Source organism: Lynx canadensis, chromosome A1, assembly GCF_007474595.2.
Source record: "Lynx canadensis isolate LIC74 chromosome A1, mLynCan4.pri.v2, whole genome shotgun sequence".
Classification (NCBI taxonomy): Eukaryota; Metazoa; Chordata; class Mammalia; order Carnivora; family Felidae; genus Lynx; species Lynx canadensis.
In genome coordinates this window covers 27,858,318-27,930,406 of record NC_044303.2, presented here as the reverse complement: position 1 = coordinate 27,930,406, position 72,089 = coordinate 27,858,318, and the positions used below count along the sequence as shown (strand labels likewise).

At 43.5% G+C, this 72,089-nt stretch overlaps 1 protein-coding gene across 1 annotated transcript; it reads left to right on the top strand.

The window, feature by feature from the left end:
• The first annotated feature begins 21,924 nt into the window (after positions 1 to 21,924).
• Positions 21,925 to 54,373, top strand: TNFSF11 (TNF superfamily member 11). Its single transcript, XM_030311496.1, has 5 exons — positions 21,925 to 22,252; positions 29,144 to 29,311; positions 48,408 to 48,453; positions 48,534 to 48,632; positions 52,842 to 54,373. Exons 1-5 carry the CDS (start codon positions 22,019 to 22,021, stop codon positions 53,261 to 53,263), a joined length of 969 nt encoding a protein of 322 aa, XP_030167356.1. The 5' UTR covers positions 21,925 to 22,018; the 3' UTR covers positions 53,264 to 54,373.
• Positions 54,374 to 72,089: the final 17,716 nt, after the last annotated feature.

Below are 72,089 nucleotides of genomic sequence, written 5' to 3'. Positions count from 1 at the left end.
GGTCAAGCAGGAGAAATACAGGAAGATATAAGGAGGATGAAACAAGTCCCGTTTCCAGTCCCACAGAAAACGCAAGTTACTTTCCAACCACTACCACATTTCTCTGAATGTGTCACCATGGATTGTTAGCCCAGCGCTATTTATGTACCACTAACAAATAAAAAAAGTGAACTCTGACACGATGCTTCCTTATCACTTCAATTTTTTTTTAATTTTTTTTAACGTTTATTTATTTTTGAGACAGAGAGAGACAGAACATGAACAGGGAAGGGGCAGAGAGAGAGGGAGACACAGAATCGGAAGCAGGCTCCAGGCTCTGAGCCATCAGCCCAGAGCCCGACGCAGGCCCGACGGACCGCGAGATCGTGACCTGGCTGAAGTCGGACGCTTAACCGACTGAGCCACCCAGGCGCCCCTATCACTTCAATTTTAAGATACATGCCCATTTTTGAGAGGTTCAAATGTGAAAAAAAGAAAAATCAGCAGAGCATGTACATGCATCCTACCCATCCGTGGAATCAGCGGTGTGCCGTGCCCAAGCTACAGTGCAGAAATGATAAAGGAGCCGTTGCCAATTATATGGACTATTATTTTGGATGCATTCTGTTTTACTACAATAATGTTCCTGGGGATCCTGAAAGAACCCAGAGCACAGAACTTGGAAGAGCTGTTTTCATGAGTAGTGGATAGACACGATCCAATGCTCCGCATTTGACTGACGTTACAGTTTTATTCAGCTTCCGTGAGCGCATTTATTTATTTTAAATCCAACATTCTTTCTATGAGAATTTCTTTTAAAATAATAGCCACTCTTCGTGCCTCCCACAAATAACCAGCCTTGCGCGTTTGCTGCTGAGTCGGCGCTGGCAGAAAAACACAGTCTGTTTCCCAGGGCGGCCCTGGCTCTCCCTTCCAGCAGCACGGACAAGGCGAAGGCAGCATGCACTGCAGCCTTGCAACTCCGATTGGCCGTGGCTGTAGAAGCTCCTCAGTCAGACCCTTGTCCGTGTGCACTTCAAAGTGCAGCAAGGTTTATATTTTCCGGGCGAGAATATAAAAGCATTGCCTGCTTCCTTTTTTTCATTTCAGAATGGGAAGTTTTGCTCAGTGAAGAATGTATACATTCCAAACTATGAAACCTGACTTAAGAGTGGCCGTGGCCACCTTCCTCGTGAACCACCATGGAATTTTGATGGTTTGTTTACACATCAGTCAGCCCAACCTCACCTTGGGAGCAAGGTATGAGCCACCTGGACTGAAGGGCAGGGACAGAGAACATTCTACATCCCTTTGTGGATTTGTGTTAAGAGTAGCTGTAATTGACCGAGCACTTATTAGGTGCCGTGCACTGTTAAAAGCAATTCATAAGCTCGAGGCATTTATTTATTCTTGAGAGAGACAGAGACAGAGACAGAGTGCAGGCTGGGGAGGGGCAGAGAAAGAGGGAGACACAGAATCCAAAGCAGGCTCCAGGCTCTGAGCTGTCAGCACAGAGCCCGACACGGGGTTTGAACCCATGAAGCTGATCGTGACCTGAGCCGAAGTCAGACGCTTAATCGACTGAGCCACCCAGGCGCCCCTAACCACCTATTTCTCATTTCTCATAACACATACAATGGGTAACTGTAGTGACATCTCACAAATGAGGAAACTGAGTGTTTTGTGTTTGCGCCCCACCCCCAAATTCGTATGTTAAAGTCCTACCCTCAGTAGCTCACAATGTGACTATATTTGGAAATAGGGCCTTTAACGAGGTAATCAAGTTAAAATGAGACCAACAGGTGGGGCCCAAGCCAACAAACTGATGTCCTGAGAAGAAGGGGAAATACGGCCTCAGGGACAGGCATAGAGAGAGAACACCATGTGAACATGAGGACAGCCATCTCTAAGCTCAGGAGAGAGACCTACGGCCTCAGGGACAGGCATAGAGAGAGAACACCATGTGAACATGAGGACAGCCATCTCTAAGCTCAGGAGAGAGACCTGGAGCAAATTCCTCCCTCAGGAAAAAAGCCAACCCCTCCGACGCCTGGATCCCAGACCTCCAGAACTGTGCAACAAAACGTTTCTGTGTTTAGGCTACCCAGTCTGTGGTACTTGGTCTCAGTAGTCCCGGCAAACGAATTCACTGATGTTATGCAGTTCGTCAAGGGTCATCCAGAGAAAGAGGTCTGTGGCTCGTGCATGAGCTTCCGTGTCTGAGTCCGGAGTGTGGACTCCGTTTAACACCATGCTCTACAGTCCCTATTGAGTAGTAATAGAATCTCTTCCTGGGCTCCATGCCCCAAGAAATCGGATGAGCCTATCACATGGGGTTAGTGGTTCCTAGGTACTTGTAATAATACCCACAGTAACTGCTCGTCTGTCATGTCATACTCTTGGTGAAATATTGACTATGTGATTATTCCCCAGGGAGAAGCCAGGGCCAAATCGACCCTGTCCATCTGTCCTGCAGTCTGTAGGCTCACGCTGGAGCCGAAAACTGACTTCAAGGACGCTTTTGCCCAAGTCATCCTCTGGGCCTGATGATTACGGTCACTGTGACTGGAAATGGGGCATACTCCTGAAGACATTTCAACTCTCCTTTATGTCCTAATTGTGTCGTTCAACTGCTCAGAAATTTGGACGCCCATCCACTGTCTTTACATGCAGAATAAAGTCGCTAATCCATTACCTCGCAGGACATGACCCTGGCCTGTGTTTTCAGTCCCCACTAGAGAACCCAGGCCTTTTCTCCCCACACGCAGGCACGTGTGCTCACACAGACGCGTCCCGGGTTCACACTCATGGTGGCTCACCACCTCCTTCCAGGCTCCACGGTCCATTCTCTCACACCTGGGCTTTTACTCTAGGTGATTCCTTGACCTGAAACTGCCTTCCTTTCCCTTATTCATCTGATGGCAATCTCCTCATTTGCAAAGTCCAGTTCCAAGCTTACATTCCCCAAAGGCAGGCCTCCCATCCCTTCAAGTAGAATTATTTCCCCTCTACGTCGAAGTCCCAGGGCCTATTTCCCAGTCTGCCTTCAAATGAAGATAATTATGACTCTGTTATCCCCACGAGCTCTTGGGAGACGAGGCTTTTGTCTTTTCATTTTGTATGTACCCTCTACAACATCTAGACTGATCTTCGTACAGTGGGTATTCACTAAGGTTTTGCTAGATTCTAATGCAGTCACCTTAATGAAGGCTCCCAAACAGGTTCCAAAAAATTTCACCTATCTTCAGGAATAAGAAGCAAAGAACAGGGGCCTTGTCCTGGCTTTCATTTTAAACAGAGCCAGCTCACAAAGGCAGAGAAACTCTTTCTTATGTTTTTCCTGGAAGACAAAGCGTGGGCCTATGATCACCAAGTGTGTTTTGTGGTCTCAATTTCAATGTCTACTAACTTATAAGGTTTTATTTTGTTTCTAGACTGAACTACTTTGAACTCCAGGAGTTGATAATACAGCATACCCTGGCGACAATCCCTTCACCTATGTCAAGTCATGAAATGACAGCTCAGATAACAGGGTGGCCCCAAACAGAAACAACATGCAATGTCAGAAGGCCGCACACAAGAAATACGCTCCCCAGCTCATGGGTCTCACTGAGAGTGACTCTCCAGTTTAAAAGCAGTCCTGATCCTCGTAGCCTGGTCTTGATAACAACATCATTAGCAGCATGATCAAAAACTTATGTTCCCTTTTCCCTGGGATAAATTCATTTTGAACTTGATGGAAATTATTCAGCTCTAAATGGAAACATGGGACCCAGAACCATTTGGATGGGGACTAACCCTTACTTCTTATTAGATCTTAGGGACTTTGGATGTGACTTAACTTCCTGGGCCTCGATTTCATTGTCTGTAAAACGGGGACAAAGGACTATTTTGAAGGACTGTTACGATAAATTAACGGAGTCAATAAACAGAAAGTCTAGTAACCAGAACATAGTCAGTGTTGGATTTAATGTTAACTGTTACTATTTCAAAGGTCTCTTTCACCAAAGAAAGGAAACAGCAGAGAGTATTATTGGCTTCTGTTATGGATTCCATCTCAAACTCCTTTTCTTCTGCTGTTTTTTCTTTTCAGAATATGTTGGAAATTACCAGTAAACATGCAAGCAGTGCATGTATATTTAGTTTCACATACAACCTCATTGTTGCTTCCTGGCGTCTTTCCAAGATATCTTACAAGTTATCAATCTCGCCAGGACAGAGTGTGTTTTCTGACCACTTCCCCTTTGCAATTAAGGACTGTGACCACCCGCTTACGCACAGACTGAGACCAGCAGCCTTAACCCCAAAGGAGGTCAGAAACTCCCAGCTCTTCCCGCCGAGGGGGCTAGCTGAGAACCCGATACCGTGTGTTTTAAGGCTGTGGCTAAGACTGTGACCATAGGAACTGGGAACACCCACCAACACCCTGCTTCCCCCCCGCCCCACTTCCTTCGCTTCAATGCCATTAGCATGGTTGCAGTGCATTTGTGAATGTTTTGAGTGGAGTTAGGTTTCTGATGTTTATTGTTGAATTGCTAAAGATTTGGAGTGAAGACAAACAAGCAGACAAACAGATAAGCAAAGAAATAGACAGAAAACACCCCTGGACAGACTAACACTATGAGCAGACATGCTCAGGATAACTGGGGTTCCTCAAGGTCTGGGCTCTCACCAGAGCCCCAGGATTTGTCAGTTGCTCTGCAGATAAAACCTGCCCTAGACACACAGCAAGGAGGCTTTATTTGCATAGGAAACCTGCCAGTCTGGCCTTGCAGATAGTAGGTCAGGGTGGTAATGAGCTTTCCTGTTTACCTCTACCTTCATGGAAGCATTGAATGCAGGGCTGAAAGGGGCTGGGGAGGGCCATCTCCTCTCTTCTTCCCAGATTGGGTGTCTCAGTTAAATCTAGGGCTTTGCCTAGATTTAGGGCTTTGCCTAGAGGCTTTGCCTCTCTTATTACTCTCTGTAGCAAGCAAAGCATAGAGACGTAAGATAAACTTACAAGGACTTCTGAGTGTGTGGGAGGGCTTGGGAGTGAGGCTGGTTGGGCCGGCAATAGAAACATCAGGTTGCGTTGTGTTATCCACAGGCTTCCCCATCTGGCTTCATTATGGTGCGTCCTACACATACTTATCCACATCAACTAAACTCCACGTGGTTAGAAGCCGTGTCTATGCTGTTTGCCATTGTATGCCCAACATCTACCGCAGTGCCTGGCACATATCAGACTCTCAGTGCGTACTTGTGGAATAATAAATAAATGTCTATTAATAGATGTAAATACATATGAGTTGGTATGGTCTGGTTTTAAAATATTCAGTCCCACTGTCTTCATACGTATATTTGTGTACAATCATGCCAGTATTTTGTTCAGTCTACTTTTCTTCCTTCCTTCCTCCCTCCCTTCCTTCCTTCCTTCCTTTCCTCCCTCCCTCCTTCCTTTCTTCCTTCCTTCCCTTTCCTTTCCTTTCCTTTCCTTTCTTATGGAAATAGGGACAGCAGCCTTCCAAGGTCTCAAATACATTTGAGAACAGCCTCTAAAGTCTGTGTGTGTTTCCTTGGAGAATAGACTCCAAAGGCTCTTCCATTGTATTTGAAGAGACTTGTAGTATGCAAGCCTCTCCATCAAGACAGATTATACATTCCTTGAGTGTCTAGGATTTTATCACTCTTTTGAGAGAAGCTCAAAGAAACTGAAGTTACTGAATTTGGTTAGGAGGAAGTTGAATGGCACACTTTAAGATTATGAAAGGTTATGCTCTTTGAAGATGGTGTTGGCTGAAGGATTATAAATTATAGCTTAATATATGAATCAAGAGCCTTAAAAATCTACCTTTTCATCTGGTAGTTCTTCTAGGAATATAGCTGAATGATATAACACGGAAATCAGCAAAAGTTCCATAGCCAGTAAAGTTCATCATATTACTGTATATGAGAGCCAAAAGTTGGAAACAATTTTAATGTCTAGCAATGGGTACTGGCTAAGTAAATTATGGGGTACATCCATTAAAGTGGAAAGTAGGACACTTTGTTGTGGCTTTTTTGAGACCATGCTATTCTATGTCCCTAAAGAACAAACCACTAAATTCATAAGTTAAAGAAAAAATTGATATATTTAACACAGGCTTCATCTCTGGAACCCTACTTCTTTCTACCTTTGAACTTCACCCCAGGAACTTTAGCAACTGGGTGGGTTTTAAGGATAGGACAAAGCTATCTGAGGCACAAATAATTTGTAATTTAAAATCAAAGCTTAATGATTTATTTTCAGTGTTACCAAATAACTGTGCATGTTAAAATAAACATGATAACTAAAAAAATAGTCAAACCTTTACTTGTAAGGTTGATGAGGAGGAATATTAGAACAATATCAAGTAGAAAAAAAGGACAAAATGTGCATGTACAGTGCAATATAAATAATATAAACATGTTTACATAAATATATACAGGGATTCATATGCTATTGTTTACAGTGATTTTCATCATATCGTAATATTTTAATATATAAAATTTAATCTTTATTTAATATTAATTTTAATATTTTATGTTTTAATACATTTTATATAGACACACATCGACTGTATATTAAATTAAAATATAATTAAAAATATTGAAAATTAATTAAAGTTACAGTGGACGGATTGGGTTAATTATAAAAAATAACTTTTTATGGCAAATAGACTTTATTTTTAGAACAGTTTTAAATTTACAGAAAAATTGAGGCGTGCTTAGGTGGCTCAGCCAGTTAAGCATCCGACTCTTGATTTCAGCTCAGGTCATGATCTCACTGTTCATGAGTTTGAGCCCCCTATCAGGCTCTGTGTTGACAGTGGGGAGCCTGCTTGGGGTTCTCTTTTGTCCTCTCTTCTGTCTGCCCCTCCCCCACTCCTGCTCACTTTCTCTCTCTCTCAAAATAAATAAATAAATTAATTAATTAAATTTACAGAAAAATTGAGAAGATAGTAGGGAGTTCCCATAAGCCTCTTGGCTCAATTTCCCCTATTATTAACATCTTATATTAGTCTGATACATCTGTTATAATTAATGAATCAGCATCAGTACAATATTATTCATCAGAGTCCACAGTTTATTCAGCTTTCCTTAGTTTTAACCTAATGTCCTTTTTATGTGTGGAGATCCCATCCAGGATACCACATTACGTTTAGTGTCATATCTCTGTAGGATTCTCTTTGCTGTGACTGTTCCTCAGACCATCCTTGCTTTTGATGACCTTGACAGTTTTGAAGAGAACTGGTCAGGTTTTTTGTTTTTTGTTTTTTTAATTAAAGTATAATTGATGTATGACATTATGTTAGTTTCAAGTATGCAACATAATGATTCGATATTTCTATATATTTTTATGTTGTGAAATGATCACTATGGTAAGCCTAGTGAACATTTGTAATCATACACAATAAGAAGAACTTATTGGGGCGCCTGGGTGGCGCAGTCGGTTAAGCGTCCGACTTCAGCCAGGTCACGATCTCGCGGTCCGTGAGTTCGAGCCCCGCGTCAGGCTATGGGCTGATGGCTCAGAGCCTGGAGCCTGTTTCCGATTCTGTGTCTCCCTCTCTCTCTGCCCCTCCCCCGTTCATGCTCTGTCTCTCTCTGTCCCCCAAAAAATAAATAAACGTTGAAAAAAAAAAAAAAGAAGAACTTATTGATGGAAAATGTTTTCAAATACTTGAAATGAGATCCTCAGGTAAAAATGTGTGGCTGCTTCTTCCCTGACAGTCGTGGGGAAGGGCACCCCCTTTTCTCCTTGAAGGGTTAGTGAATCCAAGGACTGGGCAATCTGGACCACAGAATACCTCTTGTCTTCTAAATATGTGTTGTGTTATGGAGACAGAGCAAGAACAGTTTAGAGCTGCTGCGAGAAATGGCCATGGTTCTTCTGGCAAGTGTTTTACCAAGGAGTAAATACCTGGAATGGAATACCTGTCCCAAGGGCTCAGTGGTCTTAGTAAATCCCCTGTTTTCGCACCCCTTTCCCATTCAAGTCCCCTTTCGTATAACAGATGATGGAACTGCTGAGGGCTGGAGTTGATCTACTTCTCCCACGGCCTCCTACACATTGTGCAGTGCTGGGTGTTTAAGTCACCTGGCATTCAGCTAGGTGCTGGGGGCGTTCAATGACAGACTTAGATAACGAAGCCAGAAAGAGCCTAAACTGAGTGCTTTCTTAACTTGCACTTGGCTCTGACCCCTAGTTTCAATCTGTGAGATTCAACTGTCAACTGTCTATGTCTCTGGATAAAGATCCAGACTAGGACAGGCCTCAGGAAAGGGCAGGACTGGTCTACAGTGGCCCCTAGGGCTCTCCAAATATGGCAGACTCTTACATACTGTGGTAATAATATGGCAATACCGAAGAGCAGAAGGAATCCAATACTTGTGATTGGAAGGCAAACACAGACATCTCATCTTCTGAGTAAAAATAAAAGCGATGCCATGCATTTCATGAATAATCTTGGCTATTTGGGGGCAGTATGTGAAGAGGGTGTTCATAGAGGATATATTTTATTATTCCCACTGATCCTGACAAAATACTCTTTGGATCAGAAGCACCTGATAAGAGCGACCCTCCATGGCAGCTTGGTTTTCCTAAGGCCAACTTTGTAAGAATTGGCCTGAATTCTGGGAACACCTCAGAGCTTCCCTGTCCTCCTTAGGGGCAGGCTAGGTCCTGGAAATGTTTTCTGGGCTCTAAAGACTAGTTCATTCTGGAAAATGAGAAACAAGGAGCAAAACGAGAGAGAGAGAGAGAGAGAGAGAGAGAGAGAATGAATTGCTACAACTTAGTTGCTACATTTTGTATAACAGTATCTAGGGGAGGAAAAATGGCTCCAACCAGGGGCAGAGAAGTGCCATTATGTTTCTTTCCACTCTGTGTTCAAGATGGTAAAAGAAGACACCAGGCAAAGACATCATACTCTTTCTAAGAAGTCTGGCCCTACAGAGAAGGAGCTGGAAGAAACCTATATTAGTTTGCTAAGGCTGCGATAGCAAAGTACCCTAGACTGGGTGGCTTAAAAGACAGACATTTGTTTTCTCACATCTGGAGGCTGGAAGTCCAAGATCAAGATATTGGGAGGGTTGGTTCCTTCTGGAGGCCCTGGGGGAAGACTTCTTTCCTTCTCTTGTAGGTGGTAGTCTTCCCCTTGTGTCTTCACACTGTCTTCTCTTTGTATGTGTTTGGGTCCACATTTCCTCTTGTAAGAACCCTAGTAATATCAGATTAGGGTCCATGTGAATGACCTTGTTCTAACTTAATTACCTCTGTAAAGACCCTAACTCCAAATACAGTCAGATTCTGAGATTCTGGGGGTTGAGACTTCAAAAAATATGAATTTTGGGGGGTACACAATTCAACTATAACAAAGTCTATTTATTTCTGACTGTGGCAGACTCTGGCACAGGCGTATTCTCCAGTCTTTATGTCTGCAGGTCTGGGGTCCTCACTCTTTACGCCAGTGAGAGAGGGTGGAAACAATCGATGAGCAAACATTGCATGCAAGTCTCTGCTCCTACAGAAGGCACTGAAGGAGCCATCTCCTCAATCCCAACCCAGATCGGACCTTGTTCTCTTTCTAAACGGAGCAGTTGCCGAAAAAGCAAACTTTTATGGCGAATCCAAAATAGTTGGAAACTATGAAGCTGGGCAGTTTGGCTGTGTGGTGGAACCCATTAATTATAGTATGTCCTGATCATGTTTATTTGTCTAAACTCTTCTTGGTATTGCAGAGCGGCCCCCCTTGGACATTAAACAACAACAAAAAAGTGAGAGCCCATACAGCCCTAGTCATCTCCCCTGTGGCTCAGGTCTTGTCTCCCTGGGAGGGGCCCTGCACGACGTGAGCTCACCTGGGTCTCATAGAGAGAGATGTCCCTGAGCATAGTTGTGGGTCTCCAGGACCAGATGCCATCTCACTTATCATCAACCAAATGCTCTGCAGATTAAACTGATGGGTTGGGAATGAGGGGGATGGGTGATGAGGCAAGAGCCACACTCACAAGTCCTCTCCTAAATGTCTTTTGTCCCTGCCCCCAGACTGTGGTAAAATAGAGCAGGGACCAGCTGGCCAGCCTTGTTTGTTTAAGCTGTTGACTAATCTCTGAGTTCATGTGCTGAGCTGGTTCATGAAGTTCTTGAACTTTTATTATCCTCGGACTTCTGGCACAGTGAAGATGAAATAAAAAACTGCCACTATTTTTAAAAGAAGCCTGTGAGATTGAGTGAAGTGAATGACTTCGAATTAAGAGATTCAAGGAATTCAAACAAATTTGCATACTATTCGTTGACAGCTACTCTGGGCCAGGCACTGAGCTAGGCTCTGGGATCAGAGTGAAACCGAAATTTCTTCTCAGCTCTATCAAGAGCTCTCCTCACTTAGGCTACCTCTGAAGTCTGCAACACTAGGCAACATTGATCCTGTTTCTGTGAAACAATGTTTTAAATGGAAAACACTAATAAGCAGATATAAATTGGGAATAAAGAAAAGTGCATATAGATGGGTGCTTTCCAGTATGGGAGCCACCAGCCTCAGTCACTGATGGACTGAGGAAATTCAGTTCTCTAGCTGCATTACCCATACTTTAAGTGTTCCATAGCTGTACGTGCCTAATGGCTACTATACTGCACAACATGAGTATGGGACGTTCCCATCATGGCAGAATGTTCTATCGGACAGTGCCGATGTAGATAATGAACACACACACATGGTTTCATATGGAATATTTTTCATTCGAAAGCATTTTGCAAACTGCTGCCTATGACATCTGGAAAGGCCAGTTAAGTTTGCTGATTTATATCTCAGGATGGGAAACAACCTTAAAAATTACCTAGATTAACTACCCATCTGATAATTAATCTACTCTACAACATCTCCACTAAGCCTCTATCTATGTTGGGCTTAAAAATTCCGACAACGAATATTTGCCTTTCCAGGCAGTGGATTTTATCAGTGAATTCCCCCTGGTCCAACATGGTTGGTATAATTTAGTACAAGGCTCTTTGAAAATATTAAGGGATTCCATATTCTTACAAATGTCTTTGCAGAGGAGTCACACAATTTCCCCTGCAATTTGTATAGAAGGAGTAAATGTCCCATGTAAATGCAGATGTCAAAAATAAAGTGAGGCTATGGTGTCACCTGCCCGCTTGTCCCACAGTATGACAATAAGAACAATTTAAAAATTAAGTTTGGAGGTAGTAACACAGCCAAATTACTGACTTCTTTGCCAACAGCGAAACATTTCTCAGTGATTTTCTTTCCCCCAAATATTTGAACTATCGAAAAATGAGCAAATTTTCCAGATGAAGAATTATCTTTACCTTTCCTAACACCGACACCTTGAGAATTATAATCGGTCATGATAGAAGTACTTTTGCAGGGTATCTCTGCTTGAGTAAGCAGGACATACTGATGCGCTCCAGCTTTTCCTGAAGGTGTCGGCATTGCCAGCAATATGGTGTTTGCAACACCGGGTCATTGCACCACTCAGGTGCACTGGCCGTGCAGTGTCGCAGCGATGCTGCTGTGTGACCCGCAAGCCACTCTACTGTGTGTTCCTTCCTTGTTTGGTCATTCCTCCGACTGTGCTCCCTGAGTACCTCCGGCTGCAGTCGGATACTCTTTACCGCAGGGGAGATACCATGGTTTCAATTCTTCTGTCTCTCTTCCGGCACACTGGATTTGTTTAAAGATGAGAATCTGACATGGCTATTCATCTAAGCTTTCTCGTTATTGCCGCTAAGTAAAGTGCGTAGATGTTGCCAGAAATCTGAATGGCTAATAAGAACTAGAAGAACGTAACATGCATATATTAAGCACCGTTCTAAGAATTTGCATGCAAGGACTCTGATTGTATTCATTACAACCCGTAAGGTAGATGCTGCTTTCTTTATTCTTTAACTGACCTAACTAAAGCACAAGACACATGGGCCACCCAGCCAGTGAGTGGAAAAGCTTGGATTTAATCAGAGGATATATGGCCCCAAAGTCCCTGTTTTAAACTAACTGTTTTTAGGACAGACTTCTAAAGTTTTCACTCTATAATACAGCATGGGTGCACGCATGTTAAATAATAACTGATTTCTATCCCGTTTTGCATGGGGACCTTAGACAAAACCCATGTACTGTTTTATGAGTGTAACAAAGAACATAAGATCTATAGTCAGAATGGGTGTGACATTTTTTCAGGCATTCAATCCACACTAGTTTGAACAAAGACCCATTTGAGTATCCGTAGTTTTTAGTCTTTTTGTTCTACCTTTCCAAGAAGGCTAATAGTGCCTGTTTGCACATGAGTGTTCCATACATGTTTGTTGTGGTGGTGGTGATGATGATATCTGCCCTACCGGTCATTTCTGAAATGTATTTGCTCAGAAACATCTCATCATACACATTTTTGCATCTGTGTTGCTGTTTCAAAGTTTTAAGATTCCAGAGGGCCCGCTTTATTCAATGACACTGATTAAGTGCCTAATGTGTCCCGGGCCTTTTGCTGGGTGATGAGGGTACAATAATGAAAAAAATAATGTTCTCAAGTCTCTCATGGTCTCCTGGGAAGACACTCATTTATAAACAGATGAAATCACCGTAATGAAGAAAGGGACAGCTTAAAGGGGAGTGAGGGATAAGAGTAGAGATACTTTTAGAAAAATCTAAGGATTCGGGGGAAAGCCAGGAGGAGATATCACCTGGGTCGAGACTCGAAAGTTGAGTAAGAGTCAACAGAGTAAACAGAAAAGGCAGAGAAATCTTCGCAGGTGCACTGGGGCCTACGGTATGACCTGGAGCGTGTCCAACCTACTCCTTCTCCATTTTAGCGAAGGTCACCCCTCAGCTGCAGAAAATGAAAACCTGTGGGGCATCATGGACTCCTTCCCCTTCCTCACCCTCCACAGCCAGTCAGCCACCCCACCCAAAGCACTCCACTTCCTAAATGCTTCTGGGACCATCAATTCTCTCCACCACTTCTGCCCCTACTGTGGTCGTTTCTTGCCTTTTTCTGGCCACGGTCCAGTGGCCAGCTCCCTGCCTCCAGGACAGCTCTGTCCATCTCCTTCCAAACTCATGCTCCACACTGAAAGGGAAACGTCTAAATTGCAAATCAGAACGTGCCATTTCTCTGAGGGGGAAACAACTTTCAAGGACTCTCTCTTGCTCTTAGAATAAAATTCAAATTTTTATCATGACTGGCAAGCTTGGTGATTTAATCTCTGCCTATTGTTCTAGTCTTATCTTTATCCATTCTTTCCTCACGCTCTGACCAAGCTCTTCTGAACTTGTTGCAGTTCCTTGAATGCATCCTGTTTTGCTTCTGGGCCTTTATATGTGTTTCTTCCCACTAGTTTTGGAAAACTATCACTCAGTACCACAAGTCTCATCTTAAATATGGTGTCCTCCAAAAAAGTCCTTCCTTGACTCCCTAGTCTAGGTTAAGAGCTTTTCTTCTGTGCTCCCAGAGCACATTTTACTAATTACACTATATGGTAAGTGGCTGTTTCCTTGAGTAACAGCATGCTAAAATGGGACCAAATACTAGGCGGCAAGGACTCCCATAGTTCACAGAAGATACTTGCAGAGAAGGAATCTGGAAACCAGATTAAAGATATAAGTGACAGAGGATGAAGTAATCGAGGGATGGCTTGCTGGGAGAATTTATGAGAAAGACTTTGAGAGGGACCAGTTGGAGAGCTTGGTATTTGTTCTGAAGTTTGAGATGGCAGAGACGAGGATTTCTCGAATGTCTAAGAAGGACTAAAAGTAAATGCTTGTGGCTGGAACTGCCTGTCTGATGGCAGAGCTCAGAAGAAGCTGTTCTGGGAGCAAAATGTGTTTTCGTTGACAACAAGGCAGAAGTGTGTACTGGGGACAAGATGTAGGCAGCCAAGGAGGAGACAGCCTGAGGATAATATTCAAAGAGATTTCATCCAAGAGGGCTCCCAGCCAGAGGCAGACTGTAGCCAAAAGAAAGAAAAAGGGATATACTAATAGCTGCAGAAACTGAGGGGGTAGTTATCTAAAGGAGAGGAAACTTCAGTCAGCTGGTTTTGGTGGGAAGTTTTTCAAGGAAATATGAAAGTGCCCCATGAAATAACCAGCTTTGAATAATCATTCACCAAACCTAAAGAGCACCGGCCCAGGTTTCCTATCCTTTGCCACTCCCAACTCTACCCCACCCACACAGCACGCCCTTTAGGCCATGGTCAAGTTTCTAGACTGATAGTCCTAATCTGTGGGAGGGAAGATTTAACTTTAAATGGAATCAATTTTATTATTATTATTATTGAACTAATTCCTTCATTTAACTAGCAAACGAGTGTGTTCTCAGTACCAAAGTGCCCGGGGAACTTTTTATTATGTAAGTGTTAACGAAGAAATTATGACACTTATCTGAGACTTCCAGGGAAAAGGAAAATAAAAATATGGATTACTGAGTGGTTTTAAACTTTTTTCTTTGTCTTTCAGTTTCAGCAGTTTGGTTGTGGTGTGCCTAAATGTGGATTTCTTTGTATATATCCTGTTTGGGATGTTCTGACTTTTTCAATCCATGAGTTGATGTCTTTATTCAGTTAGGAAAATTCTCAACATAATCTCCTCATATGTTGTTTTTCCCCTATTCTTTTTTTTTCCTGGAACTCCAATTACACATATGTTAGACCATTTGATAATGTTCCATATATTTCTAACGGCATATTGTTTTGTTTTCTAATTATTTTTCCTTTATGTACCTCAGTTTGGAAATTTTCTGTTGAACAGACTTTGAATTCATTGATCCATTTTTTTTCTTTTTTGTATCTAGTCTGCTATTAAGCTCATCCAACAATTTCCTAATTTCATATATCTTATTTTTATTTTCTAGAATATTCATTTTATTATTTTTAAACCATCCATTTCTCTGCCTGAAGTTCTTTTTATTTATTTTCTTTACCCTCTCCTCTATGTTCTTTACTGTACTTATTATAGTTATTTAAAAATTCTTGCCTATTTTCAGTATTTTGATCATCTGTTCATCTGCTTCTGTTGAGTGTTTATCCCCCTCTTGATTATGAACCACATATTCCAGCTTCCTATTATGTCAAGTAATTTTTTAAATTGTATAACAGGCATTATGTATAAAGCAACTAATGTAGATATTACTATGCAGCTAAGCTGAAGAGGACTTCAATCAAAAATTGAGCTGGGATGGGGCACCTGGGTGGCTCAGTTGGTTAAGCGACCGACTTTGGCTCAGGTCAGGATCTTGCAGTTTGTGAGTTCGAGCCTCTCATCAGGCTCTGTGCTGACAGCTCAGAGCCTGGAGCCTACTTCAGATTCTATGTCTCCCCTGCTCTCTACCCCTCCCCTGCTCACGCTCTGTGTCTCTCTGTCTCTCAATAATAAATACATGTTAAAAAAATTAAAAAAAATTCAGCTGGGTTGAGGCCTTAGTTTCAGTGCAACTCTTGTTTCAAATATCTTGAAGGCTAAATATTTGCTCTGTGCTTATTGCAAATCTCTCTCTCCAACAGTATTTTCAAAAATTCTTAACTGCCACTGTGAACCTAACAACTTCCCAATACTAAAAACTATCCTTAAAAGATCAGTGGTGATCATAGTTGAATGTAGGTTTGGAGTATTATATAATGAAATATGGAAACATTGGGGAGATCCGTGGCATTTACTGAGTGGATATTTTCCAAATGACCATGCCTGATATTACAAAGTCATCCCTGGGGAAGAGATGCCTTTGAACAAAAAGGTATGACCGATGGATGTTATTGTAATGGAGGAAGAAACCACCGAAGGGTTTCAATGTCACGGTGCAAATAATGTCTAAAAAAGAGGATACTTATTGAGTTTTGGTGTAGTAGAAAAGGAGAAATCCACAATTATCAGGAAATTCAATTAAAATACTCCTCCCTTGGGGCGCCTGGGTGGCTCAGTCGGTTGGGTGTCCGACTTCTGCTCAGGTCATGATCTCTCGGTTCATGAGTTCGAGCCCCGCGTCAGGCTCTGTGTTGACAGCTCAGAGCCTGGAGCCTGCTTCCGATTCTGTGTCTCCCTCTCTCTCTGCCCCTCCCCCATTCATGCTCTGTCTCAAAAATAAATAAACATTTAAAAAAAAATTAAAAAAAAATATGTTACAGATTGTCACCACAGAGTAAAAAAAAAAAGTCTCTGTTTGGATATCTAATATGGTAAATATTAATAGTTATCACTCACGTTAAAAAATTCACCCTCTGGGGTAGTTTCTGATTTTTAAGAGTAAAAATTTCCTGAGATAAAACTTTGAGAACTGCTGCTATATAATTACATAAAATGTGAAAGTTACTCAAGTTCAAGTTGTGTTAAATTTTATAAGTTTGATATTAAAATTTTACAACATTAGCATTAAAAATACATATGTTTATTCCTCATTATTATGCAGGCATATTATGCCTTTAAGTTTGTTGTATGTTTTCCTAATCTAATTAGGCTACCAATGTATTTAGAGAGATTTAGAGAGCGACATTATTTGGGCACTTTCCTCTTTAACACTCAGACTTCTCCCCAGTTCAGCCTTCTGTTATGAGAATACCAGAATCGGTTTGCATATTCTTTTCTTCATTTTAATTAATTTTACTATTTGTTATTATTTTTAAGTTTCAGTATAGTTAAAATGCAGTGTATATCCATTTCCGGTGTACAATATAGTAATTCAACAATTCTATACAATACCCGGAGCTCTTCACAAGCGCCCTCCTTGATCCCTGTCACCTATTTCACACATCCTCCCCCCTTCCCTCCCGATCTCCCCTCTGGCAACCACCAATTAGTTCTCTGTATTTAAGAGTCTGAGTTTTGTCTCTTTTTCATTCCGTTCATTTGTTTTGTTTCTTAAATTCCATACATGAATGAAATCATACGGTATTTGTCTTGCATATTCTTTTCTTTATTTATTCATTCATTTTAAAAACATTTTTTTAAGCACTGTATGAAGGCATACAAAGAATACAAAGATAATAACTTCCCTCAGGAGCTAAGGATCCAGTAGGTTAGACAGAGAAATAAATGAAAGATTATAAAAGAAGTTTAGAGCTATGATAAACATATGCACACGGTGTAACAAAGAATTATGAAGTGGTGCCTGACCTGTGGAAGGTATCATGAAAAGCTTCATAAAGACAAGGGGCCTGAGCTGAATGTTTGAGATAAGCCCGTAGTCAGATGAGAAGTTCAGAGAAGGTCAATCTTGGAAGAAAAGACTGAATGACCCAAGGTATAGATGTAAGAAATGGGAGGGTACAAGTAATTCTGTGTTGCTGGGGCATAAATTGTGAGGCTGGAAGGCGAAAAGAGGCCATAAAGAAAAGTAGGAACCAGAAGACGCTATAAACATGATAGTTAACTGATCAGCCAGTTTAAGGGGGCTCCACAAAGCCCTCGCAAGGACTGAAAACCACAAGTCTGTGGGAATGCTTTGTATGGCCAGCACGGTGCTTTAAAATGGATAGGGATGCTTTTCTCCAATTTGCCAGTCACCCACGTTCTCCATGGTCTTGTCTCTTGTCTCTTGTCTCTCCTTTTCTTGTTCCATCAGTCTCTGTATGTTTCCCTGCCTACTGATGATTTAACTGACACTGAGGCCATTGGTGCTGTATTAGCCATTTGCATCCTACAGGTGTCTCTCATCTAGCTTTTACCAGATCTTGTCCTTAAACCCTTGATACGTAAAGCACTCCACCCCATCGCCCCCCCCCAAAAAATTAGAAAATTTGAACATCAGTGAATATCAAATCCCTTTTCTAGAGATTTACAATATACTTTTGTACATTACTGCCACTGATAAGATCTGTATCAAATAAAAACCAACTAATTTTGTGTTCAAACTAACACAACATCTAGAGTTTTTTGTTTTTTTTTTTAGAGTGCCATTTTTAGAGTGCGGTTAGGGAATGCCTAAGAGTCTCTGAGATTGTCTCGGAGGTTCTGTGAAGTCAGAAGTATTTCTTAGTAACAGTACAGCATTATTGTCCTTTTCCATTTTCGTTCTGCCCAGAGGGTACAGTGGAGTTTTCTAGAGGCTGTCTGGTGTTCAGTATTAAGACAAATTAAATACTGAAATGGATACGAGGATATATGAAGCCAAATAGCAATGTCATTTGAAAAAAATGTAAAACAGTGTCACTTTTCTCCCTACTTAAAAAAATATAATTTTTTTTAAGTTTATTTCTTTATTTTGAAAGATTGAGAGCAGGGGAGGGGCAGAGAGAGAGGGTGAGAGAGAACCCCAAACAGACTCTAGTTGTCAGAGTGGAGCCTGACTTGGGGCTCCATCCCATGAACCGTGAGACTATGACCTGAGCCGAAATCAAGAGTCAGACACTCAACCAACTGAGCCATCCAGGTGCCCCTAAATGGTTATTTTTAAAAAATAAAACTCTAGTGTGTTAACATGCCAATAGGTTAAAAAAAATCTCTCAGTTTAGTTTTCTAATATGCCAAATATTCACAAACATAATTCAAATGAACAAAAGCCCTTTGGTGTCCTCATTAACTTTAAAGCTAGAAAGGAGTCCTGAGACCAAAGAGTTTGAACACTGCTGACCTAGCAGCATCACGGGCAGTGAGTCACTCGTTTTTTTTCCTGCCCAGCAACACAGTATCAATTCCTTGTCTTTGATATTTGCACTTTAATTTTCTTTTGGGGGGTTATTTCTTCCCTGTTCTCAGCCCATAGGTCATGTTGGGGTAACTTGATCCCCTGGCCTCAAGGGAAAGACGCTGGATTCAGGTGTGTGTCCAATCACGCCTGGATCTAAACCTAACGTTACATTTTTCAACTACACGCACCAATAAATTGCCCCTTGACTCCAAAAGATTTTCATCGTAATACACCGGGGTACCAGGAAATGCAGTTTGAGAAATGCTGATCTAATCATCATGCTCTTTGCAGCTGAGTACTGACCTACACTTGCATCTTCAGTTGTGTTTTTGTGTTGACAACTCTTTTAATTTTTTTTTAATGTTTATTTATTTTTGAGACAGAGAGAGACAGAGCATGGATGGGGGAGGGTCAGAGAGAGAGGGAGACACAGAATCGGAAGCAGGCTCCAGGCTCTGAGCCATCAGCCCAGAGCCTGACGCGGGGCTCGAACTCACGAACTGCGAGATCGTGACCTGAGCTGAAGTCGGACGCTCAACCGACTGAGCCACCCAGGCGCCCCTGTCTTGACATCTCTTAATACCTTGGTTTACTCGGGCTTTGACTTAATTATTTTGCAATTTGGGCAACAGATTAACTGGTTAATCGATACATTAAAGTAATAATAAATATATTTATGAATTCACAGTAAGACAGACATGATCAATTGGGAAGATGTATTAAACAAATAATTTTGGTAACATAATCATCCTCTGTCTCAGATAGCTCCCTGGCCACTCTCTCCCTGGGTAGCTATTATTCAGGGATTAGTTTTAATCATTATCTTTGCCTAGGAAGTCTGCTCGGACTCTCCAGAATAGGTTAGCCGCCCCTCCCTGCCCCATTTACAAAAATCTTCTCATTATTCTTGCGCTTCGCCTTCAGAGCGCTCATCGGGGTTTTAGTTAATTATTTGATGATTTGTTTCTTTCCCACCACACTGTAAGCTCCATATTTATCTTGATCACTCTGTCACTGGGATCCAGCTTAGTGTGTGGTATATGGTGGGCTCCCACTAAGGTATCTGTGGAGTGAGTGAATGAGTGCACGAGTGTCATGACAGGAGAGGTTAAGGGTGCTGTGGGGGCATAAAACAAAGGGAGCCAACCCCGCTTAGGGGAAGGAACAGAGGACTAGTAGAGAGATGACACTGGAGTGGAAAAGGAAGGATGAGTAAGAGAGGCATCCAGCTATGGGGAGAAAAGAGAGACGTACACTACAGCTAAGGGTAGTATTTGAAACTGATGTAGAGGGGCGCCTGGGCGGCTCAGTCGGTTAAGCGTCCGACTTCAGCTCAGGTCACGATCTCACGCACCGCGAATTCGAGCCCTGCGTCGGGCTCTGGGCTGATGGCTCAGAGCCTGGAACCTGCCTTTAGTTCTGTGTCTCCTTCTCTCTCTGCCCCTCCCCTGTTCATGCTCTGTCTCAAAAATAAATAAACGTTAAAAAAACATTAAAAAAAAAAGAAACTGATGTAGAAAAGGAGTCTTGAGCCAGACGGTGAAGGACCATGTAAGGTTTTTTTTAATCTCAAGAGTTTAGACTTTATACCAACGACACTTAGAAGCCATTAGAGGATTGGAAGTAGGGAAATGACAGATCTTTTTGCTTTAAAAGGAAATCCTGATCAGTGGGTGCAGAAGTGTTCAGGGGCCAGCAAGTCTGGAGGTAGTGGGACCTGTTAGGTGACATGATCAATCAGGTAAGCCAGTGTGGCTTGGACCTGGGACACATTTACTGCATACCTACTATATGCTAGGCCACGTTCTAAGAAATGGGGATACAGAGGTAAATAATACAAAGTTCTTGAACATACAGGGTTTAAATTTTTTTTTTAATGTTTATTTTTGAGAGAGAGAGAGAGGCAGAATGTGAGCAGGGGAGGGGCAGAGAGAGAGGGAGACACAGAATCCGAAGCAGCCTCCAGGCTCCGAGCTGTCAGCACAGAATCCTCGTGGGGCTCGAACTCAGAATGACAAGATCATGACCTGGGCCAAAGTCGGATGCTTAACCGACGGACCCACCTAGGCACCTCAACATGTGCTGAGTTCTGAGTGTTCACCTGAGATCACAAGCTTTAATAACTTACAGATGTGTCATTTGTGATAAATCTTGCCTATAGGAGTACCCGTTGCAGAACGGTAAAGAGGACACAAAACTAAAACGTATTAACGAGATGTAGAACACCCACAAATGTGGAATTTTTGTAGGTGTCTAAATTGTCCAGCACCTCCTTCTCTTACCTTCTGCTGAAGATGCCTCAGGATCTGTGAGTCTAGTCCATATTTTCATTTTCTCACCAAGGCGCCCAATTCTAAATAGCGGCTTTTACAAAAACCCTGGGAAGTTTTCTTTAGCAATGAAACTAACATTTAACGACACCTTCAACCTTGTGTAACATTCATCTTTCCCGAGGCACAGGTGGATTAGCTCTCCCGGGGTTCCTTACATCTTGGTGTCTGCCTCTCTTACCTTCAGGATCCTGAAGGGAAATAACCACCGCGCGGTAGGAATGGCATGTGCCGAACCCTGTGGAAATGTAATACATGGTCCTGTATACGAGGCGCACTGGATCCTACCCTTCTCTCCGTACCGGTTCCCTTTTGTAGGCCAGGCTCGGTGCCTGTAGGCTCTCTGCTCCCACATTCAAAACGTGCCTTACTCAAAACCACTTTTTGAGGGTGCAGAAGCAGGGATCTGGGACGGGAGCTCTGGTTTTCCAAGGCTGCCAAAATAATTCGGAACCTATATTTGGAAGCATGATACTCCTTAGTGAATTTCTTTTGGGGTGAGCGGAGGGGGAAGGGACTTCAGAGATCACCAAGTCCAACTTTCTACATCCTCTAGCAGAAACTGAAGCTCAGGGATGCTAACTGCCAGAGCAATGTGTGTGATGTCACCTTATCCTCTATCCTTAACTGAGGCACTATCTGCATCCGGCCCGGCCCTGAGGGGCAGCTGAGGATGGGCGAGGGGCGTCCGGCACCGGCACCGCCGGAGCAACCCACAGCTTATGCTCTCAGTTGTGTGATGGGGAGGAGGCCATTCAGTGCGAGTAAGAAAGCGAGGGAGGGAGAAAGGAAGGAAGGGGAGCCAGAGGTGGGAGTGGAAGAGGCAGCCTCGCCCGGGGCTGATTGGCTCCCGGGGCCAGCCCTCGCCAGCGGTTTATAAGAGTTGGGGTAGCCGGGCGCCCAGCCCGCTCGCCCGCGCGCCCCCCGAGCAGCGCCAGGCTCTGAGCGCCGCACGTCGAGGCCCGCCTGGCCCCGCGCCGGCTCCGCGCCGTCTTTAGGCTCGGTCGCGGGCCGAGGAGCCAGGGAGGGAGCCAGCGAGGGAGGCGAGCGCCGCAGCCAGCGGGCCGAGCGCCATGCGCCGCGCCAGCCGAGACTACACCAAGTACCTGCGCGGCTCGGAGGAGATGGGCGGCGGCGGCGGCCCCGGCGCCCCGCACGAGGGCCCCCTGCACGCCCCGCCGCCGCCCGCGCCGCCCGCGCCGCACGCGCCCGCCGCCGCCTCGCGCTCCATGTTCGTGGCCTTCCTGGGACTGGGGCTGGGCCAGGTGGTCTGCAGCGTCGCCCTGTTCCTCTACTTCAGAGCGCAGGTGAGTGCCCGCCTCCCCGGGGGCCCGCCCACCTCGTCCGTTCCGCGCAGGTGGGAAACTGAGGCTGGCCGTCGGCTCGGCTCCCCAGACCTTGCAAGTTCCGGCGGGGAAAGGGACTCTAAAGAGGGTGCGCCCCGCTCGGGGCCAGCCTGGCGCGGGGCCGGGCGCGCGGGCCTCGGGTCTCCGCGCCCGCCTGGGCCCCGCAGGGAGCGGAGCGTGGGCTCGCTCGTCCCGACCTGGTGCGTTTGAATTTCCCCCGCGACGCAGCATTGGCTGCTAACCTCTAATGGATGATTGCACACTCCCCACCCACCCCAACCCCAAATCCTTGCATTTCTCACTAGGAGCTAAGGATTGACTTACGTCCACTTGGGGCGGGGGCGGGGGGGGGGGGTATGAGCGCAACCCTGTCCCTTCCCGCCCACCACCTGGAGGGGTTGGTTCCCGGCGCTGGCTGCTTTGCAGGTGTGCTCCGGGCCCGTCGGCTGGAAGGGAGCGCAGAGCGGAAGGTCGCGGTGCATGCACCGCAGGCAGCCGCTGGAGCACCCCGGCGGGGGGGGATGCCCAAGGCGCCAGATGGGCGGAGAAGCCTGGTGGCAGGACCCGGGCTCCGCTCGCGCCTGGGGGCACGAAGAGGGGAGCATCACGTGCCCTCCCGTTAAGGTGGGCGGCAGAAGGAAGCCAGGGGTGCGTGATGGTGGTGAGGTTCTCACCCCTGATACAGCCTCGCTACAATCCAGCAGACAACTAAACTTCTAAAAAATGAGAAAGACGGCTGGGAACTGCAGTGAAAGATAGTAGAAAGGAAGGGGTAAATCTGTAATATTATGCTTTCTGGTGGTTTATGCTCTTGTGTTTTCTTGGAAATTGCAGTGCAGTTGGTTGGATTCATTCAAATGTTCTTGTCTGGTGCTGTGAACTCTTTCTCAGAGGAAGTGGAGGGCTGACTGTGCATTTTTTTTTTTTTTTTATGGGAAAAGAGAGTTGGGTTTGGACTTCATTGGTTTTCAGATTCAAAGGTGATTACCAAACCAAATGGGACGCATCAAAACATGGCATTGCTTGGAGTGTATGGGTTTTGACATGTGCCAGAGTCTTGAACTCCATTATTTGTAATCCTGGGATTTTTGTTTAATATTCATTATCCACTGTTTTGTGTTTTATAGAGCTAGTTTGATTTACCTACTAAAACAAAGGTGGAGATACGATGAGCCATACTTGAGGACACTTGTATTTGTATATTAATACAAGTAATCTTTATCTATTAAGATATTTGTTTCTTAAAAAAAAAAAAAAAGCCCACAACTTTTGCTCTAAAGATTACACCCACCTATAGGGAAGTGATGGAAAATGCTTTTTCTTTCATCAGAGTATGCTACAGTGGAGAATGACCCATTTTCCCATCCAGTTTTCTCCCGCCACCCCCACATGTAAAGTCTGTATATATTGAGTACCTACACTGCAGATGAGACTATTAAATGCTGTGGAGTGTGTGTTAAGAATCCTTAATTCAGCATACAATCTCCACCTACTGTGTGCATCACGTGGTGCCAGGCATTAGAGAGACCAATTAACAAAAGACTTAAAATTCTTAGTCAAACACGACAGCACGATTCAGAAAAAGGATGGGACTGCACAAGTTGTCTACTACTTTTTATCTTCTCTATCACCTTAGGGACATGGCATTTTCGTAGCAGTAATGGTGAAGTGAGTGTTAAGCACTGAGAGAGCAGTAGGCAATGAATGAGCTCAGGGAACAGCAACAGCTCAGATTGGCGGGAGCCATGGATGGGTGTGGCCATGTACAAAAGAGTGACCTGCTTCTGTAAGAATGGCAATGGTCTGGACAGGCCAAAGGGTCTGTCTGATGATCGCTCATTATAACTTAGCAGTCTTGATATTACATGGGTGATAGTGAAATCCTCAACCCCATTTTTCCCAAAACAAAACAACAACAACAAAACCATGCAAATTAGTAAGCCCAGCTAGAAAATTTTCATTTTGGAGATTTAATGTCATCAGATTTCATAAGTACAGTTTTCCTAAATGCCATAAATATTGGGGTTTTTTAAAGACTTATGCAAAATATATTAACCATTACTCTGGACCTCATTTTGTACTGCATTTTAAAAAATGTTTATTTATTTTTGAGAGACAGAGAGAGAACACGAGTGGGGGAGGGTCAAGGAGAGAGGGGACAGAGGATCTGAAGCAGTCTCTGTGCTGACAGCAGTGAGCCTGATGCAGGGCTTGAACTCAGGAACTGTGAGATCATGACCTGAACCAAAGCCTAACTCTCAACTGACTGAGCCACCCAGTCACCCCTGTACTGCATTTTTAAAGGGACATCTTCTTTAGGAAAGAAGTTACTGAGTTATAGTATCTACCTCTGATACCTAAAGGAGGCTTGATTATTTAGAGATACATTCTGAAATAGTTACAAGTGAAGTGCTAAGATGTCCGGAATGTGCTTCAAAATAGTAACTGGGGAGCTTTAGGGGTAGAGAAGTGGTTTCCTACAGATGAAAAAAGATTGGCCATGGGTTGATAATTGTTGAAGCTGGGTGATGGGTTTGTGGAGTCCATTCTACAATTCTTCCTACTTTTATGTGTGCCTGAGGCCTTCTTTCAAAGTTCTAGCTAAGAGAATAGACTCCGTTTGACCCGTCACTGATTTAACATGTTTACTCATATCAGCTCCTTTAGGTTAGAACTTGGCACCAAATAAGAGATTTTTTTTTAATTTCCACTAAAGTTGGGGGTGTCAACGACTTGGGGTTTCTGAATACCTCTGAATTAGAATGAAATCATTTTGTGTCAAGTAACATGTTTGCAGTTTACAGTAAAAAATGAGAAGGAGCCAGTTTTATTGTTTTTGTTTAAAGTGGGGACAGGGTAGCTATGCAATTCCTCAAGAAAAAAAAAAGTAGAATTTAGTTTTAAATGCATTTATTTTTATTTTTTATGTATTTATTTTATTTTGAGAGAGAAAGTGAAAGAGAGAGTTCGCGCACGCGTGTGTGTGTGTGGGGGGGGGGGGGGGTTTGCGGGGAGGAGCAGAGGGAGAGAGAGAGAGAATCTTAAGCAGGTTCCATGCCGGCACTGAGCCTGATGAGGGGCTCAGTCTTACAACCACGAGATCATGACCTGAACTGAAATCAAGAGTAGGACGCTCAACCGACTGAGCCACCCAGGTGCCCTTAAATGCATTTGAGAAGAATGCCCAGAAGAGTGTAAAAATTACAGTGAGTTTAAAAAGTTTTTTCCATTCTCAACTCATGATTGAATAGTTAAAAATGAATCAGCCTCCTGGATGTTTGCAGATTGCCTGTGCCCAGATTGAAAAGAAAAAAAAAAAAAGCACTAGATCTAGACTAGATTGGCTTTTCCTCTACCAACGTTGCCAAAGAAAAAAATAGCATGTGGTTTGTGCTATATATTTACCACATAGTATTCATACTTTGGTTTGCGAAGAAGAAGAAGAAGGAGAAGAAGGAGAAGAAGAAGAAGGAGAAGGAGAAAAAGGAGAAGAAGAAAACCTTGCAAAAAGTTGCTTGTAAAATGTATGTGCGTTTTGTTTCTCTTCTTTTAATCCACATAACCATATTCAAAGTTTGGAGGTTAGCTACAAGATAAGCTTTTCAGAAAACGCAATCTCTGTTGCCCTTTTAACTCCTTCCCCCAAACCCCAGTGTGCACACCAACCTCCCTGGCTGTTGTTACCCAAACAAGGGAGCAATCCCTACCGCAACTCTGATGTCGAGGTGTGCAGGCGCCTGTTTGAAAAAACAGATAACAAAGTAGCACAAATGTCAAGCATCCTGCCTCATTTAACCCTACAAATGATTACATTTCTAGGAAGTTGTTTTTTTTTTTAAAGAGTCTCACTTCATATGAACTACATTATCTGGTAAATGCATTTATAAGTCTCTTAAATCAGATATTCAAGATTTATATAATGTGTTCAGACATTTCTAGGTATAATGAATTCATCTGTAACCCAGTTCACTGTGATTTTTTTTTTTTTTTTTGGATGAGCTTCTGTGTTCCTTTGTTGAGTGTAGTTAAGTTCAAGAAGGTAAAGACTGCCTGTTGTGCTCACTACATTATCAGCAGCATCTAGCCCAGTGCCTGGCATGTTTCGTTTGCTGAAGAAGCTTTTCAAATGATTCAGGATGCTAGAAATTTGCAAATATGTAAGTCAGCTAAGGAGTAGCTAAACTAGGCTAAAAAGTAGCACTTTTTATGTAGTCGCGCAAATTCTCTATCCAGACCATGGTGTCTGGAGAGAGGGTGTGGGGTAAGAGAGTGGTTGCTGGACACCAATCCCACCCCTTGCTAGCAGTCTTTCCAGCACAGAGACTCCAGACCAGAGACCCTCACTGGTGTGTGTGGTCAGCCCACCCCCATGCCTCAACTCCTCTCTTTTCTCCTGGTCTCCATTTCTGGGAAGGGAGGGCTACAAGACCCTGGAACAAGACATTCCTAACATACGCTCTAAACTGAAGTAAACAAAATAAATGACTCTATCAAAATGAACGATGCCATGCTTTCGTCACTTCTTTTGGGAAAACAATTGATCGCTTTGATCTATGTTTTAGCTCTTGTGTTACCTTCTGAACCGTGGTTCTCAGCTGAACATTCGAAGCCCTTGCAGAGAGAGCCAGTTGGCTCTTACCCTGAGGGATGTGGGTTCCATTGGCTGAGGGTGGCACCTGGGTGTGGAGACTTGCTCAGAGAGAGGGAACAAAATCTTTGTGTTACATTTCTTTGCATCGAATCATTAACCATTATTACTGTCACAATATTTTTGTACCAGCCGGCATGACTTGTAAAAAAAAAAAAAAAAAAAAAAAAAAATTCGTGTCCGAGAAATTTTGGGACATTTTAATAGCAGAACATCTGTATTTGCACGTTTGGTATTTGAAAGCATTTCTGGTCAAATGTTCACATACGTCGAGAGGGCCTGGGGTCTAGTTAGGACGCAGATCCCCAGGCAGCGTGCCAGGGACCTGAGATTCTGCATTTCTAACGAGCTCCAGGGGAGCCCGTGAAGCTACAGGCGTTTGGACTGGACTTGAAGTGGAGGCAGCATCCGTCACTGCGGCTTCTGTGTGATGGCACTTAGTTGGTCAGCAGGTCTGGAGCTCAACCAGTTCTAGGCTCCCCAGGCGTTTCCCCGCTAACACCGCCCTGAACCTGTAGCTCAGCGATTTTCTGGTGGCGAGCCAACTAGGTCTTGGCATCATTCTTCTTTCTTGAGGTCTCAACCGAGTGACCCTTCACATCAGCTGCCCAGGCGTCACTGATTTTGTGGGAAACTGATCGGCATGAGTGAGCTTTTTAAAAAAGTGCGATTGAAAAGCTTTCCTTATATAAAAACTCACATATTCTGATCTGTACTAATTATTTTAATTGTTTTTAATGTTTACTTTGGAGACCGACAAAGTGTGAGCAGGGAAGGGGCAGAGAGAGAGGGAGAGACACAGAATCCAAAGCAGGCTCCAGGCTCCGAGCTGTCAGCACAGAGCCCCACGTGGGGCTCAAACTCACAAACTGCGAGATTGTGACCTGAGCCGAAGTCGGACGCCTAACCGGCTGAGCCACCCCAGCACCTCTAAAGAAAATATGAAAAATAAATATGGATTGCAAATAGTTTTGCTTCATGAATGACACCTCTCCCAGGATTATAGATAATCTTATTATATATGCAAGACTGAAATAATAAAATTTGTATTAGTGGGTGCACATTTGTTGAAGGCTTATTATTTCATTTGAGAATCTCAGATATGGAGAGAGTACTTTCTAGTTTATGTCTGATGGTTGGTTAGTAAACCTGCACATCTTTTTGATTACTTTAAAAAAGGTAAATCAGGCAATGAGAGACCTGGTATTAACTGATGGAGCTCATATTATAAACTTCTATAATTCTTCCTTTTTTCATCCCGTCTATACCTATTAATAAGCAAATGCTCATGAGGTACCTTGAACTTTTGAAAGAAGAGGACAATAAATTAAGCAAGTGTTATTGAAACAACTGATGGCTAATTCTCTCTACCCTTTACCTGGCAGCTGAAACCGCTACAAAGGCTCGTCAGAGCCCCAGGAGGAGACAATTTCAAGAGGAGAGTAATACTTGAAGAACTGTTTAGACAGAAAACCAGCTAACAATTCAAGGGGGATGGATATTTTGGGAGGGACAGTCCCTCACATTATAGAAATTTTAGCATGTCCCCTCCCCAGCATCTGTCCATACAGCCCGTTCGCCCCAAGCAGCCCTCCTTATCCCATGGGACACACCCCCTGACAAACGCACTACTCCAGGTGAAGAAATATTGATGAGAGTTTCAACAAAAAGGGAAATTTGCTTCTGGCTTTAGGTTTTGGGCAATGGATTTCTCCCTCCTTCCTTGGCTGATTGAAAAATATACATTGATTACGGAAAAAGGCCAAACATGGTGGCTAAAGATGGTGTTAATTTTGCCTGGTTTCGTAAGCTTCGTGCTTTGAATATCCTAGTGGGTTTCATCATCCCATCTAGCAATGCTGTGTATGACTTACAGACCAAAACTTCTCTACCTGCACTGACCACGTGTGATTTTCCTTGATGCTCCTTCCTTCTATGAGGACTTTCATTGCCAGACAATTTTAATAATTTCCCCATGAATCACACGTGTGTACTTGTGTTGTGAATCATAGCTACTCATAAAAATGAATTAGAAGTCAATGTTTCACCAACACCGAGGGTGACTGTATTAATTATTAATTGTTGGGGACATAAAGACTCTTGCAAGAGTGAATTTTGTGTCCTGAAGTCAGCCACACTTTATTAAATAGCAGAACGATCGAAGATAATTTCTCTGTATCCTGTCTTTTTTCTTCTCCCCTCAGATGGATCCTAATAGAATATCGGAAGATGACACTCACTGCATTAATAGAATTTTCAAACTCCATGAAAATGCAGATTTGCAAGACACAACTCTGGAGAGTCAAGACACAAAATTAATACCTGATTCGTGTAAGAGCATTAAACAGGCCTTCCGGGCAGCTGTACAAAAGGTGAGTCCATATGAGGATCTGAGTCAAGGGCCTGCACTGACCCTGCTATTGCTGAAAATTAATACTGGCTAAGTGCTGTTGACTTTGTTCTTTTTCATTTTCATAATTTGTAAAAGAGCTAAAGAGAATGGTTTTTAAGAGATGAGCAGAATTCTTTTGAAGCTGTTAGTGGCTTGTTATAGTGACCAGAGACTTTCATGCACAGACTCGTCCCTTTCCTATCCTTTCTTTCCTTTCCTTTTCTTTTCTAAGAGGAGGCATTTAAATTCATACATCGAAGGACAGCAAAGATAGCTTGTGGTGGTCCATGGGTCAGTTTGCTAGTGTGAATTCCCCGCCCTGGAAACCTTTCCCTCAGCGTACAGGACTTGCTGCTGTTGCCTTTACATTTGGTTTTATATTGGCAGACTCTCCTGGTCGACATCTGTTGATCCAGGACTCTGTTAAAAATGCTTGTAACTGCCTCCCCCGTTCATGCTCTGTCTCTCTCTGTCCCAAAAATAAAATAAACGTTGAAAAAAAAATGCTTGTAACTGGTCCATTGTTGTCATCTGGGGTGAGGAGGTAAAGCGAGCAGAGCAGGAACTGATGTGGCGCCCAAGGTGGAAACTGCGTCCATTTTCTCTTTTTCTGGGAGAGCTGGGTGAGAAGGGAGGAGATGGGGTTGGGGAAGACCAGTGACTTCTCTTACATCGACAGCTCTAAGTGAGAAACACTGTCATAACTGTCATAACTGTGCATCCTACTTTTCTGAATAGAGTCACTCGAGAATTTTGCAGCCTTGGAATTATTTTACGGACTGACTCCACCAAAAACTGGGGAGAACCCAGTGACTCCAGTGAATTCTAGCATGCACATCTGTGTGGATTCTTACATGTACCCATATATCCCAGTCTCTAGTTTGCAGCTCCCTGGTCTATTTCTGATCATCTTCGAGTAAATCCTAAAGGTCTCAAACTCCTTAAATCTAAATTGAATTTTAACTTAGTTTATTTTTTAAAAACTCCAATAGAGTAATAGCATTTTTTAAATGTTTATTTATTTATTTTGAGAGAGAGAGAGAGAAAGTGTGTGCACACATGTGTGCAAGCTGGGGAGGGGCAAAGACAGAGGGAGAGAGAGAATTCCAAGCAGGCTCCATGCTGTCAGCGCAGAGCCTGAGAGCCTGACGCAGGTCTCGATCCCACGACCCTGGGATGATGACCTGAGATGAAATCAAGAGTCGGGTGCTCAAATGACTGAGCCACCCACATGCCCCTAGTAATAGCATTTTTAGAAAAGAGTGTCTCGGAGGTAGAAGTAGGGAGATGAAGCTGTTTTGTGTGACCCATAAAGCTGATATTTGCTGTATTTTGTCAAATCTAAGATACCACCAGTTTCCAACTCACATCATTATTTCATGCATCAGAAAGAAAAGAACAAGAAAGAGAAAGGAAGAAAAAAAATTAAACATGATCTTTATAGATTCTGTTTGCATCTTACTTTCAGAGTTAGTCTGTTCATATTTTTGTTTCATTTTATGTTTTATTTTCATTGGCTTGCTTTTTATCCTATCTCCCCAATGTTGAGCAAACTATCTATAAACAATGATTTACATGTACGAGGGGGTAATCTATTAGTTAAAAACCAAACCCCTAATTAAGGTAATTCTGCTTAGGTAAGTGCTTGTCTCCTTATTTTGTGTGTGAACTGACTTATATTGTAACTCCTTACAATGAAGAGATAAGCTTTTAATTTCACAGGTGTCCTCGTTCTTAAAAATTATCCTTAGGTTGTTTTGTTTTGTTTTGTTTTGTTTTCCTGGAAGAATGAGATCAGCCATGATAATTTTGAAAATAAAAAATATTAGGAAGAGCAGATAAGGGCACCTGGGTGGCTCAGTCAGTTAAGCGTCCGACTTTGGCTCGGGTCATGATCTCATGGTTTGTGAGTTCGAGCCCTGCATCGGGCTCTGTGCTGACAGCTCAGAGCCTGGAGCCTGTTTCAGATTCTGCGTCTCCCTCTCTCTCTGCCCCTCTCCCGCTTGCACTCTGTCTCTTTATGTCTCTCAAAAATAAAGAAACATTTAAAAAACAATTAAAAAAAAAAGAAGAACAGATAGCATTAACATTTATTTAGGAGAATGCAAGTGTGGTTCATCTTAACCAGTCAAAAGAGAAAAACATTAGCATCTCGTAGATACTAAGAAGTGGTTGACAAAATTTCGCATTTATTTCTGATGCTTAAAATCCATTAGAAAACAGAACCAGATGGATTCTCGATGTTTTTCTAAATACCTCAAACTAAAAGGTAGCTAATGATGAAAAACAGAAACATTTTCTTAAAGTCAGGGACACAACAAAGATGCCTAGTGTCCCCGCATTATTTAACATTGTTCAGAATACTAGCTACTGTAATTATACAAGAGAATGAAGTCAGAAAGCATATGTGAGTATACACACACAGATATGGAAAAGGCAAAATTTGCATATGCTGATTGTATACTTGGGAAAATTCAAAAGGACCAAAAGGCTGCAAGCCAAATAAATCAGTTTGTAAAAATTAATAAGTAATAATCAGTAGCTGTCCCTATTTCAAACAAGAATTAGAAAACACAAAACAGGAGAATTAGAAAATATAAAAGTGCCTGGCTGGCTCAGTCAGTGGAGTGTGTGATTCTTGATCTTGGAGTTGCAGGTTCAAGCCCCACATTGGGTGTGGAGATTGCTCAAAAATAAAATCTTTAAAAAAAAAAAAAAAAGGAAAGACAAAGAAAACACAAAAGAAAGATTCCGTTTGTAATTTTTAAAGAGCCCTAAAAATAAACTTAGCAAGGCATGGACAAAGCTTATGGAGATTAAAGTAGAAAACTCTACGTGGGTATTTACAAGGTAAAGACGTAACTATGCAAAGTCCTGACCTGAGAAAGAGACCAAACACCTTAAAGTAGACCTTACTGGAGGTGTGCATGTGTGTATTCAATTTAGTATAATATAACATTGTTTTAAATAAGTGGCCATCGTTTGAATTATTCAAAACTAGTACTGGGAGGATTTGTTTACTATTTTTGAAAAGTGATAGCCTTACTTCATGTCCAAGGTGAAAACAAATCCCAGCTGGAGAGAGTACTGGGTGGCCAATGGCTACTCTCTACTCTCTGGCAGTCCCACGCCTTCCGCAGCTCCGGTGGACTTTTCTGCCCCCAGCTGCCCCCTCAGAACTTACCTGCTCACTGTCCCATTTCCTTTGAGCTTTCCAAGTGACTGCCTAGATAGTAGGACAAGCCAGTCTGTACTTAAAATGAGCAACAATGGCAGAATTTTCACTATTTTAGGAGCCTGTTGGAGACATGGTGCCTCGTTCCAAATAAGTAAAACTCATCTTAGCGCTTCAGTAGCTGGCAAGCCAAAGGAGAAAGATTTGTGGGCAGACAAGAATGATCAACTCTTCTTATGAAAGGCACACAGTTTGCATTGTATTTACAGATTAGTATGACTCAGAGGATGAGTAGAACTTTATTGTTAATAGCGCATTTTTTGTTGCTGTGCTATAAGGTTTTACCCATTATTCATGGGTAATAACACTACACACAGACAATCCTTTTTAAAGAGTAAGGAGCCGTCATAACATACCAATGTGTGTTTGGAGGTGGAAAATGCCATTTCTTCCCCCAGACAAGAGACTGTTTAGGAAGGAGATGAGTGTTCTCCATACCGTATGATTAGAATCAAGCCGTGTTTGGGGCGCTCGGGTGGCTCCGTCGGTTGAGCGTCCGACTTCGGCTCAGGTCGTGATCTCACAGTCTGTGGGTTCGAGCCCCGCGTCGGGCTCTGTGCTGACCGCTCAGAGCCGGGAGCCTGCTTCGGATTCTGTGTCTCCCTTTCTCTCTGCCCCTCCCCCGCTCACGCTCTGTCTCAAAAATAAATTAAAAAAATTTTTTTTTAATTAAAAAAAAAAAAAGAATCAAGCCACGTTTATTAAGTGCGCATACCGTGCTAGGCACTTTGCCATAACTTCTCCTGTACCCCAAGACTTAGCCTTCTCTTACTTTCGCCAAATAGTGATTTGCCGGCTGTGTTATCCTTTGATGAAGATTACTGGTTAATACGACATTCTCCACATCCTGCCAAAATAATCAGACTTCTCATTTCTCTTGCCAATGCTGAAAATAGAATGGAGGCATCAGGCGTCCATAAGTAGGTCTGTATCTCAGTTTTAGTTCTAACACAGATATTGAGTGAACCCGTAAAAGAAAATTACATGTGAGGCTGCAATCATTATTGAAAGATCAACCCATCCAGTGGTAACAAATGCTAGACATAAGCACAATATTACATTATATGTGTGCAAAAGCGGTGTTTACCTAGGCTGTCTTTGGTCAGACAAGTAATGCTGTTTTTCTCCCTTTTTTTTTTTGTTTGTGGCTGGGCTTTCTTGGCTTTTTTTCCCCTTTAGCACAGAACTCTGAAAGCCTCTTAGCGATCCAGCCCTACCAACCACAATTTACAAAGTCTATCATAACAGTCTATGACAATAAAGAAAACACTAGTACAAATATGGTGTCCAATTTATAAAGCAATTCTTGTTTCCAGCTTTGGCAGCCTTTCTGGCCTCTGCCAGCCTGAGGAGTGGAGTGGTGAGCTCGGGCCTGAGTGGGGGGCCCTTGGTCCTTAGGTCTCCCGGCCAGTCCCCGTGGAAAACCATGTGTGTATGCACCAAATGTACATTCTGAGCACTCAGGGCTGTGGCTCGGCTTTCGATTTTATTTTATTTTTTTTAATTTTTTTTTTTTAACATTTATTTATTTTTGAGACACAGAGAGACAGAGCATAAACGGGGGAGGGGCAGAGAAAGAGGGAGACACAGAATCTGAAACAGGCTCCAGGCTCTGAGCAGTCAGCACAGAGCCCGACGCGGGGCTCGAACTCACCGCGAGATCGTGACCTGAGCCGAAGTCGCTGCTTAACTGACTGAGCCACCCAGGCGCCCCTTGGCTTTCGATTTTAGTGTGTCCAGTTGTTGATTTCCCATTGAGTACCTGTTTGTGAAAAACCATCCCGAAACTTACTTTGAAAAGTATTTGAAAGAATGATATGGAGGAGAGAGATTAATGTGGGCTGTTCAGTGCATTCAAGATAACCCCTCTCCCCACCCCCCACCCCCCGATGTGGGAAGGCAGCATGAAGATTTACACATATATGACTTTATTTTTTTATTTATTTATTTTAAGGTTTCTTTTAAAATATTTATTTATTTATTTTGAGAGAGAGAGAGAGAGAGAGAGCGCGCGTGTGCATGAGTGGGGGAGAGGTTCAGAGAGAGAGGGAGAGAGAATCTTAAGTAGACTCCTTGCTCAGCGTGGAGCCCAGTGTGGGGCTTGATCCGAGACGAGATCACGAGCGGAGAGCGAAATCAAGAGTTGGACGCTTAACCGACTGAGCCACCCGGGCGCCCCCTACATGTATATGGATTTTTTTAATACTAGCTTTTAAAACATTTTTGTGACTATTCTATAATGTACCTAATATACAGGACTATTTTATTTAATACTTACATTAATAAATATCCGTGTTTGGGAGCATTAAGACATTTTCCCCCAAAAAGCCATATAATCAGAAGTGTTTAGAGATCGTGGAACGAAGGTGCAGGCTCCATCAGGACAAGAAGTGCAGCTCTTTTGCTCACCTTTGACTACGTCACACATAATGTAGTCTCAAGAATGAAGGAAAAGAACAAATAAATGATAAATGACTTCTGGAACTCTGAGCTAAGATTTTTAAGTAAACATGGGTCATCGACCAACTCATAAAGCCACAGTGTTAGTAGCCTGGTTCTCATTTATCTGATGTCTTAACCAATGTTATAATGGATAATTATTAATATTATAGCCAGAGGCTATAAGGCTCCAACACAGATACAGTACTACAGATAATTTTTGTTGAAAATTATCTCCGTCCAGGCTTCTTCCTTTAGACATGCTTTCCTCAGGTTTCTGCCTTTCCATAGCTTATAAACTACCTAGAGGCAGGCCTGTAATGTGAATTGAAAACATGGCTCTGGCTTATTTAAGTATCATTTTATAAAACTCTCTAATTTCATTGCAGAAAAGCCAAAGATGGTAATGACTACCAATAAACTATCTTGTTGGCATATTCTTTTTTTTTAATGTTTATTTATTTTTGAGAGAGAGAGTATGAACAGGGGAAGGGCAGAGAGAGGGAGACACAGAATCAGAAGCATGCTCCAGGCTCTAAGCTGTCAGCACAGAGCCCAACGTGGGGCTCGAACTCACAAGCTCTGAGATCGTGACCTGAACTGGAGTGGGACGCTCAACTGACTGAGCCACTTTGAGCTTCCAAAAGCTTAGTGGGAAATGGGGAGTAAAACCAGAACCACCATTATTGAACAATTAATTCTTACCTGGAATTCTTACTTTATTCCCTGAGTATCAGTGCATATTTGGTCTCATCTCCTGTAAGATTCACAGTGTAAATAAAACTGTCTCCTCATATTAAGAACAGTGTACCCTCGGAGTGCCTGAGTGGTTCAGTTGGTTGAGCGTGCGACTCTTGGTTTTAGCTCAGGCCATGATCTCATGGTTTGTGAGACTGAGCCCTGGCTCGGGCTATGTGCTGAACAGTGCGAAGCCTGCTTGTGATTCTCTCTCTCCCTGTCTCTCTGGCCCTCCCCTGCTCATGCTCTCTCTCTCTCAAAATAAATAAATCAACCTAAAAAAAAGGAATGGTGTACCCACGGATTTTCAGTGCTTTGATCCCTAAGGAAATATTCATTGTTACGTAGCACAGTCTACATTGTTGTAACAAAGAGGACCCTCACTCAATAACTCAATAAGACAGAAGTTTGTGCAATAATCCGGGTGAGCAGTCCAGGGCTAGCAGGGAGGCTCCCCCGTCCTCAGCTGGTACCTTCCATACCTGCCATCTCTTGGTCCAGGTTGGCTTTTCCATTTGTTGATATTTCCAGGGAGAGAGAGAAGGCAAATGTGGTCCCTGGGAGCTTATATGCCGTCACTTCTAGCAGCATCCTGTTGGCTGGGACTTACTCATACGACCACATCTTGCTGCAAGGGAGGCTGCACCGTATCGTCTCTAGCTGAGTTGCCATTTGCACCCAGGCTTGAGGAAGGGGGTTTCCCGTAACTGGGAAGAGGAGAGGCTTCATTCTAAGGGGCAGTGACCAGCCTCCGATACTCACTAAACCCTGTTTAGGCAGGAGTGGGCTCACTCTATGAGCAGAGTTGACTTTGTTACATAAATCTATGAAAAATTTGAATGACTAAGATTTCATTTTCTAAAAGTTAAAGTACTTTAGGATTATCTGGATTCCAGGAGAGAGAGAAATTTAAAAGTAGATTTAACAGCATGCATCTTATGGAGGAACTTTCAAAGGTTTCTTTAGGCATATACAGCTCCACATCTGTGATCTTTGAATGAACCTTGACTGTCATCTGCACAGTTTTTAGTGGATTTTATGGATTCAAGAACATTAAAGCCAAAAAGTTTATCAGATTAAATGGTTGTTTTCTCCAAATAGAGAGGTGATCCTTTAGAATTCCTATGTCAATTATAATAAGAAGACTATTTGCACTTTTAAAATTAAAGTACATAAGAAATCAATTAAAATTTGAGTAGATCTTAAATATTTATGAAGTTGTAATCATGACGGTTGTTATATAGCCATTATATCTCAATTGGTTTTTTCGTGAAATACACACATAACAAACGCAAGGGGAAAAATTAAACCCCATTCATTATCGCTTTGCCTTTGTATATGAGTATGTATGTATCCCAAGAAAATTTCTTGTAAACCCACAAGGAAACTTGGGGTTTGGGGGCACTGGTGTTCCCAAATCAAGATGTTAGTCATGTAGTGGTTTTCCAATGGGATTTCATCTACACCATAACAGTTTTGGGAACTGCAATTCCATCGACCCCAATCATATCTAGCATTTATGAAAGCTGTTGTTATGGGAAAGCTGAAGTAAGACCCACAGAATTTTCCTACAAAACCAAGGCCATCTACTGCCTTGTAGCCAGCAATAGGCTATTGGCTATGGTGTGCTCAATCTCAGGGAGACCCAGGGCAAAAGGTAGAAGAGTTTGCAAGAGGAAATAACAGTGAGTGGCACCAGCAGAGGTGGGCCTATCTTTGTGCTAGAAGTACCCCAGGATGGAAGAAAAGATATTTGGAGTTGGTAAGGAAAGACATGCCTGGAAGACAGCATCTCATTTTGTGGCTTGGGATCTTGAGCTACAGTTTTAGAAATGAATAAAACTGAGGGTCCTTGGCTGGAAGGGGAAGTGGCAAAGGATAGATTGGGTTGCTCCCCCAAAGTGGCTCATCCTGGGGGAAATATAACGTGTGGAAGTGGAGAGAATGTTGTTCCCTAGAACAGTCTCCCAAACCTGCCTGATCTTAAGAATCACTTGGGGACCTTGTTTAAAAAAATAAATGAGAAGCGTTGGTAGTTCGGGAGTAGACTTTGTGATTTCAGAAATCCCCCCTGAAAAGGGCTGGCCTGTCTTTAAAAGAAGGCTTCAGGGTGGGAACGGAGATAGCACCTGGGACCAGGATAGCATCCTAAGAAGAGGTGAGAGCCACTGGGGTACAGGGAAGCCTTTGGTGAATTTAAGTGACTATATTTGAGAAGTAGGAGCAAGTCTGTGTGGTGGAAAAGGTGGGTTTTGAAAGTTGCAGAGAGCAGTCTGTAGCCAAAATGATGACACAGGTTTGCCTGAACTTTTTGAGATTTCGGGTCCGAGAGAGTTTTGTTTGCACCTAGCTTTCTCATCACTAGGGTGCTTCCCTCTCCCCTAATCTTTACCTTTTGAGAACCTTGGGTGGTGATGGTGGTGGTGGTGATAGGAGTAGAAATGATAATAACTCTAAAGCATGAGGCTCATATTCATCAGAAAGTTTTGGAGGACTCTGGAACTCTTCCTCTCAGTGTCTGTACCTGCTTCTTATCTCATCGAACCCTTTCATGGTAAAGGACCAGACCATCATCTCCATCACCCCAACCACAAGCCAGAAGATGGTCTTACACTCTCCATTACCAACTCTTTGTCTCGCCCCCGTCCTGTGGGTTCTGCCTCCTTACAAAACCTTCAGTGACTTCTCTCCACCCAGTCACTGTTGTTGTCACCTTAACCCAGGTGTCGCTGTCATTGTTTCTTGCCTGGGTGACCGCAAGTGGCCACCCCATCCTGTAGTCCTACAGGACCGCTGAAACCAACAGGATAAAGTCTGAGCTGCTGGACACATAACACAAACTCTTTTATGTTCTGGAAACCTCATTCTCACCCCTGCCTCTCCAGCCTCATTATCTTGTATGCCGTCCCATCACTCTGTGCTCAGCCTGTGCTCAGAGGCCCCGCCACAGTAAAATGCTAGAAGCTCCCTAACCTAGCTGTGCCCTTCCCCACTCTACTTCCCTGCTGTGATCCAAGGCAAGTGAGGGCACAGATGGTATCTCTCCCAGAAACACAGCATCCTCAGCACCGCACAGGATGCCTGGCCCCTAGCGGCCATCAATAAACTTTGTGGAACGGATGGATGGATGAATGAAAGATGGGTGTTTGCGCCTAGTCTTTTACATGCTATTCCAGGCCTTTCTTGTGTAGTTAGTTCTCTGATTGTCTTTCAAATTTCAGCACAGTCCTTACTTGCTAAAGCAGGCCCCTACTGATGCCCGCCTGCCCACCTTTGGGTTAGGAGCTTCTCCTGTGCTCGCCCAGGGCCTCGTTATTCACCCCTGTCATTCGGTACATCCATTGCAGGAGCATGGCGTGAACTTTCCAAGGATGGGGCTGTGTGATGTTTAGTTTCCCTCCCCAGTGACAGGCACACAGTAGGTGCCCAGTAGAAGGAAGAACCAGTGTAATGAACAAGTGAGCGAGCTCTGCTCATCCCTGCTCTTAGTGTCATCACGTGGCTAGTTGTTTGATATTGCCAGAAGCTGGCCACATTACGCATGCTCAGGAAGATTCGCAAAGGGCCGGGAGTCACTCCTGAGCCTGATGCTTATCCTGCATCTTGCAGAGAGGAGTTTCGACCTTTGGGGCGTGAACACGTTAAAGGACCTTGAGGCTGGAGGACCTTGACTGGCCACCCCGCTCCTTCCTCCCTGGCCTTATTTGTCCGCCGTGGCTGGCCCGGGACCTCTGTGCCCCTCGGAGTCGCATTCCTAGCCGTCCGATACTTTGGGGAGGGTCTGTGTGGGTTCGCCTTCTTCCGAGGACACGAGGCTCAGTGAATGTCAAAGCTCTGCCAGTGTTAAGGTGCCATTATTGTTTCAAGTGGCAGAGGAAAGCGGAGACATTGTAAATAGCAGGGTTGGCCCAAGACTCTACACAGCAGTTACTCTGCCAGGCCCTTCGATTAAACTTTGTAAACGAGTACCACAGTGCAAGACATTTTGAAATTGGGCTCTTTATGAAGACTAATATTGCTGTCATAAGGCAACTTTATGAAAACCCTAGGGGACCTTTAACTGTAGCAGAAGCTTCCTCATTTAAGCCATGAAGGTTAAACAATAAAAACTAATTTTCTATTCCCAGCATAGCCAGTGCGCTGCCAGGAAAGCATCACTCTCTTTTAGGAAAACAAGGGCACGCTCTTCGCCAGCCCTTTGGTGGGGAGAGAGCATGATCTGTTTGCGAAGATGTGTCTTTTCCAATCAGCAGATTTCTTTCGGGAGAAACAAGCCCCCGCTGACTGTCCTCGGGTGGGAGGAGGAGACCAGCCCACATCTTGGTAAAGTTCTTCGCTGAGAATTTCCAGAGGTGGTCACGGGGACGGCGGTGGCTGATTTAGTTAGGAGGCAAACAAATGAGGCGGTTAAGAGGTGGGGTGCTGGGGCTGTGGGCTGTGGATAGAATCCGTGTTGAGTAAACTTTGGCCCTGGGTGAATTTTGTAAATCAGTAGTTTATATTAAGAAATAAGTAATCTGGGGGATCAAAATGTAGAATTACAAATACATCAGAGACGGCCCTTCCTTTCAGGATTGGTGACCCCAACGCCCCGTGTACCTGCCCCCCTCACCGGTTCTCCTCCCCCTGTCCCCAGTGGGGATGGTCAAGAGCTGACCTTCCCCCTCCCCCATGCTCCTCTCCCATTGTCCTGGACCTGAAGGGTGAGGAACGCGGGCTGTGCCGTACCTTTCATAACGTGTATTTAGGCAACACTCAAGGGATCCTGCTCTTAAAGCTCTTTGCTTCGAGGCTATCTTTGGACTGTTGTTACCACTGACAGCTCAAAGGAACTAAGGGGCCCCCTCCCGCTCCATCCAGGTGCATATAACGTGTTCCCCCATATCTTGTGGATTAGAAGGTCGGTGTGAGCTTTGGGGGGGGGGGGAAGCAAGAGGCTGAGACACCCGTACTAATTCTGTCTCTTTAGCTGGTGCACAACAGCTGGGTATTCTTTCTGTACCTTGTAAACCAAGAATACATGGACGATAAAACCCTTACGGATAAAGAGCTATTGATAAGACCATGAGCTGTGTCTCTCTGGGAGAGCCCTTGGAGACAAGGTCTGTATGGAAGGGAGGGCAGGATGCTCGCGGTGGAGACCGATTGGAAGTAGTTCTGCATGGCTGGCACCGGTGGTGTCCCGAGTGGCCTCAGAGGTGGGGTCTGGGGGCCCCGGGGAGGAGTAGCAAGAGAGCGCAGAGCGGTCACCAGGACATCGTACGGGACCTTGTAAGCCCAGGTGAGGCCTGTGGGCTTGCCCCCGACGTCCGTGCGCAGCACCCGGGGGGATGTTCAGAGAGGGAACATACTCCTCCGTGTACTTTAGGATTGCTCCAGCAGCAGAGATCAGTTGGAGGAAAGCAAGAGCCTGGCAGAGAGGTAGGAGGCTGTTCTAATCCTGATGAGAAAGGAGGAAAGCTTGAAGGAAGGCAGTTGTACTTGGTGGCACCAAGGGGATGGATCTCTGAGCACTTCACGAGGCTAGGCGGAAGTCTGCAGGACTTCTCTGCAGGAATAGGAAACCTATTCATTTTCTGAAACAACCCATGTGTGGTATTCATGTGCTAACTCGGCTGATGAATACACCATTCTTGTAACTAGGTTGGAGAAGAATTACATGAAGGGTATCATTAAGATGTTAAAACGAACGCATTACATATGTTAACAAGTGTATGAACCCTGTATTATATCTGGCAAACGGGGTGTTAAATCCTTGTTCAACCAGCCAGATGTCCCTGCAGCTGCTGCTGGTACTGCAGAGGGAGGCAGCCACCTGAGACCCCAGCTACGAGCTGGTGCCAGTGGTTTCCGAGGCATCTGGCCGTACAAATTGCTTCTTCTGTGCTCTGACAGGCACCACACGGATCGCACAATTCACAGCACAATGCACAGGTGGGATTTTTCAGTCCAAGACGCCCAGCCTCCAGCAACTTGACCTTTTCCGGGAATCTTTAAAGCTAGGAATGTCCTCCGGTGGGAGCTGAAATCTACTTGTATCATTTTGTAAGATAATAAAACACTGCAATCAAGCAAATAAGACCAACTTGATAACATTCACTGTCGGATTGGAATGTTCTCAAAGTCTTGTTTGGGGCAGTCGTCCAACTGAGTTTTCAAAGGCGGGCTGAACATTTGCTGTAAATGTTTAAATTACCTGGAGCAAAATCCTCCTAACTACCCAAAGGAGTTGAAAATACTCATAGGTATTTGTATTTATTCTTATGGAGTGTAATCTCTCCTAAGTGGCTTTGACTGTCAAGATCGAGCCAGTTCTGGGATGTCTCCCACCTCCCCAGGTTTGGCGAAAGACCCTAAAATATGTTAGAAGATGTCTGAAAGAGCCTGTTGCATCAGATTGAAGAAACGGTCCGTACTCTTCAAATTTACCCTGCCACACTCTGGGTTGGGTGCTTCTTGGCTCTTGAGCTCGGGAGAAGCTGAAAAGAAGCAATCCTAGAGACCACAGTTACACAATCACATCGATCCTTTGTGCGCTTTCTTTCCTGGAGGAGAAATTGTGAAATCACAACATTTCTCTATGAGTGAAATAAAAGTCGAAATTAAAAAAAAAATTTTTTTTGTATCGGTTGTTTTCCTGTCTGTTCAGACGTACTCCGACAGCAAAGATGAAACTGAGTTTTGCAGTCTAAGTAGGAAAATACCACAATGAGAAGATTAAAACATGTTGTGAAATCTCCTCATCTCTATTGTTTTTAGACTTTGGAGCGGGGGCGACAGCAATTTCAATCTGCAGAGCCTGGCTGCGGCATCCCAGGCTTGTCAATGCGGGACGGCGGCCGCTAGGTGGCAGTATGTCAGAGGCTTTCTTTCGTCCCTGACTTGGCTGCAATTTCTTTGGCTGCCTACCAGCAGTCCTGCTTTCCTTCTTGTCCTGTTTTGAAGGGTTAAATGAAGCTATCATAATTTAGGTCCAAATGACGCTTATCTAAAAATGCATAATTTTGCTGAAAAGCCTACTTGTTACAGCGTGACCTTAAAATAAATTCATTCATTCATGTGAGTTTTCTTGGTAGCTTATAGGTAATGATCCTAGTTGTCATGGATGGTTGATAGAAACCACGGGGCCATTCTTTCTGTCCCTGGCACGTAATAGATGCTAAACACGCTGTCTTCTGAGAAGGCAGATCGCTGGTCTTCCTGGGGGAGCAGACAGTGGCTTCTCTCTTGTGGCTCTTAGCAAAGACCTGAGACCTTAGGAGGACCCTCTGCCTGACTTCCTCACCTTGGAAACTTCCTGCTTCCTGCTGGGAGGTATGTCAACTACCTGTACTTCTTAATGATCCACTATGCACTGGATGTTTATCCAGAGAGTGCGTTTTTTTTTTTTTTTTTTTTTAACTTACAGCTGGCTTTAAAGTAGGATAAATCACACACAACATTCTAAAAAAGATCTCTTTCATCTGAATAATTTGTTCAGAGGGAAGGAGATGGGATATCCTTTGTACTGTTTTCCCCGGATTAAATGATCAGAACTTTCTGAATTCAAAGAAACCAGAAGCGATGTCTGAGTGATAAGGTTTGGGAATAAAGAACTGCACGTTTTAAGATACTCTAATTAGTGCGACAGCAGTAGAGGACTAAAGTGGGTGAAAATAAATGTAAATGCACTGCTTAGACAACAAATGGAATTGTCTGTTGGGCTGGAGTACCAGTGCTCCTTTAGAAGGTTTCCTGTAATCTTGAAAATTAAAAATATTAGGGGGCATTCAAGAAAGGTCCGTGGTCGGTATATACGTAGCAAAGTATCCGATCCTTGAGAAAACTGACGAAGCCGAGTGGCTCCTGCTGTGTGGAGTGGGCTTGACAGTGTTCCATCCGGAGACACGGTGCCCCTCATGCCCAAGGTCTGCAGGCTGTAGTTTGGGCGGTTGACCAGCCAAGCCCTGAACATGGCTCAGCCCGGTCTGAGACAGTGATTTTCTGAAGACCCTGGGAATTCCAAGACCGTATTTCCTGATGTCAAGACTCCTTTTTTGGGACGCCTGGGTGGCTCAGTCGGTTATAAGCCTCTGACTCTTGATTTCAGCTCAGGTCATGATCTGGTTCGTGAGTTCGAGCCCCATGTAAGGCTCAGCACTGTGGGATTCTCTCTCTCCATCTCTCTCTCTCTCTCTCTCTCTCAACAATAAATAAATAAAAACTTAAAAACAAAGGCAGCTTTCTGTCAGGTTTTCCAGGTTGCTGGCAGGTACTAGGCACCAGATCCCCAGGGAAGGGAAACCTCCTTTTAGAATTTCTACTTCAGGGAGGAAAACACCAAGGATTTCTTGACAGGTGTAGTCAGTCCCTCTACCCACTTAGGTTCTCCAGTTGGGACTTCATAAATTAGACTGATGAAAGAAAGATTAATAAGAGAAAAGCATACACATTTATTGAATATAGACTTCATAAAGAAATGAAGACCTGAAGAAATGGTTAACCTGATTTTTAAAAATTTTTTTTTAATGTATATTTATTTTTGAGAGAGAGACAGCGCATGAGCGGGGGAGGGGCAGAGAGAGAGGGAGACACAGAATCAGAAGCACGCTCCAGGTTCTGAGCTGTCAGCATAGAGCCTGACGCGGGGCTCGAACTCACAGAGGGCAAGATCATGACCTGAGCCGAAGTCAGATGCTCAACCGACTGAGCTACCCAGGCACCCCTAACCTGATTGGTTTTTATACCAGGTTTGGTGAAGTGGGAAAATGTGATAGGGCAAAGGGTCTAAGCTAAGTAAACTGAGGAGGCCCATTCCCTCAGATTCTTCTTGGCGTCCTTCCATCTTGGAGATAAGGATGCTCCTTTCCGCCAGTTATGAGGACAGCACTCTCTCATGACGGTCTTATGACCTGCTTCAGAGAAGAAGGACAAGGTCAGGGAGTCCTTACTGCACCTGCCATTTCTCAAATTCCTTCAGCTAAAAATATTCACTATGCCAAGACATTATATTTTGGGGTAGCAGGTTCTGAACCTCATCACGAGCCCACGAAACTTTTCTGCCAGCTTTCAGGTGTGTATTTGAGGATTCCATCTTGTAAAGGGAGGTGGGCATAGAGCTCTAAAAGAGAAGTCAGAAGGCAGAGGTTCTAGTCCCAGCCTTAATTAGGGCAGTCCTTATTCTCTTTCAGCCTCCATTTCCCAGTCTGAAAAATCAGGTTAGTGATAATTACCCAGCCTCTGATTCTAATAAGAATCAAATACGACAATACAAGGGAAACTACTTTGTTGGCTACAAATGTAAGGGGTAATTTCATTTTCAGTATGAATATGCAGAATATATGTAAGTTGTGAGAATATAATTAATCTGTGACCAGAGAAGATGTCACCAAACAACCATTCACGGCAGCACTTAATTAGTAATAATGTTTGTCAGTGCCTGCCCTATGTTAGAATCACCTGGAGGGGCCCCTGGGTGGCTCAGTTGGTTTAGTGTCGGACTTCAGCTCAGGTCATGATCTTGCGGTTGGTGAGTTCGAGCCCCCGTCAGCTCAGAGCCTGCTTTGGATCTTCTGTCCCCCTCTGTTTGCCCCTCCCCTGCTTGCACTCGCTCAAAAATAAATAAACATGAAAAAAATCACTTAGATTCTTTTTAAAAATACCAAGTCAGTATCAGACTAGTTACATTAGACTGGCTGGAGTTTGGGCCTGGGTACCCTAAAGGAGTAGTCTGAGAAGAATGTTCTTCATGGTTGACATCCATGCACATAAATAACACTCATGTTAGAGTCCAAAAAATCGGGAGTGAGGTAAAGATACATAAACCTCATGTGTATAATGTATAATACACATGAGTATATATATAAAGCTATAAAGATAAATGCTTGTATAAAGATATACTGTGTGTACAAATGTATAAGCTTTAGCTTTTACACACATCATGTACTCCCTTTTCACATGGAAACTTCCCTTATAGGGTTTCTGAGAGGAACTGCAAGTCTTGAATACCTAAAAACAAATATAACATGAAAGCAGCATTGCCTAATGGGTCTCTAGCTAGAGTTTTAATTCATCCTGAGTCATGATCCGTTAGGGGTTTTTTTTTTTTTTTTTTTTTGGCTTTTTTTTTTTTTTTTTTTTTTTTTTTTTTTTTAGCAGTCATTGAAAGTGCTTCTGACTGGTGCTGGTTATTGAATTTTCTTGTAATGAAAAGTTTCTGTCACGGTTCTGACCTAGAAGTCACTGATTGAATGGGCAGGAGTTTTTTCCCAGGTGGGAGAGAACAACCTTTCCCTGCCCATTTCATCACTGGCTTTAGTCTGCTGCTTCTTTGCCTGGGTCTGAAGCTTCAAATGTATTTCAGATTTGCCCATCTCTGAAATCTTTTGGGATGTCAGAGGGAATGTTGTTCTCAAATTGAGGCCTTAGGCCTGGAGCACCAGTGCACCTGTTAGAAATGCAAATTCTCAGGCCCCACCCAAGACCTTACTGGGTCAGACACTGTATTTCAACACGCCCTCTGGGAGACTGTGATGCAGGCTCAAGCCCAAGAACTACTGAGCTGGCATATAGGTAATCTCCATGCTTTTCTCCATAAGATCTGTGTTTTTCTCCATAGAAAAGCACAAACCAGACATTTGTGGACACACTTAATTTTGCTTCCTTTCTCCCTCCTCCCTCTCCCCTCTGAGGATGAGGCATGTCAGGGCTAGAGGGAAAATGAAGGTAGCTTTAAATTTCTGTTACTCTGTCATCAAGGTTCCTATTACAATCTTTTAAGAGATAGTAATCAGGTAAAGATACATTGCATATACATATGTATAAAGATATTCACAATCTATAAAGACATATCATACTATAAATGTATGAATATATGGGATGAGCACTGGGTGTGGTATGGAAACCAATTTGACAATAAATTTAATATTTAAGAATAAAATAAAATATAAAAAATATATATACAATGTACAAGTATATATATCTCCATTATAAATGTGTGAATATGTAAAATGTGTAAAGATGCATTGTGTGTGTATGTATATGTATATATATATGCATATATATGCATAAAAATATACACAATGTATAAAGGTACATTTTGTATATATAAATCTCTGTTGTAAATACAGGGGAGACTAAATACAGGAAATTCCAGAAATCAGAGTACCATTGGGAATCAAAAGGTCACAAGAAGAGACTTGGGTGATTGGAGGTCAGCAGGGGAGAAAAATAAATCTTGGATGAAGTGGGGAGAAGAAGGTCTGGTAAGGGCCATTGCACAGCTCAAAAGGAGCTGCCACAATTTGCTTAGTACTTCCTGCAAACCATGCTCCCAGAGCTTTGTAGTGCATGTTCTGGGTCAAGGCAAGGGGAGAATGTAGCCCTGGATGAGCAACCATGGTTCCTTGTAAAAGTCAGACTGACTTCTTTAGGTAACAGAAAACAGTTGTGCTGTTTTCTCCAAGGGTCTTTAAAAGTATAGATTCTTATCTCTCTTGGGAGTCCTGAAGGCAGAGAGACAATTCAGTGTTATCTTATCTCTAGAACCCTTCCAACTGTTAACAGTTGAAGTTACGTTTGCCTTTGTCTGTCTATCTATCATCTATCTATCTATGTATCTATCACCTATCTCAAAGCCCTTCTCTCCAGACACTCAAAGAACTTAAGCTATATGGCTAATGTTTTAAACATCATGGGATGGGGCAGGGGGCTGAGGAGAAGGTTACCATGGATGGTCATCCCAGTAACAGAGGAATTAGGCATCTCTCCAGAGTGTTTCTAGTATCTAGGTATTTGAATTACCAGAGACACTCTGCTAAGTGCCTACATGCATTATGTCATTTAATCTTAACACCCACCTTATGATAGAGGAGGTGCTATGAATGTCCTTAGTATAAGTAAGTGGCTGATAAGGGATTTGAATTGAAGTTAAACCTGAGGTTTTACCTACTCCACCTTACTATTTAACGGTCGCTGAGGTCTTGATTCAGGTGGGCATGTAGTTGGATGCTTCATCCTCGGGGCTCAAATTGAGTTACGCCATTACCTACGCTCGTTATATACTTGTGCTCTTTCTTTTTCTGGTTTGTTTCTAAACCTCTTTGTGGCAGTATTTAAACTTAACTATTGATCCTCCAAAAGCTCTTAGACTTCCATATAGTACTTTAAATACACTGTGATATTTTTAAATAAAAAATTAATCATTGGGAGCTGGGCATTATTCTCCTTGCTGTGGGCCAAGCTTCAGTGTCATAACAGGAATTCACTAGTGAAACAGATATAAAAAGAGCCTCCCTAAAGATTTAAGAGGGTTATATATTCTGTGGTAATTGTTTTTTTCCTGGGTAACTTCATCTTCATTTGTGTACCTGCTACAAATTCTTAATTATGTTTAATTATTCCAGGTTTTATAATTTACACTGTCTTTTATTTCCTCTTATCGTCCAAAGTATTTTATTAGATGGCATGTGTGTGGTCTATTTTTTAAGCATATAGACATAATTCTTAGGGATGAAATTCTCTTGATAGCTACCTAGAACACCAAAGAATTTCACCGCCTATATATGTCTGGCATAGTTTGAAGGAAAGAAAATTAATTTATTGTATTTCCAACAGTCCTAAATTCTTACTGATTGATTGAAAGAGTGAATATACAAGTAAGATTTTTTTTTTCTTTTTGTTTCAGGAATTACAACATCTAGTTAGATCACAACACATCAGAGCAGAGAAAGGTAAGCACAGATCTGCATGAATATTTGAAATCATATAGGGCCAGAACTCTTTGGGCTAACGTGGTTTCTCTCATCTCCAGCTATGATGGAAGGTTCATGGCTAGAACTGGCCAGGAGGGGCAAGCCTGATACCCAGCCTTTTGCTCATCTCACTATTAATGCCACTGACATCCCATCAGGTAAGTTCCATTAGCATCCAGCCTGAAAAAGATTTCAAAAGTCCTTTATCAGCCCATTTGAATACTCAAAAGTATTATTGTCCTGTTACTAAAATTTTGAGACCCCTTAACTTCTAGATCAGAAGAAAGATCATTTGGCGTTCAGTTGATAATCTCTATTGTGGAAATAGTTATTCTCAACTCTGCCAGAATGGATGTCCTCGCTTCAATTTTAGATCATCAGAATGGGCGCTTTTTTAATGACTGCCAGTTGAGGTTGCACAACTGGGAAGGACAGTGTCTTGTTACGTTCATCTGTATTTTACCCAAACCAAAGTTGATACATCCCCATTGCCAACCCATGAAGTTCATGGATGTATCTCTTGCAGAGTTCCAGGTAGGGGCTTGAGTAATATTTAAGAGTAATATTTAAGAGGCAGTAGCCCCCTAGAAAAGGAAACATATTCCTCCTTCTCCAAGGGCTTATCGCTTTCTCTGGGCAAGAATTTAGCTCAATGCACTGGAAAGCTGATTATCTTTTAGAAATGAAGAAACTCAGAGCTCTGTGCCTCTATCTACTTTAATGCCCCTGCTGTTCCATCGTGTAATCCCCACTGGCCACTCTACTTGGGATAGATGAACATCAAAAAGGTTACAAAGAAGATTATGATAGGGCGTCAGTTGACATTACCATCCTCATCATCATGACCTTTGTCCAATGTACTCTATGTACCAGGCATCTCACTGAATTCATTATCTCCAATCCTTGCTACAAGCACGCAAGGTGAGTGATTGTCATTCATTTCGCAGACAAGGAAACTGAGGTCCGTGTGGTACATCTGCCCAGGTCACGGTGGTGACAAGACTGGAAGTTGAACTCCATTCTAGTTCGTTCCCAAGTCCACGGTTTTTACACTACAGTCTATCATATTAGGACCCTGTGGCCAGTTGGCTTTGTCAGAGAGAAGTAAATTCAGAGCTCTTATGTTCTTATTTTCCTGTAAGAAATAGATGAATGTAGTTTTAATAGCAGGGGCTCTGAAGTCTGACAGCCGGGGTGTGAGGCCCACTGTACCTCATTGGCTGTATGACCTCATGCAAATTATTGGAATAATTTGTGTATCAGCTTCTTCAGGGGATGGTGATCACATCCACCTCGTGGGGTGGCTGTGGAGACTGAATGAGGCAATGTCGGAGCATGCTCTTACAGAAGCTGGCATACAGTAAGCACTCCATGAAAGCAAGTTGTTATTATTATTTGAGTTTAATTAATTATCCATATTCCACTTTGTTCTAAAAATCATTTAAGGCTCGTTTTTCTTGGAGTTAAAAAAAATATCCAAGTTTTGGTAATGATTTTGCAGCCACTATCATAGCATGGGCCGCAGAGAGATGTTTCCCGACTGTAGACATAGAAGCTGAGAAGCCAGCTCTTTGGTTTGTAGCACATTTTCCTAAACTATCCGTCCTGTCCCAGGTACCTGCTTCATAAACAAATGTTCTCTCTGTGCATGTGTGCGTGCCTCACACTGACACTACACGAATTTTCTGAGTGAAAACTATTTTGCATATTAGCAAATGCAGTCAAATTAATACTGACGTCTCAGCTGTGTGTGCTATGAATGTACTCTGCATTTATCTTTCCGGTTCATTTTAAACGGCATATGATAAATATTGCATTGCTCTGTGTGCCAAAGTCTGTTTGGCAATAGCAAGCGTGTTTTCGTTCTCTTCAGGCACCTAGCATCAAATCATTGCCAAAAAACAAGGCAAAACTCCTAGTTATTTTCCGACGGTTATTGAGTTTGTGACTGAGTGAAATGCAGTAGTGTATGCTTCTGTTTAAGAAAATAGCATTTGCTCCTCTGGCTGAGCCAACAGCTCCTTGAGTCCATTTATCTCCCGGTTTGGGCCAGTACTGGTCTTCAGAGAAAGGGGGCTTTAACTTGGCATGCTCATTTTTGGCCTCTGTTTTCTGTTTATTTAAACATAAGAAAAAACCGAGAATCTGCCTTATATTGATTGCTAGCTTATGGGTTTTTTCAAAGCTGCTTGAATAAAATGCACTGGGAAGTATTTTGGGAGGCCAGAAGACATGGCTTTCTTAAGGGGGCTGCTCAGGCTAAATATTTGGAGAAGCCTCTTGTCCCGCACGTACTGGCACTGACCACGGGGGATGAGGGGCTGGGGTGAAAGGTCGTCAGCATGCCTCATCAGTCATGGAAACCCAGGCTTGTCACGCGAGGTCCCTCAACCTGATCACAGGATAGTTTTCTCTTCCTGTCTCCTGCCCTTCTCTGTTCTTGAATCCTCCTTCGCATTCATGCTGACGGCTGTCCTCCCTTTCTTCTCTGCATGCCGTGTGCATTCCATTCTTTGCACCAACAGTTTTCCTTGCTGACCGCAGTCTCCTTTTCTCAGCCCATCCACATCTGATTGGATTCTCCCTGTCCCCTGGTTCCTTCGTCCCCTTGGTGGGCCGAGTGCTTCTGATCACCGTTAATTTCTGCAGCTTTCACTTGGCAGTTAGATGCTTTAACTGAACTTCAACCAAGTGCCACGCGATATGCAGCAATGAAACTACTCTATTTTCTATTTTATTTTACTTGCTTATTTCTCATTTTCTCCACTAGTAGTGAGTGCTAAATGCCTTGAGGTCATAGTGCTTGATAAAGTTCTTTATTATGGGCAGAGTGAATCTCCATAGAAGACCCCACCCAGATATTTATTGAATGACTGATCAACTAATGGATTGTGAATGGATGAGTGGATGAATAAAAAGAGAGGTGGTTAGTGGGGAATATGGACATTCCTTCCAATGGACTGGCTAACAGTGGGAGTGATATGTGGTCAAGGCTCCTGTCTTTTCTCCCCTCTCTGTTTCATATTCCTTTCTTGTCTTTCCAGGCTATATGTCTGAGCCCTTGGTCTAATACTAGCTAATTCTCCCACTGAGAGAGTAGACTTTACCTTTCTGCTTCTCTCTGTTAAGAGTCATCATAGGAGATAAACTATAAGACAAGTCATTAATTGAGAAAAAGACTGAACACAGAGTAGAGTAAGAAGAGGGAAACATGGGATAATTTCAGATGGGAAACTTCTTGAATTTTGTTTACTTTGTCGATGGTTTAGGTGGCTGTTTACCAGCCTGGAGGAATTATTTTACTACTGTTTGTGAGTCTTGCAGTCTTGTCTTGATTCACTGGGGACCATGGGATGATACTGACATTTGAAATGATAGTTACATTTGGGGTGATATTTACATTCTGGATGCTATAATCTGGGATGACCTGAGGCGGGACCTCCAATGAAAAAGAAAAAGTATTACCGTGGGTCCTAGAGGCCGCAGTGCCTCTAATGGCTTCTCAGGCTCACTCTAGCACCCTCCTGTGGATAAGGTATGGAGTTCAGGAAATATACTATTCTTGGACAGGGATTGGAACCATTGGAGTCAAGCAGAGTCTGGAAATTCTCTTCCTATACTTGTCTCTTGCTTTCCTGTATCAACTGCCTTTGGCTTATTCTCTGTCTTCAGCCTTAAATGATCTTTCTGATTCTGTTGGCTGACTCTTGTACCTATTTTAACTTCTCAGACTCAGTTGCAATTCAACAAAGTCATTCTTGATTCCTCTGGGAGGAACCAAACTCTCTTTCTTTTGAATTCCCATGGCAATTACCTGTCTGCACCTTGGCTCTCAGGGCATATGCCTTGCTTCTTATCTGAATAAACCACACCTATCGGTCATGTCCTGTAGTCCCCTTCAGGGAAGGAACACTGGGTTTTTGTCTTTGTACTCTCTCAGGTGTCTAGCAGAGAGCCCTAAGCACATCTTAATGTTTCTCTGCCCTTTTAGAAAATAAATTCTGAGGAGGTATTCTCTGATTGGAACCATGACTATTATGCTGTTTTTCTCCAACCTCATAGAATCGTGAGGATGTCCTTCTCCTCAGAGGGACAGATTTTTAAAAAAAAAATTTTTTTTTAACGTTTTATTTATTTTTGAGACAGAGAGAGACAGAGCATGAACGGGGGAGGGGCAGAGAGAGAGGGAGACACAGAATCGGAAGCAGGCTCCAGGCTCTGAGCCATCAGCCCAGAGCCTGACGCGGGGCTCGAACTCACGGACCGCGAGATCGTGACCCGAGCTGAAGTCGGCCGCTTAACCGACTGAGCCACCCAGGCGCTCCCAGAGGGACAGATTTTAAATCATGTGCCTTTCCTCCCCTCAGGTTCCCACAAAGTGAGCCTGTCCTCCTGGTACCATGACCGAGGTTGGGCCAAGATCTCCAACATGACTTTCAGCAATGGAAAACTAATAGTTAACCAAGATGGCTTTTATTTCCTGTATGCCAACATTTGCTTTCGACATCATGAAACTTCGGGAGACCTCGCCACAGAGTATCTTCAGCTGATGGTGTATGTCACTAAAACCAGCATCAAAATCCCGAGCTCTCATACCCTGATGAAAGGAGGTAGCACCAAATACTGGTCAGGGAACTCTGAATTCCATTTTTATTCCATAAATGTTGGAGGATTTTTTAAGCTACGGTCTGGTGAGGAAATAAGCATCGAGGTATCCAACCCTTCACTACTGGATCCAGATCAAGATGCAACATACTTTGGGGCTTTTAAAGTTCTAGATATAGATTGAGCCCCATTTTTTGGAGCGTTATTATGTATTTCCTAGGAGGTATGGAAAATTTTTTGTAAACAAGCCAAGAAGGATGTATATAGATGTGAGACTACTAAGGGGTATGACCCACAATGGTACAAGAAGACTCTTTCCATGCTTTTGACTATAGAGAGCACAAGTATTTACAGCCAATGGGAGATGTTGGCTTAGGTTGTTACAGTCCGAGGGCTTTCTGACATAAAGGTTTTTAAATTTTGTAACGAATTCCTAGAATTAGGCCATAGGAGCAATTGTGGTTGCCTTCATGCGGACTACGGGAGGGGTTAATTCTCTGGATCTGGCCTGTGGTTATGCGCCACGGTGCCACTCAAGTGGAGAGGGTGTCCTCTCATTGCAAATGGATGATCACCAGAAGGGTTAAGTTCTTTTGAATTGTTACATCATGCTGGAACCTGCAGATAAATACTTTTTCTAATGAGGAGAGAAAATATATGTATTTTTATATGATATCTAAAGTTATATTTCAGATGTAATGTTTTCTGTGCAAAGTATTGTAAATTATATTTGTGCCATAGTATTTGATTCAAAATATTTAAAAAAATGTCTTGCTGTTGACATATTTAATGTTTTAAATGTACAGACATATTTAACTGGTGCACTTTGTAAATCCCCTGGGGAAAACTTGCAGCTAAGGGGGAAAAAATGTGGTTTTTTTTGCTACTATCAACTGTATCATATTTCTTTATTCTTTTAACTTAGTAGATTTTTCAGGCTTGTCAAGTCTGCGCAAAAAAATTAAAATGGATGCCTTGAATAATAAGCAGGATGTTGGCCACCAGGTGCCTTTCAAATTTAGAAGCTAATTGACTTTAGAAAGCTGACATTGCCAAAAAGTATACATAATGGGCTACTGGAATCTGTCAGGAGTATTTATATAATTATTGAACAGGTGTTTTTTCTACAAGTGCTGCAAATTGTAAATTTTGTGGGTTTTTTTTTAATGGAAAAGTTATCAGTGGCTTATCAGCAAAAAATCCCTTTTTAATATAGGAGATGATATTTTATATTGTACAGTAAAAACATTGCCTTTGAATGTTCATTTTTTTGGTACAAAAATAAATTTATAAGAGGACCTGCCTTGTGATACTGTGCCTCTCTTTTCCGTCTGTCTTGCTCTGTGATTCCATTCTCTCCAATATGGTATTGTGGCTTCCATCTTTCCAAAGGTTACCAGGAGAAATGCAGATTTAATTAAAAATTAAGAATGGATTTAATTGAATTAGTGAACCTCAGAATTTGAAAAATAATTTATAAGGGATTTGTATGCAAGAACATAGCCAGATCAAAAATAGAGGCTTCATCGCTCAAAAAAGAACAGTTTGTGTCATGCTATGTCATGAGAAGAAAATGATATTGTGCACAAGTTCCTAATGCCCTGCAGGACAACCATTTGACCTGGAGGGGCCCCTGAACATTTTATAGCTTACCATGGTGAGGAAACATTAGCGATGGACTAGATCCTCGACCTCATGGAAATTTATGTGGGGAGCTGTCCCAACTCTGCTGGTAACTCACTTGAAAGAGATGTAAGAAAACAAGCAACTTAGGAAGGCACAGGAAACCATAATATAAGGCACTTGACATTCGCGGATAAATGTTTCTTGATGGTTGTGAAGAATGGAAAGAGGAAAGAAATAGCAGATGCTAAAGAAGAAATTGTACATTGAAAACAGCAAAGCTATGATTGTAGCACTCAATCATTGTCCAAAATACACCTATTGTTTTAAACCTATCAGTAAATCTGAAGTAGATTGGCACAAAATATGATTTCAGTGATGCATATCCCAATCGCTGAGCCTTGCTTTAAGGAAAAATTATGTGCAATCGGACTTTCTCCACTCTCCACGGACACAAAATGTTGTTAGATAAAGAACCTAATTAGCTGCCCTGGCTCCTATGATGTGATTCTGTCATTTGCACAGGTGAATAACGTTCATTTGTTCCACATTGTTTACGGAGCACTAACTATGTGCTAGGCACTGTATCAGGCACTGAGGATTCTACAGCATTCTTCCCGCCCTTGAGAAGTTTCCCTTCTAGTGGGGAGGAGCCTCATAAGAGTGTGGGAGGTGAGCTCCAGGGCATGGACCTGTAGAGCATGCTGTGGTATCAGAGAAATGGCCATTGAACCCAATCCTGGGAATCACAGAAGTTACAGAAATTAAATTGGGCTGGATAGTATGTGGGCTGAAAGGCTCTGAAAGTGAATATAGAGTAGGATATCCATTACTATTTTTATTTTTTTTTTTAATTTTTTTTTCAACGTTTATTTATTTTTGGGACAGAGAGAGACAGAGCATGAACGGGGGAGGGGCAGAGAGAGAGGGAGACACAGAATGGGAAACAGGCTCCAGGCTCTGAGCCATCAGCCCAGAGCCTGACGCGGGGCTCGAACTCACGGACCGCGAGATCGTGACCTGGCTGAAGTCGGACGCTTAACTGACTGCGCCACCCAGGCGCCCCATTATTTTTAATTTAGAGGCAACTGACGTGCAATCTCGCAAAGATGAGCTAAAACCCAAAGTCTAGGGTTGGAAAGAACCCAGGATCTTGTGCGACGATACATGGTGGCACCAGCCAGACTGGGGAACTAACATGGCGGATGGTCTGCAATACTAAGGGAGATCCTTTATAGAAAACCTCAAAAATTCAGCCTGACTGTAACGTTGAACTTGCATATGTTAACAACTTGGTAGGGATTGTTAGAGCTCTGCTGGAATGAACCTATGACTTAGTGAAATGTTGGTGTAGACTGGCCTGTGCCTTGAAGGAGTAAGCTGTAACAAGGGGCTGTGCCAAGGGTGTGGAGGTATAGAAAAGGCTTTTCCTCTTTTCTAGTGATGCTCGAGGCTTTCCGGGATCTGAAATGCAGGACTCAATACCGGACTTCCCCTCACACACTATTTTACTGCTGTACTGTCTTCTCACTCACCCCTTTCCCCATTTCCATCCTTCTTACGTGTTTTCATCTTTTTCTTTTCGCCTCGAATCCCCGGCCCTTGCCTCAGAGGAACGTTCCGTTTCTCTAGTGGCCCTCGAGGAATAAGGAGGCTGCCGCATCTGACCGAGATGAAAGCAGAGCCTGTCAACACTCAGCAGCGACAAAGTGAATGCGCTGAGGACTGACAAAATCATGTCAGGAAACCAACACACACACCGGACGCTCTGGCAAGTGGGATTGTGTGCTCGTTGCAAATATCCCACGTCAATCATCTTTCTAACACATGCCAAATCTGAAGGAAGGAACGCACGCGAATTTTAAAGGCGTCTGTCTTTGTGAGTCGGCTTCTCCAAACCCACCAGACTCACGCACACTTGCGTCTTTCCAAAACACTACATGTGAGGCAGCTCCTGTTCCGTGAAGCTGCTTTCCTCACTCCCCTCCCGCTTCCTTTTGGCTCCTGCATTTCCATTAGGCCCGCCTAGAAAAGTATCCAGGGAAGACGGCCCATTCCCAGTGACTTAGGGGGAAACCTGAGCACCTCAAGCCTCATCCTGTCTCTCTGGGTCTACTTGTTGATTTGGGGTTACACTGGTACACTGTGGGGGACACACTCTGACTCCACCTGCCGTTCCACATTTAGTCTGTAGGATCATTCAGGGCAGGCCAAGCATGTGTCAGCCTCACTTTTGGCTTCGCTAATCGATGCTCTGGCTTCTCTGCTATGAAACTGAAATACGTTTCCCAGAAGCTGCATTTATAAATGCTAATTAGTTATTGATTCACATTATGATGATTTAGGCTTGTGTCACTTCTTACAATAAAAAATTTGTACACAGCGAGTGCTAGACTTTAGCTATGAAACAGAAATCTATCCTTCTGATTAGTAACACTTTGATGATACTTCTACTCTCGTAATTTAAAAATTCTATTTCCTAATCATTTACCCGCCTCCCCTCCCCTCTCCTTTGCTGACGGATTTTCTTTACAGGAGCCGGTCAGCGTCTTGACCAGTACTCCAGCTATTAGTAGCGACAGCCTCTGTGATCTTATCAGATGAGGACCAGTTATAATGTTATTCATATTGCAACTGGCTTTCAGTGTTTATAGAGAAATCCTGTAGAATCTTCTGTTTTGAAAACTGAAAGAGGTGTCCTTTCCTTTGGGCAAAGGAATGAGCTAGTAGTTACTTACTCCATTAGTAGCATCCAGAACTAAGAACCTGAGGATCAGGGCTGGCTTCAGAGACAGTAATTTCCCCTGCAAAAATTGATAGTTTAAACTCTCTTATGAGGGCCCTAAAATCATGGTATGTCACTCTCTTGGGCAAAGCCTACTTTTTTTCCTTTTTCTGTGGATTCTGCAGAAGCTTCGTTTTCTCAAAGGCCTGAACTTAATAATCTTATATGTTGGTGGAATGAAGTTCCTCATGAAATGTACACATCTTTTGGAAGAAAGATTGCAAATTGGGTGTCGGCCGGACCCAGGATTGGAATCTACCCTCTGCTGCCTGATAACCTCGGGCAGGTGGCCACCATTTGGATTTCAGATTTTTACCTTGTGAAGTAGGAGTCAACCTACCTGTGTTGACAAGTTGTGAGGATTGGCACATGCGAGGGGCTCAACAAATAGGGGCCACCAGTATTGTCTTCCCACCCCATTTGCTACACACTTAGTCCCCAGAGTCAAGCACATTGAAAAAAAAATTTTTAAAGTTAATTTATTTTTGAGAGAGAGAGAGACAGAGACAGAGCATGAGTTGGGGAGGGGCAGAGAGAGAGAGGGAGACACAGAATCTGAAGCAATTTCCAGGTTCTGATCTGTCAGCACATAGCCCCACGTGGGGCCTGAACCCACGAACCGGGAGATCGTGACCTTAGTTGAAGTCAGACACTTAACCAACTGAGCCACCGTGGCACCCCCCAAGCACATATGTTATCTTTTTTGTCTAGCTGCCATGCATGGCCATATGGAGCAAAGCCCTACACAATGCATTGTAAGCGACACTAGGATAGATATGAAATTAATTTTCTAGGGCTGCAATAGGTAACAACTGCACAACCCGAGTGGCTTAAAACAACAGAAATTTGTTCTCTCACAGTTCTGGAGGCTGGATATCTGCAATCAAGGTGTTGGTAAGGCCATGCTCACTCTGAAGGTTTTAGGGAAGAATCCTTCCTTAGGATTCTGATGGGTTCAGCAGTCCCGTTCCTTGACTTGTAGATGCATTGCTTCAATCTCTGCTTCTATTGTCACATGGATCTTCTTCTTGTGTATCTCACAACCATCCTTTCTTCATTAGGACACCAGTCATTGGATTTAGTTCCTACCCTAACACAGCATGACCTCATCTCACCTTGATTACTTTGCAAATACCGTATTTCCAGATAAGGTCACATTCACAGATTCTGGGTGGATGTGAATTTTTAGGTAAAACTATTCAACCCAATACAGCTATACACAGAGTTCAAGAAGGAAATAAACATCTAAAAACCAAACCATAACTAAACTAGAATTAATTAATGCCACAATAGAAGCATGAGCAATGGTGCTGTTGAATAAACCTAACACAGTGAGGGTTTGTTTCACTGAAATATGAATGAAATCATATTTGAATCCAATTACGAATGCTGTGTTTGTGTTGGCTGTTTACTTTCATGAAACTATACTGGGATTAGGACAGGCTGTTATGCGCCCTCTTATACCTTCCCTCCCTGTGAGGTCTCTCCCTCTCTGCTCCCCACCCCACCCCAGAGCATTGTGGCTCTGCTGATGGCCACCACCAGGATTTGTATTTGCTTCTTCTTTCTAACGGCAAATGTGATTTTGCTCAAGGATGAGGAGTTAAAAGGAACCAATTTGAAAGAATTCATGTCCGCAATAGACAGGGAACCAGATGGAGAAAATGTTACTTACCCAAAGTTCCAGAGCTCAGAGGAAGGCAGCCAAGCTTGATGGAGCTTTGCCCATGGAGGTGTTCAAGGCTGGCTTTTAGCAAGAGCTCCGCCTACATGCCAGGGGGTGGGTGATGGCAGGAAGGGCAGGAGTTGAGAGATCAGTACCATACCTGTGATGCTGAAATCTTGGGTAAAGTAACCAGCATCTTCATAAGTTTGTTTTTATTGTAGGGTGCCTGGATGGTTCAGTTGGTTAATCATCTGACTCTTGATCACAGCTCAGGTCTTGATGTCAGGGTTCTGAGTTCAAGCCCTGTGTTGGGCTCCATGGTGAGTGTGGAGCCTACAAAATTAAAGTTTTTATTGCATTTCTGGTGGGAGTTGTGGACATCTGTCATTGGATTTAGGGCCCCCCTGGATAATAGAAAAAGATTTCCTCTCAGGGTCCCTAGGTGGCTCAGCTGGTTGAGCATCTGACTTTGGCTCAGGTCATGATCTCGAGGTTCATGGGTTCGAGCCCCGCCTCTAGCTCTGTCCTGACAGCTCAGAGCCTGGATCCTGCTTCGGATTCTGTGTCTCCCTCTCTTTCTGCCCCTCCCCTGCTCTCTCTCTCTCTCTCTCTCTTTCTCTCTCAAAAATGAATACACATTAAAAAAAAATTTTTTTTAAAGAGGAAGATTTCCTCTCAAGATCCTTAATTGTACCTGCAATGAGCCATTTCCTAAATAAAGTATTATCCACAGGTACTAGGTTTAGAATGTAGACATATCTTTTTGAGGTCACCATTGAACCTACTATGCTTTCCAAATCACAATTATTAATGGGGCCAGTCACCCTGATATCCTTCTCCTTGTGGTTATGGCTTTCACGGAGGGACAAGGAAACCATCAGAAGAGGCTGGGGCCGGGAAAACAACTCATAAGTAAAATACTGAATGATACAAAAATCCCCAGATCTGCAAAATTCTGAAAATGTGAATGCATGAGACAGATCCCAGAGGGGATAGACGTGTATGAGAATGTTATTGTGTTAGGGAAATGGGATTATAGATGTTTTCTTCTTTCCAAAATCTCCCTGACTATTGTTACGCTGCCATTGAATTCAATAATAAAGAGCATTAAAACTAATGTTTTCAACAAAGAAACGATATGGCAGCTTTTGGTGCTAAATCAATCTAGGGCCCCACAATGTGAGGCCTGCTTGTTTTTTAAATAGGATGCCCTGGAGGCCTGGGGAGACTGCATCAGCTGGAAAGGCTGGCGTTTTAGAACAGGAAGAAGTGACTTCTCCCCCGGGTGTTGCCTTTCACCCTTCCCAGCCTTGAACTTAGACAGTCAGAATTAGGGGCTACAACCTTGCAGAAAGCAGATTTCACATCCAACACTCCCTCCTTCCCTCCTAATACTTGGCTTCTTCACCACTCTCCCTGATTCTAGAAGGACAAGATGAGGAAGCAGGACAGTTTCAAAGGAGCATGTTTTCCTGAACGCCTTAAACCCAAGAGGTTCCAAGTTAATTTTTTAAAGATAACTTGACAACTTGTTCACTTTGTTTTCTGCCCTCAACGGGGGAGTAAACTTGACAGACAGAGACAAGTTAATTGAAATGTTCCCTTGGCGTGCAAACTGCTTGGGTAAAGATGGCATCCTTTGTGGCATGGCTGTTTAATAAGGTTTTTGCTTGTTTTTTGTTTTTCATCTGAATTGTCAAAAGGAACTCAAAGCTGAACATTTTTGTTTCTGATATAAGGGTTGGTGATAAAGCTTTTCCTTTAGAATAGAAACTTGATTCTTTCAAAACCTAGTAAATTCCTTTTTGTCGTTGTTGTTAATGCTTATTTATTTTTGAGAGAGAGAGGGATGGACAGAGAGAGGGTGACAGAGAATCCCCAGTGGGCTCCACGTGGATGATGCAGGGCTTGAACTCATGAATTATGAGGTCATGACCTGAGCAGAAATCCAGAGTCAGATCGAGCCATCCAGGTGCCCCCAAAGCTAGGAATTCCTATTTAATCCTCAGATATTGGCCCATAGAAGTTCAACTATGCAGGTTACAATGTCAAAAGCATCTCCTCGACTAAAAAGTGGGGTAGGCTTCTGGCTAAAGGGAGGAACACAAACCTTTTTTTAAAGCCATATATGACATAATCTTGTTTTTATAGGGAACCTACAGAGATCTGTGGCATCACTGATGTGCCTGGAAGGAATGAGTCATTGAATACTCTGGGTCTAGAATGTAGGCCCCAAACCACAAGGCATAGGCCAATTTACCCCGCTTTAAATGACTATTTAACAATATGTGTTCACAATTTGTTTAGGAGAGGAGATTGATGTATGTGAATGGGCAGAGGAGACTGCTTGTGGCAGCATTAAGCCTCCTTTGGACTGCCCTGAACAGTAATGATCTGGTCCAAACTTGCATATCACACTCAGTAAAATGATTCTTCAAGTTCATCAGAACCCCCCCCCCCAAATAGTTGATCACCTCCCTTTTTTGGGGAAGAATATGCTCCTTGGGAGCCTGACCCCTATGGACGGCCCCAGGGGCCAAAATGAGTTCCTTCCTGGCATATAGAAAAGTAAATATATTACCTCCATCTCTGTTTTCTTGTATTTCAACTGTCCCAGGCACCTGCTCCTCCAGCCCAACCAGTTTGGCTCTGCAAAACACAGCAATGTATGTAGTCTTTAGTCTTTCCATGAAAAATAATGATGGACTGTATCACATCATCAAATTGTCAAAGATTATCAATAGTCTGTTAATGCGTTTTCATGCATTTTTCTTTGTCTGAAGCAATGATTAAGAAATATCCAGATTTGTTTCTTCTCTTTTAGGAAATCTCTCTAGGGCTGTTCTCACACATAATCTCTTCAACCCTCATTACAATTCTAGGTAGTGACTGTTATTATCCCATTTTATAGATTCATAAATAGGAAGTGACATCTGGAGCGTGTGTGTGTGTGTGTGTGTGTGTGTGTGTGTGTGTCTGTGTGTTTGGGATTAGAATGTAAGACTACTAGAATTTCTTCTGCCCTCCTGATGCTGCAGACAAGGTGACAGACCATAGCCCACTATTTGCTGTGTGGCTCTTAATTTTTTGCTGCTTGAATTTTTGCCCTCATTTCTTCCCAGGGCGACACAGAATTGGGTGTGGGATGGAAGGGGAATGGAGCTAAAGAAACCACTTTTGCCTCATGGGCTTTTTCAGGTGTGGTGCCTTCTTACATAGAATCCCAAGAAGGGAAGGATGACAGAGTGGAAAGATGAACAAATTTGATGCTGGGAGAATAGAGATCTAGGCGTGCCTTTCCAACAATTGTTTCATATCTTAACCTTCCTGTCGCTCCACTTCTTTATTCACAAGATTAAGATGATCACAGCGACATCACCTGTTTGGCACTCTTGAGAACTCAAGTAAAAGAAATGTGCAAACATGGCAGAAAGAATAAATTGTAATATGGATTGGGTAGGGTCAATGTTTTTGAAGTCACTCACGGCAGTTACAGTTTGACCTGATGGGCATCTAGTATCTTCCCTGAAGCTGCTTTCCTCCTCCAGTTCGTTCACACCCTCTCTGGTGCCATCTCCCAAACCAGCAAGCATTTATGGGAAAGATTTTAGTGGTCCATGAGCTCAATGCATGTCCTGCTTTCAATGGTGATGCAAGCCTTCAAATTAATTCTACTAGGATTTGACATTTTATTTATTTATTTTAACGCTTATTCATTTTTGAGAGACAGAGAGAGACAAAGCATGAGTGGGGAAGGGGCAGAGAGAGGAAGACACAGAATCCGAAGCAGGCTCCAGGCTCTGAGCTGTCAGCACAGAGCCCGACACGGGGCTCAAACTGACGAACTGGGAGATCATGACCTGAGCCGCAGTTGGACCCTCAACTGACTGAGCCACCCAGACGCCCCTAGGATTTGACATTTTGAAGTTTTTTTTTTCTCCTGTTGAACTCTGGTTTCACATTCTAGAGACTGAGTTTATCTCTTCCAACCTTTCCCTTTACTAAAGTGGAAGAGAAAGGGGAAAGGCAAAAAAAAGTACACTTTAATCACAGTGGCAATGGATCACTTTCTCTTTCTTGCAGGCAAGTAGCAATGAATTAGAATCTCAGGGCCAAACCCACCTTGCTCTCCCTCTCCACTGGGCACTTCTGGCTTTCCTCCCTTTGCCTGGTGGAGCTGATTAGCCTGTGCTGAGCCCTACTGCTGAAAGTGAAGGGAGTCCAAGAAGATAGTGGCTTAGACAATTCTCCTTCATTTTTTGTAAGCAACTCTTTATTTTATTTATTTTAAAAAAAAAAATTTTTTTTTCAACGTTTATTTATTTTTGCGACAGAGAGAGACAGAGCATGAACGGGGAGGGGCAGAGAGAGAGGGAGACACAGAATCGGAAACAGGCTCCAGGCTCTGAGCCATCAGCCCAGAGCCTGACGCGGGGCTCGAACTCCCAGACCGTGAGATCGTGACCTGGCTGAAGTCGGACGTTTAACCGACTGCGCCACCCAGGCGCCCCGTAAGCAACTCTTTAAAGACCACTCCCATCCCTTAACCGAAAATCCTCACAGCCTCCAAGGTCTAGCATTTGGTAAGGAGTTGATAAAATATGAAACAACACTTAAAACAATTTTTAGAAAAATGAAAAGATTTAAAGAGGATCTTCCAGAGAATGTGTGTTGTTCATTTAGTTTTGAGAGAGTGAGAGAGAGAGTGAGAGAGAAAGAAAGAGAGAAAGAGAGAGAGAGAGAGAGAGAGAGAGAGAGAGAGAACAAGCAGGGGAGGGGCAGAGACAGACGGGGGACAGAAGATGTGAAACAGGCTCCATGCTGACAGCAGAGAGCCTGATGTGTAGCTCGAACTTGCAAACTGTGAGATCATCACCTGAGCCAAAGCCGGCCGCTGCTTAACCAACTGAGCCACCCGGACACCCTGAGATATGTGTATTATAGTAGAAAGAAAATTCCCCAGTGAAAAGAATGGTTCACTAAGGAGAAACATTTCAGATGGCAAGGACTCGTTAGGGAAGAGATATTTCGTGTGTGCGCGCCCATGTGTATTTGGTAGGTATAACTTTGCACGTTTTACCTGTAAATAACAGACAACCTAAACTCAAGTGGCTTGAACAATCAGGAAGTTAGGAAATCTGTTTCCTTGTATAACAAGAAATCCAGTGGCGAATCAGGCTACAGGTGTAGTACATCAGAGCTCCAAATCTACTTCTATTGTTCTCTTTGATTGGTTCTCCATCGTGTGTTGACTTCACCCCCTCGGTGTTAGCAGTCCCAGACATCAAATTCCAGTACAATGTTCAGAGGAAGAAATAAAAGCATAACTGGCCCAGGCTTGGCCAGTGCCCTTGCGGGGGATGGGGGGGGGGGCTCCCCGTGGCACACAGAGTAAGTTTGACAAATCTCACTAACCGGCTTCTAGACAGAATTCAGATGAGAGCAGAGGGAGCTGTATGTTTAGCTTATGGAAGACCATATTGTTACGGATTTTTATGCCCCTTTTGTGTGCAGAACTCAAACCGGAAGATTTCTCTGCAGCAAACTCCACTGGGCACTATCCGCTCACAGCTGTGTGACCTTCACCTGAACCTTTGCTACTGTGCTTACTTGGCTTACAAGTACCACATTGGGGCTGGATTTCTAACATTGCACACATGTTATCTGAAATCCTCCTTAAATTTGCTGCTCTAGTCAATACACCCAGGATCCACTATAGAAACGTTCTGTTGCTTTAACGTCAGCCCTACTCAGGGCTTGTTCTTGCAAACTTGTTTGCCCACTGAAAACATGAGATCAGTAGCCCTTTTGCGTTCCCAGATGACTTAACAGCTGCTTTGGATCAGCTGCACGACTGGCCCGAATGACTGCAAACATTGGTCATCAAGATGGCTAAGAGACAAGTTTCAACAGCGCAACAGTCAATTTCAGGGCAGCAAGTTGATGTGGCCAAGCCCTAGTCCGCTCTTCCTATATATTCCCAGCTGTGCTGCTTCTAATCCTCATCCTCGGCGCTGGGCAGGACAATTTTGTAAAACACAGTTACAGTCCCGTCATTCACTTGTCCCCAAGCCTTACACCCTTTCTCTGCACAAACAGATGAAGTACAAAAGAGCTGCTGGCATCAACCTCTTTTTGCAAGTTTTTCTCCTGAAATCTCTACACGATGACCTGTGGCCTCTCCACACGATGCCCCAGTCACCCCAAAGAACCAGCTGTTGCCTCTTTGAGCACCCGTGTGCTTCCTCACCTCTGTGAGTGTGTATGAGGTCCTGGGTGGACCTACCCCCTTCCCTGTCTCATATCTGCTTCTCATTCCTTTTTCTTTTTTTTAACGTTTATTCATTTTTGAGAGACAGAGAGAGACAGAGTGTGAGGTGGGGGGGAGGAGCAGAGAGAGAAGGAGACACAGAATCGGAAGCAGGCTCCAGGCTCTGAGCTGTCAGCACAGAGCCCAAAGCCGGGCTTGAACCCGTGAACCGTGAGATCATGACCTGAGCCGAAGTTGGATGCTCAACCAACTGAGCCGCCCAGGCGCCCCTCTGCTCCTCATTCTTGAGGCTACAGCTCAAACATCACCCTTAACCAGAGGCTTTCTTTATTCTCATGGCTGTCAATCAGGTAGTCCCTCCTCTGGGCCCCTGTGGCACTTTGGTCCAGGGCTCAATGGTTGAATTGTAGTTATTTATGTACCTGTTTGTTCCCCCCACTACTACAATGACTGGCTCTTTTTCATTTTTGTGGGTATGGGTAGCACAATGACCAGGAACTAGGAGCTGTCCAAAGAATATTTAACAGGGGAAGGAAACAAGGAAAGAAAGAAGGAAAGGGAGGAGGGGAGGGAGGCAGGAAAAGGAGGAAGGGAAGAAGAGAGGGAGGGAGGGAGGGAGGGAGGGAAAGAGGGAGGATGGAGGAATCTGGTCAACATATTCTCCTAGATCCTAGGACTCTTTATCTCCCTTTCAAGTCTTATCTCTGGCCAGGGGTAAAAATGATGACTAAAGGTAAAGAGAGGACCCGAAAGGTAGCCTCTGGAGGGTGTCTAGCTGTCCCAGGCTTCAATAGCCAGCCTAAAGACAAGCAACCGCCCTCTCTTCTCTGTGGAACAGAGTAAATGTTTTACTGAGAATCTCTTCTGTGCCAGATATGTGCCAAATGACCCTGGTATTTTTAAAAAGATGAATTAGACATAGTCCTTGGTAGTCTACACGTTAGTTATCCCAATGCTCTCCGGATAGCTCAGAGGCCATACTCTTTTCTCATATCAAAAAACTCCCCTTCAGGGGCGCCTGGGTGGCGCAGTCGGTTAAGCGTCCGACTTCAGCCAGGTCACGATCTCGCGGTCCGTGAGTTCGAGCCCCGCGTCAGGCTCTGGGCTGATGGCTCAGAGCCTGGAGCCTGTTTCCGATTCTGTGTCTCCCTCTCTCTCTGCCCCTCCCCCGTTCATGCTCTGTCTCTCTCTGTCGCAAAAATAAATAAACGTTGAAAAAAAAATTTAAAAAAAAACTCCCCTTCTTCGTTAGTCTGGTTGTTTCCGAACTCTGGATGTCAAGGTCTGGAGAAGGCCCCAGTTTTCACATCACACTGAATCTGAATGTGGAAGTCAGGTGATCAGTCCCTTATTATTGTTCTTTGGTTTTTTTCTCCCCAAATCTGTTTCTTTTTTTTAAAATTATGTCTATTTATTTATTTTGAGGTGGGGAGGGGCAGAGACAGAGGGAGAGAGAGAGGATCCCAAGCAGGCTCTGTGCTGTCAGAATCCAGACCTGAGCCCAGATCAAGAGTCTGACTCTTAACCTTAACCGAGTGAGCCACTCCAAGATACTAATACTTGAAATGAATGACTTCTCTGCAGGGCTGTAGGGTTGGAGGAATAGAGAATGAGTGAACAGACAGCCCCATCACTGCTGGGACAGACAGGGAGAGGTGGCAGCCACCAGTCAGAGGACAGCATTCAGACGAGACCCCTCTGACCACTGAAGATACTACATTAGGAATAACGTGGTAAGGAAGACAAGACGGTGGTTGAGTCCCGGGAACCTCCCACACAGGGGCCAAAGACAAAATGACAATGGTGCAAGTCAACCTCCTCTTCCCCCTCCCTGTGCTTGCTCCGTGTGGAGGCCAAGGGCCAAAAGGGGGCTTCTCTTCCCTCCAAATCCACCCCCCTCCACGACCTGGTCACCACGGTGGGGGCTGCAGCAGTCACCCCTGCGGAGGGAGAAGAGGCTGGAAGAAGGGACCGGAGAGGAGAGGAGAGGCAGTGGCAGGTGGAACCTTAGGTAAGCTGACACTCCAAGCCCCCAGTGCGTGCTCCAAGGTCCCATCAGCCTTCAGCTGTAAAACAAATTAATTAAAACACAATTAATTCCAAGTCGGCACGGTCAAAGCCTTAATCCCCAAGCGCTGGCGGTTTGGTGATTAGGGGCCCGGTGAGACCGCGCTGCTCTCTGGCGCCCCGCGTCGGGCAGTGGCGGAGCCTCAGGCAAGGCAGCAAGGCGAGGCCCGCTAGGCTGATGGGCTGGGCTTGGTTCAGCACCCCCCCCCCCCCCCCCCCGCCCGCCCCGTTCCAAAGGCGACATTCGAGCTGGAGTTTCCAGTCCCAGTGTCAAAGAACGTCCATGAGGTTCCCTGCCTCTGACCTTCTGGTTCAGCCTCCTCCACCCTCCCTTTGTAGGGAGACCTGGACAGTCTATCTTTGCATTGCTTTTTAGCTGACCACCCCCCGTTGGGAGGAAGGGTTTGCCACTGATGTTCTAGGGCTAAAGTCATTAGGCTAAGTGAAAATAAACAGTAATAAATCCTGCCTCAGGCGCTGGGGTCACATGCTGGCATTAGGGAGCCATTTACATCTATCTATATTTTTTACCGAGAGTTACAGTGGCAGAGGAACATTATTCACATGCCTTTGTTTGACACACATTTTATTAGACACAGGATCACTGAAAAGCATTAGCCTCTAGTCCGCTTTAACCCCTCTGTTGCCATCCAGCTGGTGCTAACTTCACCTTCAGGGAGTGCCTCATTTAGACTGTTTTTTTGTTTTTTGCTTTTTGTTTTTAATTTTAGTTCTGATTCACTGTTAAAAATGGCTCCTCAAAATAAATTCCCACAGAAGAGGGTTGCATTTTTCCAGTTATAAGAAGAAACTTATATCTGACTTCAAAGGTGCAACAAGTGATACATAATATAATTTAGATTCACAGATATATTGCATTTTGCATGAAATTGCATGGTTCCCTTTAATAGAACTGTATTTTTTTTTTTATTTTTTTATTTTTTTTTTTCAACGTTTATTCATTTTTGGGACAGAGAGAGACAGAGCATGAACGGGGGAGGGGCAGAGAGAGAGGGAGACACAGAATCGGAAACAGGCTCCAGGCTCCGAGCCATCAGCCCAGAGCCTGACGTGGGGCTCGAACTCACAGACCACGAGATCATGACCTGAGCTGAAGTTGGACGCTTAACTGGCTAAGCCACCCAGGCGCCCCTACATAAATGACTGTATTAGAAAAACAATATAGCGTCAAGTGAAGTATAGGCCTTAACAGTCAACTAGATCTGAAATGTAGCTCTTTGCTTGCTAATTCTGTGACCTGGGGCAATTAGGTTTTTCATCTAATGTATTATTTAACTATTGCTACATAAAAAACTGCCCCCAAACTCAGTGGCTTAAACCATCACTCATTAATTTTCATAGCTCCCATGTGTGTTGGCTGGAGTTGGCCCCATGGAGGCAGGGCTGGCCTGGGTTCCTCTACACCTCCTTGCATCTGGCCCTGGTCCTCTGGTCACTCACCCTTCGTGCTTATCCTACTGGCATAGACATGCATGTACTTCACATGGTGATAGAAAAGGCCCAAGAGGGAAACGTGAAAACTCGTAAGGCGAGGTTGCACTGTAATTCTTTTGGGCTAAAGCAAGTCACATTGACCAAACCTGAAGTCAAGGCATTTAAAAAAAAAAAAAAAAAATCACACAGTTAAGGTTAAGACTCCACAGCACGGATTCTCAACCCCTACACTACTGACCTTTTGGAGCTGATAGTTCTTTCACGTGAGGGGCTATCCTATGAATCATTAGATGTTTTCGCAGCCTCCCCAGCCGCTACAACCTAGATGTCAGAAGCACCTCCACAATTGTGATCACCAAAAAATGTCTCCAGACATCGCCAAATGTCCCCTAGGGGGCAAAATTGGCCCCTGGTTGAGAACTGCTACTCTGTAGGGAGGCATGAAGAGAGGGGAACAGTAATTGAGGCTGCGATGGGGAGGGGTATAACCTTGTTGCTGATGGCGAGATTAAATTGTTTTTATATTGTTTTTCAAGTGACTGGATTCAATTGCTGCTGTTTTAGTAAGTACTTAATACATACTGGCTTCTGTTATCTTATAACCACATACTGTAGTCACTGAAAGATTTCTGAAGGATGTCTAATATCATGGGAAAATGTATAAATATGTATTTCAGTGAGAAAGGATTTGAAAGGATATATGTATCAAGAAAGCAAGTTTGTAAATAATATGAATGTGAATGTGAGTATGAATCCTTAGGAAGAAGAATAGACAATAAACCATTAAAAGGTGATTTTTCTATTGGGGTGTAATTAGGAGTGATTTCTCATTTTCTTCGTATTTTTGTTCGCCCCCCCCCCCATTTCTCATGGTGAGACTGCATTTATTTTTTAGATCAGAAAACAAGCGTCACACACCATCACATACAACATAAAATTTATTTAAGATTCTCCAACCTGACTCTTCTCTCCTCCCCACACTTTTCCTTCGAATAAGAAGAGCCCTTTAAAAATCACCCTGTTTGCTTTGGTCTTTCAGAGAAAGTACTATTATAGGCAGTCAGCAATGCAGTTCGTGATTTCATTTCTTGCAGTGAAAATCTCTTCTAGGGGCGCCTGGGTGGCTCAGTCAGTTAAGCGTCTGACTTTGGCTCAAGTCATGATCTCATGGTCCATGAGTTCAAGCCCCGTGCCAGGTTCTGTGCTGACAGCTCAGAGCCTGGAGCCTGCTTCAGACTCTGTGTCTCCTTCTCTCTCTGCCCCTCCCCTGCTCATTCTCTCTCTCTCTTTCTCTTTCTCTCTCCCCAAAATAGGTGAACATTAAAACAAATTTTTAAAAAATCCCTTCTAGAGGCAAGAATGGATTAATTTGGGGAAGATTTTTAAAATATAAAAATATTTAAATATTGGAGACTAGGTGGGGAGGCAGATTTACATACTCCAGCTGGAATTACAAACTCCCACAATCTTTCCAGAAGGCGGTTAGTCAGTCCTTTAAAGTGTTCACAAATAACATTTCCATTTCTAAGTATATCTCTTTTAAGTAAATCATCCAGAGATGTATATAAAAACTGCTTAATAAAGATGTTCTCAATCTGTTTTGCAATGCTACATTTTGGGGTCGTTTGTAACAGTAGCATAGTCTGAATCATAACAAAAGGTAAGTTGGCATCAGAAATAGTATCCTGCAGGAGTAACAAAAACCTAAACTCTATCACTGCGACAAGTGTGTGGTCTTTTAACAATTGTGTTAAAATTTATTGTGCTTAAGATCGATCCTTTAACAATCCTGGGATCGGCGGCAAGGAAACAGATATTGCCAGCTGAGAAGCTGGTGACCTTTATGAAATCACAGCAGAACATTTGGTAAAACTGGTCCCTGTTGATGACTTTGAAGGCAGATTTACATGCTTCCCAGGCTTGGAGCTCTGGGGGGAAACAGTGAGACAAAATCAGAATGTTGATTTCCGTTGGCTGTCCCTTGCTGCTTTCAGTAGGCAATGAGGAAGGCAGAGATGACACTGGGCAAGAATATGTCAGTTTGCCAGTGGAGATGAAAGGAAATCCAGGTTGGACAAGGATGTCCCCCGCGCCTGGGACCACAGTCTGACCTGACTGGCATTCCAGTACTTTGGACCTCGTGGAGCTGGGAAACTGGACTGCTTCAGTACCACAAACAGAAAGAAAGAATAACTGTGTCTATGACCTTTCTCCGGGGCCTGCTAACGGAACCATAGGAGGCAACCACAGGCAAATACAGAATCAGGCACACTGTCTTCTCATCTGAGCCTGTTATTTCAGATGGCCTCCAAGTTGCAACTGAGTTAGAGAGAAATAGTCCAGGCAGCTCATCAATAGATGAGCAAACAAATGAGTGTTCACAAACTTAAGATTTATGCAGAAAAGACCTCTGGTTATCCTTGCATGTTTATGGAAATGACTGGTAGCCAAGTAGTCCAGAAAACTGCTAAGAATTTTGAAAGTACTATGTGATCAAAGAAACCACAGACCTGGCCTGCAAAAGCTTGCAATTTTCTGATCCCTAAAGCAACCCCCGGGAAAGTCGTGCATCCCCAAGGAAAGCATGCTCTTCTACACTCACTGTAGCCGTGGCCACAGAACTTAGTGGGCAAGCAGTCTCTGAGAGGTCAGTGGACAAAAGACTTTCTCCCAGACGGGAGAACTGGTGTCTACAGACCAAGGAATTTTCTTCGTTGGCTCTGGCAGACTTGTCACAGATCCTTCCCAGTGAGACGTCATCTTTCTCTAGGACCACAGCAGTCCCGTCTCCCATTCACCTTTTTTTCCAAAATAGGAGTTTTTACTGAGTTTCTCCTTTTTGACTCCACTGTTGGACAGTAAGTATGCGGAAGGCACCAGAAATCACACCTGTTCGTTTGTAGGTCTTCAGATCCAGGAAACTTCAACCCTGATGGAGACGATTTGATGTCACCTGGAAATCTTAAACTGTGAATTGGATTTAGTAACTGGGTGGCTCCTTTAGACAGTCCTTGAGGGCAGGAGTGGGTATGTTCTACGTATGTTTCGGAAGGCACAGATGAGTAACTGGGGGACTCGAGACAGAGGCTGGCACTGTCCTCAGTGTTCAGTCCTCCTTGCACTTAGTAAAAGCTCTCCCATGC

Coding starts and splice junctions, on each gene's coding strand:
- TNFSF11 (XM_030311496.1), top strand. CDS start 22,019: ATGCGCCGCGCCAGCCGAGACTACACCAAGTACCTGCGCGGCTCGGAG. Junction 22,253..29,143: donor TCCTCTACTTCAGAGCGCAG/GTGAGTGCCCGC, acceptor TTCTCCCCTCAG/ATGGATCCTAATAGAATATC. Junction 48,454..48,533: donor ACACATCAGAGCAGAGAAAG/GTAAGCACAGAT, acceptor TCTCATCTCCAG/CTATGATGGAAGGTTCATGG.